Below are 72,089 nucleotides of genomic sequence, written 5' to 3'. Positions count from 1 at the left end.
TCCTCCTCAATGAATCGGATTTATATTGAAATATTCTCCTATTGAATTCCTTCCACACTTCCCACATAACAGTTGAAGGATATACTTACTAAATACTAAAGAAAGTATAAACCAAACTGGATCGAAACCAACTCTGATATAGTTCCTTTAATATTGAGGGTAGGGGAGTTTCCCATCCCAGCTTGTTCAATACATACTTCCAACATTCTGAAGTAAAATCATAACGCAACAACAAATGATCCAAAGTCTCCTCTTCCCCATTACAAAGAAAGCACTTAAAAGGACCAACATAACCTAACTTGTTTAATCTTTCTTTTATTAAAATGTGACCTCTCAAAGCTATCCAAGAGAAAGAGTCGGCTTTGGGAAGACATGATTTATTCAAGCACAAGTCTTGTGGCCAATCCTCCTTATCTACTACAACCTCCACTTATTTGTACCCAACCCTTACTAAGTACTTCCTAGATTTAGAGCTGTAGTCACATAAATCTGTCCATTTTAATTAAATGAATATTTCGTATTTATTCGATTAAAAATCCACTAGCCACCAGTTAATTAAATTAATATTTAATTAATTCATCCCCAAACATTCTTCTATTAATTAAATAAATTATTCAATTTATTTTAATTAATTCATTAAATCCAATTCAAATCAATTAAATAAATAAAATCTATTTATTTAATTAAATCCCCCTTTTCCTCTTTTAAATAAATTAAATAAAACATTTATTTAAATCATTATCCCCACCCCACTTGCATTTTCCTACAAATGCAACTTGCACACATTATTGAAATAAATGAATTTTTATTTTAATTAAATCCTATTTTCCCTCACCCACCAAATCCACTTGCAAAATCTAATCCCCTTCTAGATTCTTCTAACCCCTTCCTAATTAGCCTAATCCATCCCCTAATTATTGTCACATTCCTAAGCAAAATGGAGTCACTTCTCAAATGGCCCAAAGTCTTGGATAACCATTGAAGGTTTTCAACCTTCAACCACCAAAAACCCCAAAGTCTTTGAAAACCATTAAAGGCTTCCAACTTTCAACCACTTAATCCCCAAAGTCTCCAATAACCATTAATGGTTAATTCAACTCTCCCACATGGTTAAAACATTTGTTTTGACTCAACCTCTACCCAACCCAAGGGTCTCATCAGGTCATTAATGCTTTGACCATGATTATCTCTTAATCATTTGCACAAAGGTTTATCCTTGGATTAACTCCTAATCCAGTGGGTAATCCTAATTTAGGCTTGACCCTTAGCCTTTAGATAACCATGAAGTCTTCTCAGGCATTCAATGCCTCCAACCCCTTTCTTTCAACCCAATCCTGTGTTGACACTTGTCACCATTTCATTGGTGCCAATTGTGCACATGGATCCCCAACTTTCAAGCTTGACCCTTGATTAAACCTTTCAATCCTGGCCATCCATTGCTCCATTTTTCCTATAAATAGAGCCCATTCCTTCATAATCCAGATCCTGAAAACTTGTAAGCATTTAGACTATAGCCATTTTAGAGAGCATTTTAGCATAAACAATCTAAATCTTGTCTTTTTGGTAAAAATACTTCATTTTAGCATTAAAATAGCTTTTCATTTCATGTTTGGAGCTATTCTACAATCTCAATCCTCCATAAGCATCCATAGTGCAAAAAGCTGCTGAGAGCTACACTATTTTGGAACTTGGAGAGGAGAGGAACAAGGGAGAAGGAGCTAATCTCATGCTAAGAGATAGTTGGAGATGTCTCTTTGTCTTTACTTCTTTAGTTAGATTCATTAGCATGTGTTTTTAGTATCTCTCTTGGAATGCCTTCATTTGTTTTGGTTTTTGATTGATTAACTCTAACATCTTGTGTGTTTTGTGTTGTTTGATCTTGAACTAACAATTGTGCCATTTAGGAGGGCATCAAGAGCTACACCACACAATCTCATCTCAAGCTCCTAAGAACCAAATATTTTTAGAATTAAAAATATTTTAGAGGGCTCTGGCATGCTCTAGATCCAAACTTAATTCCTCCACCAGATTCCAATTTTATTCCATCCTTCCCTACACATAGGTTCTCTTCAAATAATTCACCACCTTTGATCCCCACCTCTCTTTAGTGACCTATGAATTTCAACTACATAATTACTAAGTACTTCCTAGATTTAGAGCTACACCACACAATCTCATCTCAAGCTCCTAAGAACCAAATATTTCTAGAATTAAAAATATTTCAGAGGGCTCTGGCATGCTCTAGATCTAAATTTAATTCCTCCACCACATTCCAATTTCATTCCATCCTTCCTTGCACATAGGTTCTCTTTGTCACAACCCTCCTTTATCACTTTTTCTTGATTTAAAATACAAAACTTTATTTATACTCTTTGGATGAATTATTGAATGAATATTGTAAGGGAATAAAATTAATGAACCACACACACATGGAAAATGCATATATATTTTAATTAGTTATTTTCCTCACCCAAATTAAGGCACATGTTGTAGGAGGAATAAGAAGCTTCTAGAGGCTTCTCCACCTCCTTGCATGTAACTCCTCCCACTAAGCCCAATTAATTTGCATGGAGGCCAAATTGGGAGAGAATCTCTTTTTTTTTCAATTAATAATTAGGTAGTGGGAATTTGAAATTTGCTTTATAAAAGAGGTACAAGTTTCAAAAGAAAAGTTAGCTATTCCATAAGAAATTCTGCAATTTCTCCTTTGTAGTCCATTTTTCATTGCAGCCAAAGTTTTGTTGGGAGGTTTTCTCTTCAATTTGGAGGATCAAGGAAGACTCTACACCATTTTTACAAGCATCCAGGTTCCTTCAAGCTTAGTTTTGTGCATCTTATTCTTGTTGTAGATTAAATTATTTTATGAAAAATGAAATTCATTTGTGAAATTAGTTTTCAGACTTTTACAAGAATTAGATTAAAATGTTTGATAAAAAAAAATAGATTCATGGTTTAGATTCTTGATTTTTGGAGTAGATTAAAATGTTTGATAAAATAAATTGTTGATTCATTGTTTCAAATTTTTGATAAAATTTAGTTTTAGATTTTGGAATAGAATAAAATGTTTGAAAAGAAAAAGTGGAACATATTGTTGATTATTAATTTCAGATTCTTGATAAAGAGGAAGTAGATTAAATTTGCTTGATAAGAATTAGATTCACTGTTTTTAAAAATTTAGATCCAGATTTAAATTGTTCCTCTTATTAAATTTTAGATTGATTCTTGCCAATTGTTATCTCATTTTCATTGTGATGATCTCCTCTGTATCTGATTATATAAATCTTCTGAAGAACAGAAAAGAAATTATTTGAGAAACAAGGATAAACTTCACTACAATTTTTCTCTCTGTAATCATTTAATGTGTATTCTTATTTTTATTTTCTTTTTGAAAACTCTCTGTGGATTGAACAAAGAGCTCATTGAAAATGCCTGTTGAATAAATCCTCCTGAACTCTGAGAATAAATCCTGGAAACAAACAAATTTCCTGAGAAGACTGAGAATAACTCCCTTCCTGTAATGGCTGGATAAATCTCTCTCTCTCTGTGAATAAGATAAATATATAATAAAAGTCTGGATTCTGTAAAGAGACAAAATCAAGAATAACTCAATTATTAACCTGATCTTACCTTCTTAAATAAATTATCCTTTGTAAAGAAATTTGAAACCATTTATATATATATATATATATATATATGTATACATATATATATATATATATATATATATATATATATATATATATATGTATACATATATATATATATGTATACATATATATATATATATGTATACATATATATATATATGTATACATATATATATATATATATATATATGTATACATATATATGTATACATATATATATAAATTCCAATGTTAATTCACAAACATTAATGTCATAACGTCAATTATCACATTCACTACCGCGTTCAGCACAGACCCCGAGAATAACCATACGAACGCAGAATGGCGTTACCGTAAACCGGCAGGGTTAGTGGTACCCCCCACTACCCTGCGGTCACTGCAAGTGGCCGCAGGGGAGTGGAGGGGACCACGTGGCCCCGTCAACCCCTACGGGCCTGCACATGCAGGACCGCAGGGAGTGACGGGACCCGTGGTCCCCACCCTCGGTTCTTTATATAAACAGTTAAAACAAGGTTCGGCCATGGGGAAATTTCGATGGAAGGTTTAAATGTTGGTTTAAAATTTAAGTTATTTTGTGTATCGTTTTAAATTAAAGTTAAATTAACTTTTTGTTATGTTCATTTGTTTAGTTAAATTTAATTTCCTTAAAATTAACAAGAGTTGAATTCAATGTATTATTTCAATTTCCTTAGAGAAATGAATGGATTAATTGACCCATGATTTTGGAGATAAGTAAAAACATTCTTACATTTTGTATGTAAATGACGTTATTTTTGCATGGCATTATGATTATTTCGTATCCCTTATTTTCATGCAATTACTCACAATTATCATTACCATGCCAATATATGTAGAATAATGATATTCTTTTTTTTCAAATAGTATTTAAGGTTTAAATTATGTACATCCATTTCTTAATTATATTCAAGCATGATGTTAGTTTAGAAAACTAAACAAATGGAGTTGGAAAACCAAAACTAGCAACGTTCGGTATATACGGTGCCTCTGGGTCACGCTTACGGGTAATGCCATCGTGTTGAACTACTGCACTTAACGCCTAATAAAGCTGCATTAACGACGTCTGTGGCATCGTCCCTATAAATCGTCGGGGAGTAATAAGGGACATTTGGAAGTTAAAAAAATCCAAGGGGCGGGTAATCCCTCTTGGATCGATAATTTAATAAGATAACTTGTAATTGAATTCCACATCCGTTGAGATAAACCATAGTAAACCCCTCTTAGGGATGGTCAAGTTAAGAGCTCTCGTGAAATTTACTTTATTTATTTATTTATTTATTTATTTATTTATTCACCTCAAAGGGATATTGGTGATTGAAATTGGGTGACGCTCATGATAAGAATTAGGTTCTAGTTATTTTGTTTAGGCCACAAGCAATAGGCCATCTTGAGCCTTCGCTTAAGTGCTACCTTCATGGGTAGCAACCGCAGAGAAACTGTCTGGGACACTGACCCTAGAAAGGGTTGCGTACCCACAAAATCAGTTTACATCAAACCATAGATTAGAAAATAGAACTACATACTTTACGCCTTGATCCCGTGCCGAAGTGGGTATGTAGGCAGTCTTGGGACAGAGTTGTCCCTCGCACTCAGGCGTTCGTGGGTGGGGTCTAGGCTTGGTTGAGTAAGAATCCTAATTGAAAGATAAGATAATCAAACTTAATTCAATGCATACTCGGAAGGAATCCCGTATGGATTCGCTTGACTTCCTGAGGCTTTAAGCCAAATTCCGAGGCGGAATTCAAGCTTGTATTATTTTCTTATTACTCCTAAGGACGGCGACCTCGGTGCATTCTTGTTAGAAGAATGTAGTACTTAGTGAGTGGCTTAGGACCCGAATGGTCCCAATGAGTCTAAGTCTCTGGCCAGAGCATCTCCTATCCCGTTTGGATGGATGCCTACCCCGTAAGGGCAGATGCCTATCCCGTAATGGATAGATGGAATTTACGTCCCGTATGGACAATTGCCTAACCCGTATGGTTAGAAGCTCATCCCGAATGGATGAATGCCCAATCCTATTTGGATGGATGCCCAGAGTATGCAATTGAATAAAACATAGTAAAATATAATGAAAAAAAAAAAAAATACTCAATTTTTGATGGATCAATTTTGGTGAGTTATTATTTTGGTGAGTTATTACACTCTTCAAATAATTCACCACCTTTCATCCCCACTTCTCTTTAGTGACCTATTGAATTTCAACTACATCATTATTCTCCCCCAATTCCCCATAACCTTCTCAAGGATCATCCCAAAATTAGCATCTTTCCTATCTCCCAAGCTCCAAGAGATATGGTCCATGATAATTAGTCTGCACAAGATCATGACATTCCCAATCGTTGATCCTCTCAGAGGATTTTGAATGGTCAAAATTCTATCCCTCACCTAATTATCAAGATATTTGGTACTCATAATTCAAACCCATAGATAATCTAGATTACTATACATAGCCCATATCAATCTCGCACCCATGAATTCATTCATCAATTACTAATTTCTCAATCTTTCCCACTACTGATTTCATTTTACAAATGTTGTCCCATGCCAAAAAGGAATCTTATCCTACTTCTAGTTGTTATTCCCAAAAAACTTTCACATTCTTTATTCAATAAATTTGATGATATTTGATGAAATTCTACTGCATATCATAGAAAAAATAAGGATGGTTGAGACCACTATCTTCACCATAAGAATTCTCCTAGTCGAAGTAAGCAATTTGCTTTTCCACGCATCTAATTTGTTGAGATAACTATCTACCAAGTGTTTCCACTAAAAGGATTTAGCGGCTCCACCAAATAATGGCATACCTAGATATTTCCCAAGTAAGGACCCAGGTTTGATGCCCAATAATTTGGCAATATCCCTCCTTTTCTGCCCTCCAATATTGAAAAAGAAATTTTTGATTTTTGCCAATTAATTCTCTTCCCTCAAGTAGAATTATAAGCATCCAATGTTGCCTTAATACACCTAGCCTCCCTTAGATAATATTCTCCCATTAGAAGAGTGTCATCCACAAACAGAGTTGGGAAATTTCCACCACATTTCTAGAAACTTTGATCCCGTGCCACAACTCACTCTCCCTTTCTTAGAAATAAGGTTCCCAAGAGCTTATGTCATGATCATAAACAAAAAAGGGGAGAGTGGATCACCTTGTTTGAGACCCCTTGAGGAATGAAAGAAACCCTACAAGATTCCATTGACCAAGATTAAGAATTGAGGATTATCAATATGTAAATATGCACCCAATCTACCCATGCTCGAGAAAAGTTAAATCTCTCTAACACCTCTATCAAGAAGCCCTTGTTAACCTAATCATACGCCTTTTTTATATCTAGTTTGACAAAAATTAGCTTTGTCTTCACTGCCCTAATAGAATTAATTACTTCATGTGTTATAATAATACCCTCAATAATTAACCTAATAGGGGAAAATCCACTTTGCTCCTCATAAATGATGTAAGGGAGGACCTTTGTTAACCTATTAGCCATCACTTTTGTGATAACCTTATAAATGGTTTTACATGAAGAAATCAGTCTAAAATCCTCAAAAGATTCAACTTTCTCTTTCTTTGGGATTAAGGAAATCAAAGTATTATTTATATCCCTCATGACTGCCTAATTCGTTCTAGACTCTTCAACCACCTCCCAAATATCTTCTTAAAGAATATTCCAGAATTTTTTTAAAAAGATTGTAAGAAAGCCATTTGGACTCGGGCCCTTCTCTCCTCCCATAGAAAATAGAGCATCTTTCACTTCCTCCATAGTCACTTTAGTGCGCAACATATTATTTTGATCCAAAGAAACCTGACTTGGGATGATTTTCAAAATGTTAGTCTATTGCAAGGCCCAATTCCCATCCTCAATAGCCAATAGTCTTGAAAATAAGATATCACTTCTTTGTTTATATCCTCCTCATCCTCTTTCCAGTTTCCATCTAAACCTTTAATTGAATGTATCCTATTCAAATAACTCTTCACCTTAACAACATTATGAAAAAACTTTGTGTTCTATTCTCCATCCTTTAACCAACATTCTCTCAACTTTTGATGCTAAAACATTTCTTCTCTCTTCAGCAACTCTGAATACTTAGCATTAAGAGGGCCTTTTCTTCCCCAAAATTAGATTCCACCATGCCATTCTAGAAAATTCTACTTTGGAGCATTCTTATATTTTCTTCAATTTGGAGCTTTTCCATAAAATGAACCTGATTCCACTCCCTTAATTTAATATTTACATACTGAAGCTTCTTAAAAAAAAAAAAAATTTCTTACCTTTCCACTTAGGAGAGTTCCTCCACCACTCCAAAATGAGATCAACAAACCCATCAACTCTAAACCACATATTCTCAAACTTAAACAAACACCTAATTGCCACCGAATCTTTCTGAAGAAGAAGTGAGATGGGGAACTGATGAGAACTCGAGAAAATGAGGATAAACACCTCAAAAACCAATGGATTCATAGCCTAATTCCCTAATAGAAGAAATTGATTAAATTTTTTTGCAATATTGCAACTCCCCAAACTTTGATTATTCAAAGTGAAAGTACCATTCTTAAACTTTCCTTCAAATAAGCCATCTTCATTCATTAAATCTTGAAAAACACTTTTGTACAATTCCCAAACCAATCCTACCCCCTTTCTTGTCACTAGCTTCAAGGCATTAAAATCCCCACCAATTAAACAAATATGTCACTACATCTTTTAGGACCGCATAAAGATTTGTCCACAGTTCTCTTTTATGATTTAGATAAGAAGGGTTGTAAACATTTAGGGAAAAGAAAACACAATTGAAGAAATATGGATTCAGCTTAACAAGTTGTCAATGTTGTTCTTGTAAAATAAACTCACATTGAATCAAACTCAGGTTCAATAAGATCACAATTCCTCTAAAGCTCCATTAGCCTCCATAAAATATCCCTTCCAAACAATGCATCCCTTCAATAGATATTCTATCTCGTTGTTACTCAATTTGGTTTCTTGAAGGAAAATAACATCCAGTCTTTTCTTATCAAAACACCGCTTGATAAAATGTCTATTGTCAAAGGCATTATAGCCCCTGCCATTCCAAGATAATAATTTTAAGGTTCCTTGGGAAAGGCCCCGCCCTTCCAAGACTTGAGCTTACACTGCCCCTTCACACTCCTAACCATTTCCAACTTGGTATATTTTGACAATTTTTGTTTTCTCGAATAAGGTTTGATAAATTGTTCTCTTCTCAAGAATCCCTTCCTCATCTTGTAAACCAAGAATATCCTCTCCTTTTGAAAAACAACTATCCACCTCCCCTTGCGGTGAATTTATAGTCCTTTCCTATACTTCTAGGTCTTTGTTTATTGAAAAGTCCACCACTTTTCTTGGGAACACATGAATACATTTAATGGTTGAATATTGTTGAGACTCCTTTAGACTTGTTGCACTCACTCCATTGGGAGCAAGGGGCAAAACTACTTCCTAAGAACCTTTCTCTAGAATATGGGAATAAATGTTTGTAGACACCTAAAACTGGCACAACTAATTAAACATTTAGTTGTCTATTAATTAGACTAAGGTTTAATTAACATCCCTATTCTTCCAATCAGCCTATTAATCAAATTTAAGATTTGACTAAAATCCATCTCTTCTAAGCTAACCCATTAATTAAACTAAGGTTTGATTAAGTACTCTTTACCCACTTAATTGAATAAATCTTATTTATTTAATTAATAGCATTTTCCCTTTTAATTGAATTTACATTTGATTAAAAATCCCTTTGCATTTAAATAAATCGTTATTATTTGTAAATCCCCCCCCCCCCCAACTTGCAAAATCCTACAAATGCAAGTTGCACCCCTTTTGGCTAAAATAAATCTTTTATTTTATCTAAAAATGCCTATTTTCCTCCACTTGCATTCTCCTACATTTCTCATTAGCATGCTAATATTCTTCTAGAACCCCTCTAACCGCTCATTAAATAGTCTAATTTTTCTATTCATGTCACATCCCTAAATTTGGGGGAGTCACTTCTCCAAATTTGGGTAAAAGTCTTCAAAATGTGTTGAAGACTTTACCTTCTTCAACAAGTTAACTTTTTGAGTCTTGAAAAATTGTAAGGCTCTTACAAAAGCCTTGAAGGTTATCTACCTTCCAACAAGTTAACCTCCAAAGTCTTCAAAGAGCATTTAATGCCTCTTACAAGACATCATCCTAGCCCATGATGGTTGTCCCTTTTGCACAAGAGTTTACCTCTTGGAAAATAGCATGCTCCCTTGGATAATGACATTATCCAATGATGTCATCTCTTGAGGTTATCCCTAATGCTTACTTAGCATATAATACTTGCTTATCATCCTCTCAAGCCTCCACAAGGTGACATTTGTAAACTTGGGATTGGATTGAATTCCCTTGATGGATTGATAACTTTCAATCCTAGCCCTTGTTAAGATTTCTCAATCTTGGTCATACATTTCTCTATCTTCTCTATAAATAGAGCCCATTTCTTCAATTCAAGGATCCATTTTTATGCATCCATATTATAGTTGTTTTTGCAGGTTATCAAGGAGCTCTCATTGTGCCTCTCTCAAGCATTTAGGCCATCCTAATTGCATCATAGTTAGATTATATCATGTTTTAGATCAATCATTTAGCTTAATTTTATATCAATTCCATAGCATTCTCATCTTCATCTTAGCTTAATTACATCACTTAATCTTTCAATTTGGAAATACAAATCCATCTTGCATATCATCTATCATATCAATAGTTTTTCATCTAATCACTACAATCTTAGTTTTAAATCTCATTATTTAGGTTGTCATCTTAAAGATCATGTTCTCTTCCGAGGGCCACCTTGAATCTTGAAGATCCTTGGAGATAGAGGACAATGAGATAATTTTGAGAGTTTTTGATTAACTAACGTGTTTGATTGATTTTAATCTCTAATACAATGTCCCATTGGTGAGTTTGTGTCTCTTTTACAGGTACCACAATCTGAGCATACATTTTTGGCACCCACCGTGGGGCTAGACCCCTAAATTGATTGAAAGTTTAACGTTTTTGCACAGGTCCGGCCAAGAAAAGTTTCAAGACTCTTTTAGTGCATATGGTGTACGCTTTAGTGCGTTTATCTGTCATTTTAGCATGTATCCACTATTTTAGTACGTTTATCCACTTCTTTAGCACATTTGTAGTACAGATTAGCGCATACGCTGTCTGTTTTAGTGTGTTTACATGTCTGTCTTTTTTTGGCCTCTGACAGTTTAGCACATTTACATAGTTTTTTAGCGCATTTACAGTATGATTTAGCGCATTTGCACTCTGTTTTAGCGCATTTGTCATAGAGGCAAAAACTTTGTAATCCGCTTGGCAAATTAGGCTTGTCTAGCCCACCTAGTGATTAAGATTTTCACTAACTTCTTTGTTTGCAGGTTTCTAACAAATTCTTGCAAGTTGGAGGAGTTAAAATAGGATTTTGATTCCTTTCCAAGTTTTTCAAATTTGGATAAAAATAATTCACATTTCCTTTTTGGTAAAAGAGAGCTTCACATTTCATGTTGGTGTATTAAAATAAGTCAAACTTGTTTTGGGGTTTAAAAAGAACACCACTTGCAAAGGTTAAAAAGAATCACAAAACAAACCTTCATTTTCTTGCAAGTTAGGAACAAAAACACTTCGATTTGGGCTTAAAAAAAAATCTTTCATTTTATTGCAAAGGTAAAGTCCACAATCAACCTTTTATTTGCGGGTTAAAAAGAACAATCAACTTGTCCTTTTTTTTGCAAAGCGATTTACTTTTTAGCAACGTGGTTTCATTTTCTTGACCGGTATTTCACTTCCTATTTAGAAAACAATTGCTATGTGGTACTAAAATAAACACCATGTTTGATTGGAGCAACATCTCCAATTAGGACTTAGATAATCATTGCTTTGAAGGCTAAAACGAACATTGTATGCTTTGTCTTGAGTGGTAGGTATATGCTCTCCCCTTAATTGGGTGACCAAAAAGCCAAACCCATTATTTTCATGCTTTATTTACTTCCAAGCATTTACAACCTTTAGAGGGTCTGCCTTCTCGAAGCCTTGAGAAGGCTAGTGAGAAGGGTACGACCCAAGTGGGCAACAACTTTATCACCAAGTTTACCAACCCACTATAATCAAATATGGAGGTTGATGAAAATCCCCTCCAACGACATTGTGTATTTGATAACCTTCCCCTAGTATCCTTGTGATGTGAAAAGCCTTTGTTCTAAAGGTTGGGAATTCTCTTAATTGAGTTTATCATTTGTTACGCCGAACGAAACCTTTATTACGAACCATAGAAGTATAAAATTTGAGCCAAGTCAGTTGCCATACATTGGCAATATCATAGTGCAAGGGTGGGGAAGAATCTACCCCCAAGATTACTCACCATAAATCTCCCAATATAACTACTCAATTTGAGGAGAAATCCTCTTTGGATTAATTTCTAGAAAAAAGGCAAAAAAATGAGCACTCTCTAGGGGGTGACACGACTGTTTGAGCTGAAGGAGTATCGAGTGTGGGCTATAATATTGTCGATGACCCTTGAATAAAGAGTCTACTTGATGTGTCTTATTTGTATCCAAACCATTGAAAACATCGGGGATTTAAACACATCCTCAAAGAACATACACTAAATGTTTAGCATTAAGATGACCGTTGTCTTCATGTGTGCTATGTCTTCTTGTCATAAATGCTAAAAATCTTGAAAAAATATCCAATAATCAAACTGAAAAATCAATTCAAAACAAAGAGACATCATAAGTGAAGGAGATTTTCAAATCCAACAAAGCACCTTTCGAAGTGGTTATCAACACTTCAACTATCTTTAGGCAATATTTTCATCCAATCAAATTAGACGAGTATAAAACCAAGTGATCAAGAGTTTATCATCCAATTATCTCAACAACAATACCTAGCTAGGTATTCAAGTTAGTCAAATCAAGTTTCCATATTGGGAGACTTTATCCATATCATTTGACGTGCCTTGTCATAGGGGCCTATCGAACAAATGCTCTATTCGACTTAGTAAGCTAGAGTATCCTAAAAAAAGTTTCCATATCAACCAACAATGTCAATTCTTTGATCATTTGTATGACCACTCCCCGTATTTTCAAAAGAAGGAGTCGACATCAAAAGACTATGTTGAAGAAGAGACAACCTAGTCCTGGGGAGCTTATCAAGAGGAGAAATTTTCTCTACATCAACCGTCAACTCTTTGCATCACATCGTATTTTATTGCGTCATATGCGATTATATCTCCAAGGAAAAACCAATGAGTTTGATGAAGAACCTTTGAGAAGTAGAGCTTATACTCATGAAGCAACGTTCAACCCACGTCTCAACAAAGGTGAAAAAATCAATCTCGCCTTATCTCCAAGAATTTGCATCACCTACAATGAAGCTCGGCCCAACCCACCAACTCCACCAAGAACCCCAATAGGAGAGGAGGAACTAACTACTTTAGAAGTATATTGATGCCCATTGTCACTCGATCTAAGAAAACAAAGAGTGGGATCCACAACCAGAGTCAAGCATGAGTCGTAGGGAGTCCAACCCTTTTGATGAATACACACATATGGGGGAAGAGGAGATCATCGAGGGGATCATCCAACAATGCCAACAAAGTGTCGCCTTCCAAAAACTCATGTAAAGGCTTATTGAATCAGATAAACAAAAATACCTCCTCATGCTAAATAGTAAAGGAGTCAGGATTCATGAGCATTTTGACATGGATAATTCAAGGAATACCAATGAAAGGATCCCAAGAACAAGGGAAAGGACTTACACATACAATACTCATAATCAAGAGTACTTGGGAGGAGATGACACCCATGATCAAGACAACACCCACAATCAAGACAATACCCATAATTATGACAACATTAGTGAATATGAGATGCCCATCATCGAAGGTTCAATGAAGAAAATATTCCCTTGGCCAACATCACACAACAACTCCAAGCACTCCAACGACAGATGCAGGATATGCAACAAGGGTCTACGACGAGGTATTCTTTGGAGGAAATTTGTTCTTATCCTTTTGATAGAAAGCTAAACATGATACCCTTCCCACCAAATTTAGATATACCAAAGTATGACAAATACAATGGTAAGAGTGATCCCCGTGATCACGTCGGGGAATTTTGTACTATTATCTTGGAGTTTGATCATAACGATACATACATGATGAGGCTATTCCCAAGAAGTTTGTGAGGGACAACAATAGAGTGGTTGTCAAAACTCACACCTCCTATCAGATCATTCGATGAGTTGGTGAATAAATTCATTACACAATACTCCTATAATATCCAACATGAGGTCACCATGCTTGACATATGAAATACGCAACAAAAGAACAATGAAACATTCATGGTGTTCTTACAACGATGGAGGCACATGGTCTCAAGGTACCCACACAATGTACCTGAAAAGGAAAAAATGGAAATCTTCATAGACAATTTAAATGATGAAAGGAGTTATCAACTCAAAATACAATGTCTACCTACTTTGCAAAAATTAATCGAGAATGGCATCCAAGTAGAGGAATCCTTAATCAAGAAGGGAACCTTGAATTTATCCAAGGAAGGTGTTAGTTCATCAAACAACAACACCTATGGCAATCAATAGAACAACAACTCAGACAAGTCCAAGTTTTGGACTAGAAACAAGAGTGTTGTTAATGATGGTGTAGTCTATGCCAAAAATGTAAAGTCTAAGCAACTGATGTTGACTTTATCAGGTAACGCACCATCCAACAATAATCAAAGAAGTGTCAATAAAGGCACTAACAATTATCAACGTACTACCAACCAAGGGAACAACAACAACAACAACCAAGGAAACAACAATAACAACCAAGGAAACAACAACTACCGAGGGAACAACCACAACAATCAAGGGAACAACAATAATCAAGAGAGTGACACTAACACTCCACCTCCCCCATATCGAAGAACATATACACCATTGGGACAAACCCTAGAATCCGTACTTTGAGAATTATTGGCAAACAAGATCATCACATTGCCAATTATAAGCAATTTTGAACCCCAAGTCAAACCACCATGGTGGAATGACTTGCACTATTGTGATTATCATCGAAATAATGGGCATAGAACAAATGATTGCATGAGGTTGAAAAAACTAGTTCAAGACATGCTAGATAAGGGAGACATAATGGTCGATGGTCATAAAACCAATGGTGATCACGAGGCATTTAAAAATCCTCTTCCTAATTATGACAAGGGAGGAGCATCAATATCAAACAACAACAAAGGAGCCCGCATCAACCACATATACCACAAACGTCATAAATCACATATCAACATATGACAATCAGGTGAATGTCATAAAAATCAAGGACAAACAAGAACATGTGTCAGTGAGTGTGACAACAAGGGCCCAAAAATATGTCTTGAAGGGGATCACATCTAAAGCAACAACTCTCCCCAAGACTCAATATAGCTTGGTAGATCAAATGCAAAGGACACCTGCACAAATATCAATATTAGAGTTGCTCAAACTCTCACCAAAACATAAGGATATCTTGGAACAATATCTTGTAGAAACAATAGTTCCAAGCAATCTAGATATCAATTGGTTCCAAACCATGGTGGCACATTTTATGGTGCCTCATAACATATCATTTTCAAAGCACGATGATGTCTCTTTTAGTCATCCGCACAACACTCCGCTCCATATCAAAGTCCTAGTCTACAAACACCGGGTGAAAAAGAGTACTAATAGATGGAGGAGTTGGCCTAAATATATGTACCTTAAATATTATCCGTACATTGGGCTTCTCTGAGAAAGCTATTCATGCTAAAAAAAAGATCACTATCAAGGCCTATGATGATGAAGAAAGGTCATCCAAAGGAACAGTGGTGTTACCCATTCAGGTAGGACCTGTACAAAAAGACATAACGTGCCAAGTCCTAGACAAAGACTTGACATGTAACATACTCTTGGGTCGTTCTTGGATCCATGAAATGCAAGCTATACCTTCCACGTATCATTAATGTCTCAAGTTTCCTTACAACGGACAAGAGATCTCAATATCAATAGACACAAACCCCTTTCAACATTTCAACACTATGGGGGCAACTCAAAATGTTCTGTTACCACACAACAAGGAGGTCCAAGCTTCCTCATCATCTAATGATCAAGAAAAACTCAAGTCTTTGTCCATAGAATTTGAGAAAAAGATGAAGATAAAAGACCAAGGCATGGGGGAATACTCTTTTGAACCCCTATGTCTATCAAAATTACCAACTTCATCAAGGTCTCATGAAAAACCTTCCACATCAAGGCACCAAGCAGCACAACCCATCAAAAAATTTGATGGCAAATTTATGCAAATCGACACACTTGTAGAAGAATCAGAAGACAAGGATATCCTTGACTGGCTATATAAGGATGAGGAAGAAATAAAGGTCATTGCTCTAGAAGTTGCCATCCCCACAGAACAATATGGTAATGGATTCAGAATCATGTAACCAATGGGATACAAAGGAAAAGGACCTATTGGCAAACATCAAGAGGGCATCATAGAACCCATCCAACCTCATTCACAACTTGCAAAAGATAAATTAGGACTTGGGTATGGCTAGCATATTCAACTTGTACAAAAACATGATCATCAAAATTCTTGAAGGAAAAGAAATGGGACATATAATGAATAATCATGGCAAGAAGTGAAACACCAAGTAACTAAAAAGCTAAAAAAATAGCAAAAGGATGAAGAATATGAAAAACAACAAGAGGAACTCGTTATTCAAAGAGAGGAGGCCTCCTATAAATAGATACATCATGTAATAGGACCTGATCAAACCGAATCTGAGCCACAACATGAAGAGGAACTTGCCATTCAAAGAGAGGAGACTGTTTATGAACAAATCCAAAGAGTACAAGCAAGCACAAAGCCTAAATCAACACAAGCCACAAAACTTGTATTGATTATCAATGATCTTTTCTCGCTGTACAACATTCTTGTTAGATTCAGTGGGGTAACCTTAGACAACGATTGTGAAACAAACTCTAATGAGTATGAATGAGACACTAGTTCTAATGTCATTGAGGATATTGAGGTGGGTACAATACATACATATACACCCATATATTATGAGGTATAAGGTTCAAGATCTAGATCATTTAAATTTGGACCACAACATATCTATGGGGCTAGTGAGAACAAGCAATGTCAATACAAAAGAGGCAATAACAAAGAGAGTACAATCGAAGACCTTGAGACTGTTATAGACCTCACTCATGTTACTGACAACTATGATAATGTCTCCATCATGACTCTTACAACAAAATAACTTGACCCACCAAATGATTCCCTACCTCTTATATATGCTGACCTTATAGACTGGGAAGAGCCTGAACACATTAATATACCAACCCTTCAAAATGATGAAGCCATTTTCCAACACCTTTGCTTGATCAACCTGAAAACATGCTCCACCAATGAATCCCATAACGATGTATGCAATCGGGAGAGTGCCAAGTCTCTTAGTCGCAAAATGAACAAAATAAAAATCAATCTAATGGCGAAAACAATTTAATGGTAGTATTAGATCATAAAAAGGTAAAAACAAAGGACATATCTGATGGTGAAAACCTCTTTGAGGCACCTAAAGATGAGAGACATGACACTCTTCCTAAACATTATCAGGAAAGATCACCAATTTTGATTGAGCCAATTCAATCAATCAATATTGACATTAAAGCAGCAACAAGAACCATACATCTGGCGGAATCGCTAACAAAACAAGAAAGACCGGACTACATCAAATTCTTCAAGGAAAAGAAAATCAAATTTGCTTGGTCTTATGTAGATATGCTAAGAGTTGATCTGGATCTCATTATGCATCACTTATCAATCGCTCTAGGAGCTAAACTTATTAAACAAAAAATCAGAAAGATGAATCCACATGTGGCTTTGCTAGTCAAAGATGAATTAAAGAAACTATTAGATGTCGGTTTTATCTGACCTATAGACTATGCAGAATGGATTTCCAACATTGTACTAGTTTCCAAGTCAGACAAAAGCATCTGAATCTGCATAGAATTTAGGGATGTCAACAAGGCTTGTCGAAAAGATGGCTTTCCTCTACCAATAATCGATACAATTGTGAATCTCACGACAGGGCACGCGATGCTATCACTCATGGATGGTTTCTTAGGTTACAACCAAATAAAGATAGCTCCAGAGGATCAGGATAAAATTGTATTCACATGTCCATGGGGTACCTATTGTTGGAATGTCATGCCTTTTGGTTTGAAAAATGCTGGTGCGACCTATCAAAGAGAAATGACAACAATCTTCCATGATATGATGCATACTTTAATGGAGGATTATGTAGATGACTTGATAGCCAAATCATTCACAAGAGAGGGACACCTGGACATTCTTGATAAAATATTTTAGAGATTAGAGCAATTCAATGTTAGATTAAACCCTAAAAAGTGTGTTTTTTGGGGTCATATTTGAGAAACTCTTGGGATACATTGTATCAAAAAAAGGCATTGAGGTGGATCTCGCAAAGGTTTGGGCAATCATGGAAATGCCACCTCCAAGGAACATTAGTCAACTACGATCTCTTCAAGGCAGGCTATAATCTATCTGAAGGTTCATTTCTCAACTGGCGGACACATGCATCCCATTCAACCATCTAATTCATAAAAATGTACCTTTCAGATGGGAGGACAAGTGTGCAGAATCATTCTATCAACTAAAGTAATATCTCATGAATCCACCTATTTCAGTACCACCAATAGCGGGCAAACCACTCATTCTCTACATATCAACAATGGAAGTGTCACTAGGGGCATTACTAGCACAAGAAGGCTCAACAGGAAAGGAAAGATCCATCTATTACATTAGCAAGACGTTGAATGGCTACGAATTCAATTACACTTTCATCGAAAAAGCTTGTTTAGATATGGTGTTTGCTTCCCAAAAGTTGCGACACTATATGTTGGCTCATACTATCAAGCTAGTAGAAAATAGTGACCCACTAAAATATCTACTCAGCAAAGCTGCTCTCACAGGGAGATTAGCAAAATGGGTCATGATCCTGAGAAAGTTCGACATTCAGTACACTGAACGGAGGGCTATCAAAGGACAAGCAATAACAGACCAATTGGATGAAGCACCACCACCAGACAAACACCAACTACGTGTGGAATTTCCAAATACAAATGTGCTCATTGTTACACCAAAGCAATGGATCCTATACACAACATGGATCAAGTGCTGACATCTTGTTCGTTACTCCAAAAGGGCACACAATTCCGAGATCCTACAAGTTGATGTTCCCATGCACCAATAACATTGATAAGTATAAAGCTTTAGTGACAAGTATCAAAGTAGTTGTGGAGTGGAAAATTACAGAATTGAAAGTCTATGGGGACTCTCAATTAGTTATCATTCAGATCAATGATGACTATTAGATGAAAGATGATAAGTCGATGTTGATGCAGAGCATCATGAAAACATCAATCAAATAACCATTATCAAATATTCTCCATATATATCAATCCATAATGATTTTAGATCCATATATCATGCATTAAACTTGAATCATTTAAACCCTTCATCTATTCATTTCTTGCAAATGAAAACCAAGAATTTGTCCAAACTATGAAATTTACTCTATTTTGGTCATGAAATTATAGTCATGAACAATCATTAATAACTCTTAAAATATTAATCACCCATACAATCTCTCCAGTCAGACTCTATAAATTCTAGTTATAAAACTTTCCTCAAAATTATAGAAAGATCCAACGGTTAAATCCAAAGTTATGATGTTTTTTCCAAAACTAGTCGCCGTGAATCAGGGTTTTGGGTAGTTCCAAACGGTTTTCACCAAAACTCTCATAACTTTCTCAAAAATGCATGAAATCAACTCAAAACAAAAGAAATGGAAATATTATTCAATATAATACACTATTGTTGGTGTAAATAATTATTTATCATGGATATTATTACACCTTACTTAAGTTTACTTAGGAAATGCATTTCATAGTAGTTTGGGTATGAGACACTTGGGTGTTTGTGCCACATTGGGATAGTGTGTGTAGGATAATTTCCACCTTTTATGGTGTGATCTTGTTGTTACACTCCGCATTTAGTGGGTGATCCACCTCATGTGGAATATTATATTGTTTCTCCTACCTACCCACACCTATTTCCTACCTACCCTTGTTTCTTATTGAGCCACATGTCATGTTTGTGTGCTCACATATCCATATAGCCTTGCCTATATAAGGAGGCTCATATTCATTGTATGCTACAATCGCTTAATGATCTAGTTGATCATATTTTTCATCTTGATAGAATACAGTTTATTTCTATCATCTATTTTGTTCTCTCTTATTTGTGCTTTCCATTGCCTCTTGATCTTGGAAAAATCTCACATGGTATTAGAGCTAGTCCATGTCTCACATGGTATCAGAGCCATTAGTGTCATTGGTTTGCCAATTGAGAGAAATTTGATGCTATTTGGGGTTTGCATTTTGGATCTTTCTATTGCAGGTTATTATTGAAGCTTGATGGATCAAATATGAGGTTATTGGATTGAGGAGGTCCAAGAAAGTCAGTTTTGCCTTTTGTTTCATTTGAATTGAACTTCGGAGGCCAAATCTAGAGGCATTTGAAGTTTGACGCTGCGGCAAAAAAATTCCAGAAATTATAATTTTGCAGGCAATTTTCAAATAGCGATATCTCACTCATCCGGACTTGTTTTTTTGAGCAATTTTTTTTGTTTTGGGGTAGAATTTCGTGATTTGTATAGTGGTGCAGAATTTTTCTGATTTTCAGATATAGGGTTTTCATAAATTGCGAAATCTCAATTTTTACAACTTTGGAGGCTTCGTTTGGGCTCATATGGACTCCTTTTCAGGTGCCGTTTTTTTTGAAAGTGCATATTTTTTCATCTAATTTCATAATCTGCCATCTGTTTGTAGTGATTTTAAGTAGAAATTGTACTTTCAATATTTGGCTATTTTTTGGCATATTTGGTACTTGCATTTTGCTTGGATCTCAGTTTAGATCACTAGTAGTATTTGTTGAAGTCTTTTACATCTCATTTTAAGAAGTTGTAAATTGAAATCAGAAGTCCACTTTGCCTTGTTTTGCAAGTGGCCCATTGTATATGCACTAAGTATAAAGTGCCAAAATCACCATTTGGGGGGATTTCATGATTGAGTATTTTGGGGGGGTGTCTTGTGTGATTGTGCCTCTCTCTATCTTGTGTTTTTCCATTTTGGCGCTATGGGTTCTCCTAAATTTCCACTTTTAACTCCTCATAATTATGCATCATGGAAAATTAAGGCATGGAGTAAACTAATGGAAAAAGGACTCATTCATTATATAAATGAAACTATTATAGCACCACCTGATCCTAAGGCTGATCCTAATGCTCAAATTGAATGGCTTACTAAGAATGCTATGGCACTTGGAACTCTTAGAAAGTATGTATCAGATGACCTCATTTTTCACATTGATAAGTGTACAACAATTAAAGAGGCTTGGGATATTTTTAAGAAATTGTATGGTCAAGTTGATGAGATTAAGGGCTACAAGCTTGATAGTGAACTCACAACTTTGGATCCTAAGGATTTTGATACAATCCAAGATTATGTCACAAAAGCAACTGAGCTAAGAGCAAAGCTAAAGGATTGTGGAATTGACAAAAAGGATGCTCAATTGGTTTATAACTTGTTGGACAAGCTTCCTTCAGAGTATGCAGCCTTTGTATCTAGCTTTCACACCCATAGGTTAGCTCAAGGTTCCTCATACACTTCTCCCTCATTTGATTCATTCATAGAGATGTTGATACTTGAGCAATCTAAGTTGACCACGATGGGGATTCTCAAATCTTCAAAGTCACAAGCTTTGGTGGCTAACAAAGAGAATCAAAGTAATCAAGGAAAAGGCAAGAATCAGAAGCAACCTAAGTCAAAACCACAACAAGATGGAGCACAATCTTCCTCTCCACAACAAGGTGATTCACCATTCTCACCTAAGAGGAAATCATATAAGGACAATTTGTTTTGTGGATATTGCAAGAAGTTTGGACATGATGAACATCATTGTTATAAGAAGGATATTGATGAGTTGAAGAATCTTCTTAAGAAGATCATAATCAACCTACCTTCTAGAATGTCTACATCGACTTCTTCTTCCAAGGATAAAGGAAAGACTCACTCTTTTGGGATAAGAAAAGGAAAATCTCTTTGTGCTACTACCAGTCATGATTCAGAGAGATGGCTTCTAGATTCAGGGGCTTCTCATCATATGGCATCTTCGCAGTCTATGTTCTCTACATTTGAGCCTTGCACCATGCCGCAGATTTTGATGGGCAATCATACATACATGGATGTGATTGGGAAAGGATCTATTGACATTGGGGATAACTCCTTCAATGATGTGTTGTGTGTACCCCACTTGACAAACAATCTCCTTTCTATCTATCAAATCACACATGGCGCAACTAAGAGAGTTGTGGAGTTCACACCTGAGTCAGTTTTCATTAGAGATTTGGAGACTAGAGCTATCATTGCGACTAGGGTGGTTGATCATGCATCTCGGTTATACTCCTTTTCAGATTTTGTTGATGATGATGATTTCACATTTGATGATTCTACACATGTTGATCACACTTCTTGTGATGGTTCAATTTTTTAGGAGAACTTTGGACACTTGAACATGGGGATTCTCACATGTGACCCCATTCTTGAGTCTTGTATTTCATCTCCTCATATTGATATCACATCACCTATTGCACCTGATGATGTGGATAGTGCAACAGTTTTGCCTACGTGTGATTCAGTGCAGCAGGATATTCATTGTCTTCCAGCTTCAGATTCATGGGATGATTACTTGATAGACATTGCAGGTTTATTTATGGAATCCTACATTGCAAATTTGGGAGACATCATTGATGACATTCATCTTCTCTTTGATGAAGGTGATCCTTCTTCGATTGTTGCGAGGGAACACTCTAACCCTCTTGTTCATTCTCTACATGATCATTCTTTCGAGATTGACATGATTGTGGATACTTATGTACAACAGTTGGAGGAGGTCTCTTTATTTTTTGAGGAGACATGTGAGTCTTTGGGACATGTTCTACATCCATCTCTACTAGATCTTAGAGTGCCTTTTTCAGGAGTGTGGCACAGTTTACCACCTTTGGAGGGGGTACCTTTCAGCATCGACATGGGGACACTTGAGCAGTTTTCAGAGATTCCTTTCATCATGAGTATTTTTTCTCCATCTTCCTTTCATGGTTGGGGAAACATTTTGGATCCACTTTTGGTTTTGTTTCTTCCTAAGGGGAGGAATGTTGTTCAACATTCATGGAGCAGTTTCTTCATTCATCTTCGATCTTCTATCATTGGTGCAGATTCCATATTGAGGGGGGGCTTCCTATTCTCTCTTCTTCTTCTCTCATATGGGGGGGACTTTTTCCTCACATGGGGTTTTGTCCTTCACATACTTCTATGAGAGTTCTTTGTATCTAGTTTTCATCTCTCTTTTGGGGGAGGGTTTTTTCCCATTGGGTTTTTCTCTCTTTCCCCACTTTGTGAGAGATTTCCTTGCATCAAGGTTTTCATGCATTTGCATTTGTACATGGGTACCTAACATGGCCTCGTAGCCGGGACCCATCTTGCATTGCTTAGTCGCATTGTAGACTTAAGTGCATTCCCCTAAGTTGCACTTAAGGGGGGGTGTTGGTGTAAATAATTATTCATCATGGATATTATTACACCTTACTTAAGTTTAGTTAGGAAATGCATTTCATAGTAGCTTGGGTATGAGACACTTGGGTGTTTGTGCCACATTGGGATAGTGTGTGTAGGAGAATTTCCACCTTTTATGGTGTGATCTTGTTGTTACACTCCACATTCAGTGGGTGATCCACCTCATGTGGAATATTATATTGTTTCTCCTACATACCCACACCTATTTCCTACCTACCCTTGTTTCTTATTGAGACACATGTCATGTTTGTGTGCTCACATATCCATATAGCCTTGCCTATATAAGGAGGCTCATATTGATTGTATGCTACAATCGCTTAATGATCCAGTTGATCATATTTTTCATCTTGATAGAATACAGTTTATTTCTATCATCTATTTTGTTCTCTCTTATTTGTGCTTTCCATTGCCTCTTGATCTTGGAAAAATCTCACATGGTATCAGAGTTGGTCCATGTCTCACAACTATCATGATATAAATACACTTGTTTCTAGGCTGTACATGGTCGTACCAGGCCTGGAAACAAGAGGAAAAACTTCCAAGATCACAAAACACGAGATTGAAAACAATGAAAATATGATACCAAAATGTTTCCAATGCTTTCCAATTCCTTCTCCAATTTTTACATACACTTATGAACGACCATTATAGAGGTTTTATAGCCTTTTCATCTTCACATAGAAGTTACAACTACCCAACTTCCTCTTATGACCATACAACTTCCCATTTTGGTCTTTTTACAACTTTTGAAAAGTTGCATTTTACAACTTTTACAACTTTTGACTCAAATGACTTTAAACCTTCAAAACATATTAGGATGGAATAATAATGTATTTTTGTCACCATTTTATCCCTCCAAGGATATTTTATACAAATTTTACCAAATGACTAATTCAAGACCTTATTAGAACAACTTGGACAACTCATTACAATGGGCTCTTTTAGCCTTACATATTGATTCATATTGACTCAAAATGACATTACAAATGAAAATGTAATTCAATATACTTATGAATTTATCTTTATCCTCTTATAGACTCCTTTTGTGCTTCTGTGTTAGGTGCTCCTACACTAGATGCCCTACAAGTATGCATGGTGGATGATTTTAAGAAATACTTTGTACACATCACATTTGAGCAGATTCCAAGGCTAGGCAATAGATCTTTTGATGCAATGGCCACCATTGCCTCGCTTCTACAAATTCCTAACATACATAATCATTATGAATTCCTGGTGGAGCAACTGTTTTCCCTCGCCTATGACAATTCGAAATGCCAAGTCATCTGTGCCCTAGATGGTTCTGATTCACCCCTATACAGAAAAATCTACACCTAGTTGAAAGACAATACCCTTCCACCAGACCTATCTTGTAACCAAAAATGAAGCTTTATACGACAAGCAACCCGCTATACCTTAATCGTTGATACGCTTTATCGCAAGGTCTTGATGGTACTCTTCTTCAATGCCTCGATTGTAATGAATCTGATTCTGCCTTACATGAGCTCCACGAAGGTATTTGTGGCATGCATTCAAGTGGTTCTACTCTTGCCAAGAAACTTCTAAGGATGGGATATTACTAGCTGACAATGAAGAAAAAGTCCTATCAGTTTGCTAGGAAATGCCCTAAGTGCCAAATTCATGGCAATCTCATACATGCACCGATGTAGGAGTTGCAACCATTCACCACATCATGGTCTTTCTGTCAATGGGGACTCGACCTAGAGGGAAAGATTTATCCTTCCTCATCAAATGGACACAAGTTTATCATTACAACCACTGAGTACTTTACAAAGTGGATTGAGGCAGTTCCTTTGACCACAGTTACCGACAAACAGATATCTTCCTTCATCTTGAACTACCTCATCTGTCTGTATGGCATTCCTAGCTCTATTATCAGGAATAATGGACGACCTTTGAAAAATCAGGATGTACTAGAACTTTGTGAGCGATTTCATATCCAACATCGCTTTTCAACACCATATTATCTACAAGGGAATGGTCAAGCAGAGGCCTCAAACAAAACAATTATGAAGATCCTCAAGAAGACAGTGAACGATGCTGGTAAAAATCGGCATGTCCATCTCAATCCTGCACTTTGGGCATACAGAACAAGTATCTGCGTACCCACAAGAGCTACACCATACTCATTAGTGTATGGATCAAAAGCTATCCTACCTATCGAGGTAGAGATTCCATCACTCTGGGTATCATTGAAAGGCCTTATTCCAGATGAAGAATATCGAGTCAACAGATTGCAAGAGCTCGAGCTACTAGATGAATACCGACAACATGACTTTGATCATCTCAAGACATATCAACAATGAATGTGTCGAAGCTACAATCACAAGGTCATACCAAGGGCCTTCAAAATTGGCGATATAGTACTAAAGGAAAACTCCCAGGATCAACAAGATCGAGAAAAGAAAGGGAAATTTGAACCTAATTGGTTTGGACCCTTTGTCATCATAACGACTTATGGATTGGGAGCATATCAGTTATCAACTTTAGAAGGGGACATGCCTGATGAGCCAACCAACAACATCCATCTGAAGAAATTCTACACTCGAGTCGTCCAATGCACGGAGCAAGCAAAAAAGCAAAAAAGCCAAAAAATAAATAAATAAAAAGTATAAAAAAAATCGTCAGTAGGGTGAAAACCTGGCAAATAGGCACCTTGTGGCACCAAAAAAATCCAAAAAATCAGGAAAAATACAAAAAAATGAGAAACAAATCAAAAAGTGCAATAAAAACAAGTGGTGAAGACCTGACAACAGACGTCATTTATGATAGAGTGGCTTCTCTATCTATTAGTACTCGTATCATATCTTTGGCTCCATCTGACCTAAACCAATAGCCATCGCAAAACACTTATGCATGCAACATTATCTCAGACATACTTACCATAGTCACTGCCCTTGATTATCTGAATCATATCCCACCATGGCTTGATGATCAGTGTGCATATCCATATTGAAGTAGTAATCGACAACAAAGGGGCAAAATATTGACTTCACTCGGGGCATTTCACCTTGAGGGTTTTAGACATCAAACCAAACACGTAGAAAGACAATAAGGATCAAAGCAACCAACAATGAACATAGAAACATGAGAACACAACCATCAAGGGTAGATATCAAGGACTTGAACTGATTTCCACTGAACAAGAGATCTATTTTGCAAGATGTTTTATTTGACAAGAATATATTTCAGATAGCATGCATGCTTACTTATGGTTGTTGGTTTTTTCTTGTCATATTTCCTAAGCGACTCAAGGATGTCTCAAAGACTCGAGAAGCAAGGAAGCAATGTGATGTTTTCTTTGTCTACTATTTGGGAGTGAAGCCTTCTACCATACAAATTTGTCTTATAACGTGATGGCGTAACATATCACTGAAGACATTTTAGATTTGTATTGGACAAAGGTTATCTCATGTCTATTTTACGTAAGCACACTCAGGCCATCTTGGTTCAATTATACCTAGACGCTTGTGTTGTCTTGCAATATCAAAATCCATGTAAGTTATACTCAAGTCATTATGGTTCAATTATACCATGACGCTTGTATCAACTTTCAACAAATCAAGGCTCGATGATAAAAAAAATAGGGAAGCACTGGCAATTCGATAAAAAAATAAATGACGACATTGAGAATGAGAATGCATATTAAGATAGCATTAGATGCATTAGCATTATCATTGTCATATCATATTCAGGTTGCATTGTCATTTTAATCTGCATTAAGGTGCATTATCATTATCATGTCATGTTAAGATTGCATTATTATTTTCATTATCATTTTAATTTGCATTAAGGTGCATTATCATTATCATATCATGTTACAATTGCATTAGATCACGTTATCATTACATTCCCATAGCGCATCTCATATCATGATTCCATCACATTTAGTTACATATACATCTTCATATCATTTTAGGAGTGCATTAGTGGCATTACATGTACATCTTATTTTCAAGAAACATCTCACATAGTCTCATATCATTTTCGTTTCACATCACATCATATCATATCCAAATCAAATTACATTAGATGCATCACCATTATCATCTCATATCAGAGTGCACTCACATACATGGACATTTCTATATCATTTCAAACGAACATTTTGCATATAGAAAGTACAAAAACATGTTAAACGCATATACATCCATGTACATACATACATTATAGTTAGCAGGATAATGAAAGGCATACATTCATCACACTGAAGCATATCACCTGCAAAACATATAGTTAGGCATGATAATCAAAACATCTTAAGCATATCACTTTCAAAACATATATATCATAACATCACATCATCGAACACATCACGTCCATAACATGCAGAGGCATATCTAATATCATATCATCCTGCACGTGTGTGACTCATGTTGATCCAAAGGAAAATCAAATATATAAGTCAGAACGAATCATCAATGAAACAATAACTGTCCAAAGTCCCTGGATATCATATCAATAACAAAGTGTATGAATCAAGCAACATCAACATCAAAGAGATCAATCAAAATAAAATAATGTACAAAGATACAATGATCTGTGTATAATCAACAAAAGGGTATATCATCATCATGGAGGAGGCTAAGAGTGTTTGCCTCTTGAATCCTATTGCATATCCCCAGATCCACTTGCACCTGCACCTGCACCACCACTAGGAGGATCCCTCCTAGGACCCATCACACCCTCACTGCGACCTCGTCTCTGGGAACCCCTGCACTAAGAACTGACAACATAACTAGGGGCACATCGATCTGGTGGCACAAAATGAAAGTATAGAGTCCTGTAATATGAAGCCTACTTTGTCTGATCAATAAGACTTCTGATGGTGTCCCCTGCAACACCTTGTGTGACTGCATGTTGCAAGGTTTGCACTATCTCCTCTACACGGCCTTGCTACTCTAACTTTGTGTCCCTCTCGGTGGTCAACTGTGTTACCTGTGCCTACAGTTGCGTAATTTGTCCCTGTGCCTGTACTAACTGAGTCTGGAGTCTTTGCACTAAGGACTATAATCTTGCTATTTGTGCCTGCTGCTGATGCGAGGGCACTGTGATTTGAACTGAGGGAGGTCATGGCACCTGAGGGACCTATGCTGCTGGTACTTGTGAAGTGATCGCCTGTCCTATGGCTGGAGGGGGCATATATAATCTCCTCCATCATATCAATGTCTAAACATCCTCCTCCTCCTCCTCCCCCTCCTCCTCATCAAAACCCATACTACCCAATACTATCCTCCCACCACCCAACTCCTCTGATTCTGTCTCCTCATCAGATCACTCATCAGAACTCTCCTCCTCACCTTCGCCTCCCACTGCTGTTATATCCTCTGCCTGTACAGGGCCTCTGCAACCGAGCATCCTCTGCCAACCACCACCCCTACCCCTCACCCTATCGGATCTTGCTCCGCCTCCTCTCCTATCTCCACCACCATCCCCACCACCATCCCTACCTCGACCCAACTATCCTTGGCCCCGACCCACTCCCCAATCTCCTCCTCGGCCTCTCATCACTCTCTCCACACCTCGGCCCCCTCGTCATCCTCCATCACCATCACCATCATCATCATCGTCATCAACCACCTCTAGTGGTGATATCAACTCTCCTGACCCTGTCAATCGTGGGAAACGATGGCTCGCAAAATATAGGGCATAATCTTGGTGCATGCTTGTATTAGTCACTTTATGCCTCATATCCCACACAATAAAAGGAAGAGAGTAGACCTTTGCATGAGTTGTAGCATAATCTAAGGGTGGCCCCCCACTCTGCTCTCTCCTTGTACACTCTCGTGTACAAGGTTGTCCCCTGTAGCATCGGTTGTGGCCAACCAAACTATCGATATACTCGTGATAAAAGGAACCTCTCTACCACATAGGGCATCCACCCAATCAAGTATCAGCTCTGTAACAAAATTGGGACCTTTATTGCATCCTCAGGCCAAGGCTCGCAATCCAAATATGGGTGCCAGACCACTGCATCCATGTCATCTAATATGCGCCTCCAATACTCCAGCTTCCCTATTATAGGTTGAGAAGCTACTTGTCTATACATATACAAATAAGGGTACCCAACTGGTTGAGATCTCTGCACAATGGGGCATGTAATGGCTGCATGCTCCCAAGCCCGAATCTGAAGCAATGTACACCCTACTACCAGACTGGATCCCCGATCCTTGTTATATAATATCTAATGTAGCTCATGATATAAGTGGTTCAAAACACATATACCCCATGCATAGTGGGTCCTCTCTCATACCATCCATCGAAGCACGCGGCCCCATCCAACTGACAATCCACGTGATCTCCTATCAAGCAGAAGGAAACCACCAACCAAACTAGCTAGAACTAATGGAAGAGGGGCGTATCTGTCTAATGTCTCCCCCATGGAGTATCCAACAATATGAGGATCACCAAAAATATCCCGTAGCGCATCAATCCCTCCAGTCTCCTCCACATCATAGACAACCATCTCACATGTGATTGGAATCCTCAAAATCCGATAGACATCCTTAGGAGTAACAATGATCTCTCATGTTGGCAAGTGAAAGGTATTATGCTCACTATGCCATCGCTTCGCTAAGGCCATCAACAATCCTCTGTTTTTTCGATAGGAAGGCATGAGAAATAGGTGAATTAGTCTACACGCCTCAAGCACTGCTCAATCATCATCTGTCAATCGACTGCGCATGGAGAGTGTCTTCGGGTATTGCTCCCAAAGCTGTATAATATCTAAGTTTGCCTATATCAACACACGAGTACCCTATCAGTTTCACTTATTTTAAGCAATCAAACATCTACTCTCAATCAACAAGGGGCACCTATCCAAGTGACGACAATCACAATATCACAAAAAGAATTCCAAATCAAACACTCTTGACAACTAGGTGAGTTTAACTTAACCTATCTATCAAAATCAAAGTCTCATATCGCAATCCAAGCATCATATTGAAAATCAATCAATCCAAGTCTCATATCACACTCAAAGAATCGTATCAAAAATCAATCAATCCAAGTCTCATATTGCAATCAAAGCATTATATCAAAAATAAATTAATCCAAGTCTCATATTGAAATCAAGCAACATATCGAAATCCAAGTTTCATATCGCAATCAAGCAACATATCGAAATCTAGTATCATATCACAATTAGTCACTCAAGGACACATATCAAGCATCATATCGACGACAAGTTTGACCCATATCGCATCAGGACCCATATCGACAATCGAACCATATCGACAATTGACCCATATCGATAATTGAACCATATTGACAATCGACCCATATCGATAATTGAACCATATCAAAATTTGACCCATATCGACAATCGAACCATATCGATAATTGACCCATATCAAAATTTGATCCATATTGATGATTGACCCATATCAAACTTTGACCCATATCGACCTATTGACCCATATCGACAATCAAGTTTGACTCATATCGATAATTAGTTTGACTCATATCGATCTTTGAAACATATCGACGCTTTACTCATATCGACAATCTAGACCTATACCACTGTGACCCATATCGAATTTAAACCATATCGACCTAACTCATATCAAACGACGACTCATATCGACTCTAGATTGACTTTTCAACACATTGACTCAATATCGATGCAATCGACGCCTATCCACACATCAAACAAGTGCAAAGCATCCTAACAATCCTAAAAATCAAATTTGCATGTGTCAAAATTTTCAAAAAACTTCAAATTGTTACGTATGCGCTAAAACAATCAACGTATGTGCTAAATCATATGCACTATACGATTCAACATATGCGCTAAGCTGTACAACAAATGCGCTATAGAAAACAACAGATGCGCTACGCTGTACGATGTATGCACCTCGAAACAAGGTGAATACGCTAAAAAAATTTAAAAATTAAAAAATGGAAAAACCTACCCATACGAGCAAAAAATTAAAAAAATTAGCCTAAAAATAAGAAAATCTAGCTAAAAAATTCAACAGGAAGGTTAGAAAATCGAACTTACTAGTGGGCCATACTCTGCTGGTCGCTGAAATCGCCGAACTCACTCAAATCAATGTTTGTGGTAGGGGGTCTCCATTTCTTCTCTCCTCTCCAAGCTCCAATCTCCAAATGCCAAGTGCACAAGTGAGGTAAAAATGAGCCCCTTGAGGGTTTATATAGCTCATGCTGACGCAGGCGATTGTGCTGCCTTGGTGGACGTGTGGGGCATGTACACACTATGCCCACATTAGCTCTTCACCATTTTTCAGTATTCTTCTTTAATAAAATTTATTGGCAAATAAAAATCGAAAAATTTTAAAAATGAAAAAATTCAAAAAATAATTTTTTTTTTCTTTCAAAAATTCAAAAATCGTCGTGCATCATGACACTACCTCAAAAAACGTATTTTTTCTCAATTCATCTCCTAAGGGGGCATATAGACATCAACTTCATAGCAATTCCATATCGACATTAGTTCTATCATCGAATCTCAAATTGAATCAATTTTTCATATCCAGGGCTTCATATCGACAATTTTGATGACAACGCCATATCAAGAATTTTGGCAACATATCGAGCGTTTTTCTTTGAATCAAATGTGGTAACATGTCGCTTCAAAGAGGGGCAAAATGTACGCACCTAAAACTTGCACAACTAATTAAATGAATTTTATTCGTTTAATCATCATTTAGTCATCTATTAATTAGGCTAAGATTTAATTAATATCCTTATTCTTCCAATCAACCTATTAAACAAATTAAAGATTTGATTAAAATTCATCTCTTCTAATCTAACTCATTAATTAGACTAAGGTTCGATTAAGTACTCTTTACCCACTTAATTGAATAAATCTTATTTATTTAATTAATAACCTTTTCCCTTTTAATTGAATCTGCATTAATGAGTTTGATTAAGTACTCTTCACCCACTTAATTGAATAAATCTCATTTATCTAATTAATAGCCTTTTCCCTTTTAATTAAATTTGCATTTGATTAAAAATCCCTTTGTATTTAAATAAATCATTATTTATTTGTAAATCCCCCTCCACTTGTATAATCCTACAAATGCAAGTTGCACCCCTTTTGGCTAAAATGAATCTTTTATTTTATCTAAAAATGCCTATTTTCCTCCACTTGCATTCTCCTACATTTCTCCTTAGCATGCTAATATTCTTCTAGAACCCCTCTAACCCCTCATTAACTAGCCTAATTCTTCTAATCATGTCACATCCCTAAATTTTGGGGAGTCACTTCTCCAAATTTGGGAAAAAGTCTTCAAAATGTGTTGAAGACTTTACCTTCTTCAACAAGTTAACTTGTTGAGTCTTCCAAACTTGTAAGGCTCTTACAAAAGCGTTGAAGGTTATCTACCTTCCAATAAGTTAACCTCCAAAGTCTTCAAAGAGCATTTAATGCCTCTTACAAGACATCATCCTAGCCCATGATGGTTGTCCCTTTGGCCATCCCTCAACTTTGCACAAGAGTTTACCTCCTGGACAATAGCATGCTCCCTTGGATAATGGTATTATCCAATGATGTCATCTCTTGAGGTTATCCCTAATGCTTACTCAACATCTAATGCTTGCTTAGCATCCTCTCAAGCTTCCACAAGGTGACATTTATCAACTCGGGATTGGATTGAATTCTCCTCATGGATTGATAACTTTCAATCCTAGCCCTTGTTAATATTGCTCAATCTTGGCCATCCATTTCTCTATCTTCTCTATAAATAGAGCCCATTTCTTCAATCAAGGATCCACTTTTATGCATCCATATTATAGTTGTTTTTGCAGGTTGTCAAGGAGCTCTCATTATGCCTCTCTCAAGCATTTGGGCCATCCTAATTGCATCATAGTTAGATTATATCATATTTTAGATCAATAATTTAGTTTAATTTCAAATCAATTCCATAGCATTCTCATCTTCATCTTAGCTTAATTACATTGCTTAATCTTTCAATTTGGAAATACACCTCCATCTTGCATATCATTTATCATATCAATAGTTTTTCATCTAATCACTAGGATCTTAGTTGCATCCATTTGGATTCTAGTTCATCATTTAAATCTCGTTCTTTAGGTTGTCATCTTAAAGATCAAGTGCTCTTCCAAGTGAGGGCCACCTTGAATCTTGAATATCCTTGGAGATAGAGGACAATGAGATGATTTTGAGAGTTTTTGATTAACTAATTTGTTTGATTGATTTTAATCTCTAATGCAATGTCCCATTGGTGTGTTTGTGTCTCTTTTGCAGGTACCACAATCTGAGTATACAATGTCAAATGAAATCACCACAATCTGTTCAAAACAACCCTCCACCCCACCTAATCTTTCATCTTCACACAACCCTAAGATCGCTTGATCCAAATTAGGTGAAGCCTCTATCTCTATAGAAATATTTGTCTATACCAGAGGCCTTTGAAGTTTCTCCCTTACTAAGAATGACTACCTCTGTATATGTTCCCATTGTTATATTCTCATAAAAGAAACTTTTCCATATTAAGATCATTATTACCCATTACAGGTTCACGACCCAACCCCGGCTCACGACTAATATTTATTACCTTCGTTTGAAAAATTTGCTCACAAACATTCCTCTCCTCTGCATTGTCCAACACAATCTCAGTAGCTCAATCCCCCCCTCCCAACAGGGCATTCAATTTATTGAAATTTTGGTCCTATTCTAGCTCCTTGCCTTTGAAAACTTTAATACAATCTTCGATTGCATGCCTTGTACCCTTGCACTTTTTATACTTCTCCACAATTTCTTCAACCTCTATTTGTTGGAATCAAACCTCTTTTGTAGTGCAAAGTTCAATAGCTTTAGGAAAAGGTGGGTGAGGTCTCTAATAAATACAATTTTTTCTAGATGTTAAAATCCTTCTTTTCAACCACCTCATCCACACAAATAAACCTTCCTAGCTTATTACCAATCACATTCAAGGTTTCAGGATCCCTATACTCATTTAGCAACTTATACAATTGGATCTAGACTAGAATTTCTTCTATATTAGCCTTTAACAGATCAAAATTTAGAGACTAGTCTTTGATGTAAAAACCCATACCTCCCATCATGAATGGACCATTATTAAGAATCCCTTATTTCTTAGAGGCATTTTTGCAAACAACTAGGTAAAACCCATTTGGGAGAGTTCAAAATAAAATGTTTCCCCTATTTCTTATCACACCATTTGTGGACTCTGGGAAAGGCCGACCACTCCCCACCCCACTTCACAAAAAAATCTCTCACCTTCAACATTTCAACTGCTCCTTTCCATTCCTTATTTTTAACGTGTAAAGATAAAATGCAGCTAGGAGAAGTGTCAATACTAACCTTTTTAATTTTTTTTCTATTCACCACTCCCTTTGGGCCTCTAAAATTTGTGCTCAATATCCTTGAAGCTACCAGGTGGGCCAATATTCATTCCCATGAAGCCCCTTTTGTCATGTAGATTTTGCCATCCACTTGCCTCTTAAACTATTTTTTTGAGAACTTCTTGGTTTGCCCACAGTTCACATCCTTCCAAGCCCTCCCTGGAGGATGCCAAGCTTTGTTTTGATAACCCAAACACCCCATTTGACCCACAGATACATGCTTAGTTTGGCCTCTATGAAACCCTAGCCATCCTCCTCGCGAAGCCTTGTGCACATACCTCTATTACCTAAAGATGAAGGTTGTAAAACTCAACCTCTACTCCAATGGTAGAGAAATATAAATCAAGGTAAATCTTGAAGGCATATGTTTTGAACGCTCTTTTTGCAGAAGACAAAAAAATAATTGTTACTTGTTTAGTCTTAGATAAAGTGAAGTTCTGAACATCATCATGTGGTTTGATCAAGACTACAACTATTTGACACTTGATAGATGAGATTGATTATGTTGGATGAAAACTAGATTGTACTTTCATATAGATGGCATTGCCTTCTGCAACTACTATAGGCGGAGCATATTATGGCAGTGGCTTGGAACCCAAAAAGCCAAAGTTGGAATTCAAGAAAAACTAATAAGAATTGGACCATGTTGTCGATGAAATCAAAGAGAATTTGGGAAACTATTGCAGTGATTATTTAATAGGGGTCAAATAAAAGATTGAAACGAAAAGGTGACAAGAACACTTTCAATTAAAATTTGTCTACTACGGGCCAAGCTAAGTTCTACCTTTGGGCTTCTAGATTTTCATAACAAACTAAGCATGTGGAGTTGCAAAAGAAGCAAGATGTGGTAAATAGAGGTCCTTTTTAAGCCATCCATAGGCCTAATATTAAGTCCTACTGCCATTACATACATGTGGTGGCCTTATACACGACCTAGATTGTGATAGGTAAATACATTCAAATTGTGTGAAAATGAACAAGTACAAGTTTCAAATAGGTCCATGCCCATCGTTCCTCTTATGGATCCCATGTCAACTTTACTCTCCATGTACAAAATAAAAATAGCACACAAAGAGGAGTCTATCTAACAGTGACTACATTCCTTTGATAATATCAAATATAAGAGATACCATGCACTAAATAACTTGCAAGGAATTCTTATCAGCCTCTACGATCCATGCACCCACCAATGTATACAGACTTCAAACACATGAATACAAGTTAAGGCTAAAGGTTGAGCAAGAGCATTGTCACATATTACAATCACATACACAAAATTAGGTGGCATGATGTACATTTGTTGATGCATGGCATGAAGTCCATGTGGAGAATGGTTGTGGAGGCATGCTAGCAATTAGGATAAATGGACAAGGTTGATCTATGTTTTGTGGCTGACTTTATATTAACCAACAATGTAATGACAAAATGCCAATTGTCGTGGATACCTTAGAGCTCGTCATACAATGTTTTTGAAATTGAATGACTGCTTATGCTAGTCGATTCTAAATTATAATAAAAGTGAAGTAAAATATTTGTAACTTGCACATGTAAGGGTCGCATAGCCTTTTTCTTGCTGTGTCAGTGACGATTGTGATCTAGGCATTGCTATTTTTATTTAATTATTTTTTTATTACAAAATTCAATTATTTTGGATCCTTGTGAAACCATAAATGTGAATGACTAAAATGTTTGAAATAAATTTCAAGACAACATATGTATCATCATTTGTATATAGTTGATATTAGTTACAGTGAAACTATAACTAATGGCATTAATATTTTTTATATAAAAATTTAATAGAATTTTTAAAAATAATTATTAGAAAATAATTGTAAGATTCATTTATAAAAGTTAATAAAGGTTTATTGCAATTCAAGTTCATTTTCAATGTTATTAGAGTAATATGTTAAAAATAACCTTGAAAGAATCTACAACCTATAAAGTTTAAGTGTTTAATATATCATACAATAAAATTAAAAATTATTCTAAAAAAAAAAAGTATACTTCCCGACAAAAGGTGAACTAAAATTGAATCTACACGATCTTTCTCATTTTTTACCTATTGCAAAGAGTGGAAATGAGAAGATAGAAAATACAAGGCAATCGTCAACGCCTTTCTTTGATTCTCACTTATTCCAAAAAAGGATTTAAAATATTTTAAAACTTTTTACTAGAGTGAACTACTTTTCTACAAACTTTTTTACGATATTATCATAGGTATAGATGCCATAAAAAGGGAGGCTATTATAAACTAGAAGGAAATGAATATAAAAAAATATCATGTATGGCATGGTGACCACAAGTTTGAGGCAAAAGTTAGTCATGATGAGGACGAGGGCACTAAAAACAAGATAGATGCAAGAAATTTAGTACAAAAGAAAAATGGGAGTTGTTATTACAAATGAGCCTTAATAGTGGTGGAAATATAAATGTCATTGAAATGCTTCATGGATGATTTTGAAAATATCAAAAAATAGAATGAATATATTGTACGGTCCCCATATTTATACAACATTACACAGTATTTTCTAAGAACAAAGAAGATGTCTCAACAAGAGGGCTGGTCCACATCAAACTTGAATGATCCATTATATATAATATCTCCCAAAAATAACTAACACTTATCATTATTAAAGAATAATATAATGATATGAATATCATATGATCATTTAAGGGATGAAATGTGTAGGAAAATCCTATCTAATTCATTGCATTAGGTATGTTATTAGGAGTTAGTATAACAAAACATCACTTTCTCCTTCTTGTTCCTCCTACAAGAATTGTTTTGCACTCAAGATATAGGCCTCAATCATATATTCAACCCTTAAGATTCTAATAAAAGAAATATATCATTAAAGGGATAGTCATTAACAATATTTTAGAAAGATATGAAACACACAAAATGCATCCTTGTTGATGAGATAAGCTTCATAGAGCCAACACTATTGCTAAAAATAGATAGTAGATTGCATGCAGTTTTTCCCTACTAACAAGACCTACTCTTCAATGACACATTTATTAGTATTGCAGGTGCCTTCACACACTACCACATGTTTTGGAAAAACCTATCCAAGCATCAACCTCAAATGCAAAATTCTTATAGCATCAGTTCATAATAATCATTATATTACAAACTTTTCTATGACACTCGAACTCAATTTATGCCATTACATTTAATTAACAAGTTCAATATGATCATCATATAGAATTAGAAGGGTGGGAGTGAAGATATTGAGTCAATTTACGCCCTTACATTTAATTATATGCAATGTGGCACTTGATAAACACTTGTCATTTTGTTAAGAAAATAAACACCCCTATGAGTGAACCCAAGTGAAACCCAAACCTCAAGTCATTAAAGTAAAAGAACAATTACTTCTTAGTGATTTAATTTTGAATAATAGATGATAGTTATGCTCTACTAAGCACTCCTATCCAATAATTATTCAAATATAGTTTTTTCAATTTGAAACATTATCTCATATTGTCATGCCAATAGACATTTTTTTTAAGATTATATAAAATACTTAGCTTCTTTATTGACCCTATGCCACTTTCAAATTTATAAGACATTTAATATAAATTAAAACCAATATTAGCATTGCACCTTTATTACAATCTTGGTGTAAAATTACCAAATTGTTAAAAAAAACAAAAAAACCACTAAAAACATGAAGCAAAATTCATAGAAAGAAATGATAGCTTGAAAATGAATCATAGAACTAAAGTTAATATTGTATTTTGAAATTACATACACAAAAATAATATTCTATAAATAAAATATTGTAAATTAAATACACATTAAATTGTATTTTATAACATCTTAATTTATATATAAATATCTTTAAAAATAAAAAATAAAAATCTGTCAACTTGCTGTTGAAACTTAAATTGGAAATATTTTTTTGCCATTTTCTATCCCGCACTTAGATTTACCATTTGATCCCGTGTTTTAAATAATTAAAAATTAAAATACAAAGATTTTTTTTTTCCAACTAATTATTAAATAGAGTCGATAGTAAATCTTGGGTGCTGGATAGACATTAAGGTGGAAAAAGGCTTTTGCCAAGAAGTACTTAATAGGGAAACCACGTGACATTAATGCATTGGACATGCAAGAACATCAAGCAATTCACACCAAGATCTTTTCAGTGTTTCAATTTGTTGCGTATCTCCATGTCTTCAGTTTGTCCAGAATATACTTTTCTAGTAACTTGGGAGGACTGTCGTGGCCTTGAGCCATGGAATAAAATGAAACTCTAAAATTTAAATTGGATTGGAATCAGATTTCGTGTGCAGCAGCAACAATCGGTAAGAGTAGACGGTAGCCATGCTTCAAGTTTTGGTGCCCTCTGCTTCTGCTTTGGGGCGCTCAAGGCCATTCAATATCTTCAGTCCCACCCTTCCAATTCTTCCAAGCCTAACAAACAGGGCTTCATTTAGATGCAGTCATAAAAGATTGAGATTAATCTCCCATGCCAGTAAAGAAGGTGGTGATGATATCGATCCTATAGATGAGCCTTCTAAAACCGATATACAGTGGTCTTCTGGTAATTTAATCAAACCTTCTCTTTTTTCCTCATGATAAAAGTCGTCCACTTTGTTTCTGGAATGTATTAATACAGTTTAGGGCTTAAGAGTTTAGCAAATTGATAATATTCTATCTTTACCATTCAGTCTAGCATGATGGGCGAAGAATGTAGCGGATTATTTGTCCATCACAATAAAATAAAATAGAAGACGTGTTGTAAAGATATGTGATCATTGTTAATCCTTGCTAATTTTAGGGTTTTCAGGGATATTTAAAAGCAGCTGTTTATTGTCTTGCTGCAAAATACTCTTTTTTTTGTGCCCTTTTTGAACTCAAACCTTGGAGGGATGTTTATCTTTCATTGCCAGATTATGATGTAAACGGAGTAAATTCAATTTATTTAAATTGAAAATTCGAAATTTTACTAAAACTATGTGTTTTTTTGACATTACTTCTCAATAAAGTAGTCTAAACTAGATTTTGTGAAGCAAAATGATGCAATTTCGAACATTTCAAGAACTGTTTTTTATGAGGTTTATGTAGTGCGAAACTCTACTGACGACGCAAAGTCGAACATTTCAGTAACTTTTTTGGGAGCGTTGCGCAGTGCGAAATTCCGTTATATGATGCAAAGTCGAACATTTCAATAACTTTTTTGGGAGGTTTATGCAGTGCGAAACTCTTATTGTTGATGACCAATTAATTTCGTAGTGCTTACCTGCATGGTAGAAATCATCTATAGATTTATTGCACGATGATTATTTTCTGTATCACACTCTCTTTTTAGAATGATAGAGTTCGCTTTAATGATATCTCCAGCCATGTTAGAACAGTTCGAGGAGGAGCTTAGAGGAAAAAAAAAAATGTAATTTCAATCGGGGAACAAACAATACGGAGCTTTTTTAAGGGCTCTTCCTAGCCTTTGCGCTTTATAGTGTTGAATCTTCTACCTTTTTTTCTGATTGCTTTTTTTTGTAGTTTGATTATATTGTTTCTTTCTAAGGGACACATTCTGGAAAGCTTAGACTTCACCATTTTCAGAGCTAACCATAACGTTACTGTTATGGGTTCTGACGATTATAACCTATCTCTAGTCAATCTTCTTTTATGATGTGTTGAGAAAATTATCTTCAATGCTAGAGTTTTCTTTGCAATTTTGATTCATTATATTTTCAGATTGGTTAAGGGAAAACTCCAAAAAATATCTTAAAGTCATTTATCATGCATGTAAAACGGAAAAGAGACAGGTACGGTTGGCATCCATTTAAAGACCTTTAAGCTTAGATAGATTATAAAGTATGTCATCTGGTGAGTGTATGCTGTAAATAGATGGAGGACTTTAGTTCTTCGACAACTGGAGTGTACGCATTGCCCTTGGAAGTTAGTTGACCTAAATTGAAGATTACGTCCTCTTGGGAAAGCTGTCTTCCTATCATCTGTATTACCTAAAATATCAATTTGATAAGAATTGTTGTCTGTTTTCAGATTTTCCAAAATTTTCAGCGTGATTTTTCCATGTTTCCAGACATTCCATATCCTTTTCAAAAGAATTTAAGAAAAAGGGACAGGTTTCAGGCATTAAAGTTCAAAGTTCAGATTTTTCAGTGGATTTTTTTATATTCTCATACATGGATTTTTTAGTTAGAGTACCGGGCTTCAACTAAAGTTTTTCTAGTAAATAATCTATTATTTTAATATCAGATTTTGGCTGCATTTATCTGTTCTTATTGTCTATTGTATCTGTTACCCCAACAACTCTGTTGCATTTATCAGTCCTCATCCATTGTTTTTTTCAGCCCCCGTCTGTTAGTTTCCAGCTATAAATGCAGCCTTTCTGTAAGTAAGAGAACAGAACTGTGATTTTTGTATCTTAGTAGATTTTAGATTTGATTTGTAATGTTGTTACTAGAGCCACTTTCTGCCTAATACCAACGATGGCTAATTTATGAATCATGTGAGTTGGATAAAAATGAAATGTAAAGTAGCATTCTGGGTGGAGGAAGCTGTAAGCAGTCTAATGGATAGGTTAAGGGATGCCAACAACCAGATGAAATATGGTATCGGGGCCATGAATAGAACCTTAATTGCCTAAGTACCATGTGAAACAAATAATGAAGAGATCAATGTGGCAATCAAGAAAATGACCTCTAGTAATCTTGAAAGAACAAAGGTAGGATGGCACCACCAATGGGAGAAAGAGAAGAATAATAGATAGTTGCAATAAGATCAAAAGGGAATTTACTTAAATCAATGTTTGATGCCTTCGCTCTTGTTATCAAGTTTGATATATCAAATGCCAATTTAAGCCTAAGGCTTGGATTGGAATAAAAACTTATAGCAGATTTTAATAAATTCTAGTTTGTCACTTTACACCTTTGTGGCACCAGATTGTGACTGGATGTAGATATGGTTAATTGAGTGCAAGATGAAGGCAGATGATGGTGGCGGAAGCACTTAGGAAAGGTTTGCAATTTTGTTGTTTCATAATTTTGAGGCCTATGTGGTTATACCTATGGAAATAATTTCTTGGCCATGAAAATATGAAGTACCAGAGCACAATTACATGTTATTCTAAAGAGTTTTGTTAAACAACTTTGTTGGTTGAAACTTGAAAGGATTTTTCTGTGATGGGTGATTACTATATATATTGGTTGAGTTGAGGAGTCCTTTGGCTGGTTTTTGAAGGTTTGGAAGTCCAGTATCTATTAGGAGGATGTCTATAGGAAGAAGCCTGGCCTAAAATTCTTGGGAGTAAAGTTTCAACAAATTTAACTTTTAAACTCTCCTCAACAGCAAAGGTAAATCTAAGGGTATTGGAAACACATATTTCTCTTTAGTTATAAAGCTGAACCATAAAAAATCAGGTCTTGGATTCTATTGTCCTTGCTGATTTGTGTTTAAAGTGGCTCTGTGACACTTGCAAAGAAACTGGGTAAGTGGGATACAATTTATAGAGTTTTCAAAAAGATTTATGTTTAAGGTTATAGGCTAAGGATGAGCTTAAGTGATTGGTTGCGATCAAGTGGAATCAACACTTGTGGATTAGCACTTTGTAATTGAAGAAGACCAAAATCAACAAGAAGTTTCACATTTTTCTTTTAATTCAGTGTTAGGTATAACTGAAATCATACCTTGAGCATAACATGCAACGTCAAAGGAAGAAAGTGGTGGCATTAATTAATTGGTAGTAGTGCTTAATTTTCTTGGTGCCAAGTTAGTGAGCTTTGTAGGTTTGAAACTGGAACCTCTTCCAAATTTTGGTGTTTCAATGGCCAATACCATGAAAAAGGGAACTAAAGTCAATTGGATACCTATCAATTTAACTTTGATTTTTATGTAGTTTCCACAGCAGGGGCTGGTCTAATCATATGAGTGCAATGGCTTATGATCTTGGGTGAGCTTTGTACACATTATAGTGAGTTACCTAGAATTGAGAAAGAATAGAAAATTATAGCTATTAGAGTTTTGCCTCTAGGCATATGTTTGACTATAATGCCATGAAGGTTTTCAATGTCAAAGTCAAAGTGCAACACCAACAAGACAACAAAATGTGCAATAAATGATTTTTGGGTTTATAGTTGTGTTTAGGAGTTGCCACATGGTTTTACACAATAGGAGACACAAATACGTGATTAAATTGGAACCAAGATATAAACTTGTAATTGTTCGTTGCATCTATACCCTAATCAGTTTAAGAATGAAAACTTAAAATCTGATCCGAAGCAATTATAGGAAGTAGAGAAACACATACACATTGATTTTTTGTTCTCTCTAACTCTTCTGATTTCCATCTAAAAAATGTGTTTATTTGCACCAAGATTTTTCATTTCTAACTTTGCTAAGAGTTGAGATTTTAATGTTGTAATTGAACTTTTGCGTTTACCAATAAACAACATATTGTCAACATATAAAGAAATAACAAGGACACAATCACTAAAACATAGTGATCAGTTTTAGAACGCTCAAATCCCAAACTCAACACATTCAACAAACTTTGATCTCAATCCTAGGATTTTAGAACTTATTCAATTTTCAAACCAAATTACTTTGACCTTTAACCCTGTAGTGCTTTGGCTATGTTATATAAATATCTTCCAAATCACCATGAAGGGATGTTGTTTTGACATCCATATGCTTATCATTTAAGTCATAAGCTGTAGCAATAGATGATAAGAATCTAATGGATGTTATTTTTGCACCATGAGAAAAAATCTCAGCTTAATCAACCTCTTCAACCTGCTAGTAACCTTTCATAACCAACAACGTTTGTATTTCTCAATATTGCCATCTGAACCAGTCTTGTTTTTTGAACATCCATTTGCATCCAGTATGTTTATGTCCTTCAGGAAATGGTACTAGGTCCCATGTATCATTATTTTCTAGTGCTGCTATTTTTTCATCCATGTCTATTTTCTTAGACTCTAGATCATTCATACCTAATGCCTCTTGTATAGATCTCAGGTCATCAATATTAGTTGTCCTATGGCATTGGTATTTTCTATTACAAGGTTTTCACTGGTTTGCAAGCACCATTTGGTAGTCATAAAGGGCTTTGTCAAAGTCCTCACGATTTCCCTATAAATGTTCAAAGAATCATCAAGGATCTTTTAGTCATTTACCTTTATTAGAGCATTTAGTGGTGTTATGATCACGTTTTGGAGCTTCAAATATATCGAGTGTACAATTCTCATCTTGCTAAGGATTAATCATTATTCTTATTGCCTTCATGGGGAGATTAAGTTAGAGTTCTCATGCCATAGGAGATTAAGTTAGAGGTTTCAAGGTGCTTTGGGAGTTTTAGTTCTTCAAAAGAATCATCAAGTCTTAGAATTCATTAGAGTTTTTGGAAGTTTCAAAGTGAACAATTGTTTTAGAATCATAGAGGTTGTTCATACACCAAATAATTGTTTTTGGCAATAGCTTATTCGACAATTGTTGTTATTGAAAGTTCTATTTCCAGGTGAAGCACTGAGAGTCTAATTTAGGCTGCTTTATTTTTATTAATTCTTTTGATTAATCTTGTTTTAAAGTTTTTATGCTGTTTTTCTCAGCTTAAGTGTTTGCACTTCAAAACAATGATTTTAGGGGATAAAAAGTTATTATTATTAATCTCTAAAATCCATACTCTTGTGACCTATAAACAAGTGCTTTGGGCACAAGACATGGAGAAGAATAAGGATGGGCGCCATGCTTATACTGGAGAGTTGCTCTTCAGTTGATTTGCTGTGTAATACTGTTAATTGAATTAAATATAGATTTTGACATCAAGTTTTGTATTGAAGTTATTTGTTTACCTAAGTTACTGTTGTCATTTTCAATTTTATATGCATTAAAATATCAGTCTTTGTTTCTAGACAATAGGAATGTTTTGATGTGGTGTTTAGATTAGCCGTTTCATCCTTAATATTTGTAAAATTTCATCTGCAAGACACGACTGTTATCAGTATGGTGTTTGTATCTGAGGCAAAAACATAGGCAAGTAGTCATTTCACTGATGTGAAATTCCCCAAAAGGACATTGTATAGTGTTGATGTTTGTATATGTTGTCTGTATTTGGCGCCTAGGGTTAGTTTAGCTTACTGTTTAGCTGTCTATAATTTGAAGACAGGATTATTCTTATATACTGTTTTGTTTTGCGTTTCCTTGTGGAAAACAAATTAAAATCCTAACAAGATGCTAGCTCAAAAAACTCTCTGCAAATTCCCTTCTTTGCAATTACTTTTAGTTTTTAGGCTTTTTTGCTTCCAGGTGTGTGAATTTGCTCTTCATGAATGAAATTCTTGATTTTATACATTTTACAATGCTTTAAATTTTGCTGATAAGTTGGGCTAGTCAAGAAATTTTTGAGTTCCATATTTTACATATTTTTGTAATTTTAAGTTTAATGCTGTAGATGTAGTAACAAAGATGTAATCATGTGGTCAATGAATCTTCTTATAACTTGTTGGGTACTTTGTCTTGAGATTGCTTGCAAAATATGCTCCATTATATTATTGATATTGTTGATTGTGTCCTTTTGAAGGGTAGGCCTGGTTAGGGGGTATGACATTGTAACCAAATGCTTATAATAGTTTGTTTTTGTTTATAGTAACTTACAAAAAGCACAAGAAGATTAATGCAAAGTTACAAAAGAGAATGACTCAGTGAGGGTAGTCTCCTTGGTATCCCTTGCATTTGAAGAGATGGAACTTGTTTCATAAACCTTATTATTAGGAATGATTAAATGATGATGAGGTTTTGCTCTAACCCATCAAGTAGGTTGAAGAAAATCCTTTGAGATCTTATTGCTTGATTCTGTCCCGAAATTTATGACATCCTTTGTCACATGAGAAGTAAGATGCCCATGAGCATAACATTTCCTGCACTTGAAGTTGAAATCGCTTTTTCTGTCGCTGATCTGCTGAATAATTACTTTAGGAGGGTCTTTAGAAAGTCCTTCTCCACACAAAAGTGGACATAGGTAATACAAAGTTTGCTAGCCTTCTCATTGGCAAAACACACATTTTCCTAAGGAGTTTGCAATTGCCATCAATTCTGAAAACCACCAATACTGAAGTGGCAAACAAGAAAGTTTTGACACAACTAAGGGCAGATGAAAAGGAATCATTGTGGGTATTGAAGGAGGGTGGCTAGGGTTGATGCACAGAACATTTCCCCTCATCTCCTATGGACCACACTTCAAGAAATGCTCCCAATCCCAAATAGATTCAAAATCAAGAATAAAAGAATCCCGAGTGCATGGATAACTATAAATTTCGTCTCGCCTGCACATGTAGTGGGGTTGGTTTGGGCCGTGGGTTTGCTCTCCATTGGTCTTGGGTTTGACTCTGAGGCCTAGGCTTACCTGATGCGCATGGTTCGTGGGCTATTGCGTGCAATCCCCAGGTGTTTTTTCCTGCTCGTCCCTTCCCTGACCCGATACCAACCTGGCAGCGAATAAGTCCTTGGTTTGGTGGTTGGGCTCTGGGCAGTGGTGCTATATATATATATATATATATATATATTTTGCGTCTTCTAGGTAGTGCTTCCAGGTTACTGAAATCCATTAGTGCAAATTGGATAACTTAGGTCAGTACATGAGAGTATATATATATATATTGCATCTTCTAGGTAGTGCTTCCAAGTTACTGAAATCCATTAGTGCAAATTGGATAATTTAGGTCAGTACATGAGAATTTTTTTATAGGCATGCTCAACCAGATAATCTTCAGTCAGCCACCCCTAAGACAGCAGATTTCTCGGCACCAAGAGGGGGAGGGCCTTGCCAAAAGGTGAGTCAGTCATAGAGTATTTCCTCAAATTCTTTAGAGATGTCCATCTGGGGAGATTTGAGCAGTATCAGAGGATGCCCTAGCTGCCTCCACTTGGCAGGAATTGAATTCCAAAATATTTCTAGTCATGCAATCACCATTCATGGCTATAAGAAATTCCCTGTTGTAGTTGTTTGCAAAATGATTCAAGATACCACTGGAATCACCAATTCATTTCCTAGCAGCTTGCTTGTGGCCATAATCGGGGCATGAAACATTGTGAATGGGAGAAGCTGGACGCTCGGGAGGAGTTGAAGAAACCTTCACATTTTCCTCATACAGGCAGGCAGATCGTGCCCTCGAATCTTGAGGAGAGGCTGCACGACAGGCAGAGGAGAGATCAGAAGTTTTTGCTCCAGGCAGAACTCTTTTGGCACAATGATCATCCATATCCCTTTCTACATTCATTCAAGGCCTTGCTCGAAGTTAGGGAGATGATGAAGCAAAAGAAGCTGCTAGTGAAGAAGAAAGCAAGGTCTTGGGAGTGACATTTGAATTTTTCTAATGTTTATAAGATTCTTTTGCCAAGTGCATTTTAATAATTTTTTTAGCAAAGGGAATTACAAATTCTTTTGGGCAAAAAGTTCTCAAAATATTCTTTCACAGCGTATGCATAGATATGGTGACAATATGGTTTCATCATTCATGAACAAGGATCTTTGGGTTCTTGTCTTGTAAAAATTATTTTTCATTCAAGTGAACTTCAATTATTCTAGCTTTTCTTGTAGTTTTTGTGATATTCTAGCAACACTTTATCTCTTGTATTTGCAAACATAGTTTGTCTACCAGATTTTTTTGTTTTAGTGAGTTATCAAGAAGGCAGAGAGCAGTTCAAACTTAAAACCTCATATTTCTGCAATATCAGATCAAAACTTTTTTGGTACCATTTCATATAATATTATATTGCATATATTGGGCATGCATTGCAGCACCTTAAAGTGTCATTGAGTTTGTGCTACCAACATCTTTTTGCACTCAATTCTATGGTGGGGCCCGCATTAAAGGAGAACTATTGCGCACACCTTACACACTACCCCTCAAAGAGCAGGTTTGAAAGGCTCAAGATTTGTTGGAATCTTGAGGCAAATTGTGGATGGTGGATCTACGAAATATCTTCCAAGGTTGGTTTTGCATGGAGATTATGAATGTACGAGGGAAAGTGTTCAGTACAGATCAAGTAGCTGGTTGGCTAGGGATCAGTGCCTCCAAGATTCTACTCTAATGCAAAAAAAAGTGAAAGCTACTAAACAAGCAAGAAAGCCAAAAACCAAAAAATCTATCAAGAAACACTTTTTCTTTTGATTGCTTAATTTGTGAAGTGCGACACAGGAAAAGAAAACAAACAAAATATGTGTGTACTAATCTTTGCCTATATCAACAATCAACACACCATATATATATTAGTGCTGAAACAAAGAAGGGTAAAGTGATGTACCTTGAATCCTTAACCAATTTTAGTTTATTTGTGTAAATATTGACTAATCATCTCCACCAAAACAATGACCTGCAAACACTTTGAAACAACAGATTCCCAGCAAGCAATGTGTTGTGATGATGTAAGATGTGGATAGATGAATTACATGTGATAAACTGTCATTTCAGTTATTGTAGTTATCCACCCCCTCTAAGTAGAAATTATTTGCTTAGCAATTATATCAGCAATAGCTTTCATTTTGCTAATTTTTATTAAGGCAAGTACTAGAGGTTACGTTTTTTTGCACACATATTGCACAAGTTATATTACCCAATTGAAGGATGCTCAAGAACATGCCATCAAGTTGGAGGATCATATAATCACTTGAAAGCAAATCTTCAATGGATGACATAGTGGATTTTCTCTTGAGATTTTAATTGTTTGCAATGGATACCATACATGTCATTAAATAAGTGGATCGTTTTCTTCAAGATATTAAAGAAGAATGATGGCAAAAAGAAACTGAAATGTTGTTAGAGAATCATATTCACACTCTCGCTTGGGTGATAGGAGACAATAGTAGCATGATTGATGATACCGTTTCTGTTAATTTTAAGCAATCAGATGTTAATTTAACCAATTAGATTATAATCAGACTGTGAATAAACAGTAACAGCAATAAAACATAAGACACAAGACACCAATACCCTGGGAAAACCTCCCTCTTGGAGGTGAAAAACCCAGCCTTTAAATGTGATATGTATTATCTCAAATATGGACAGTTTACAAGGCAATGACTTATCTCAGATTGCTGTTCAAGATATCAGTAATGAATGCAGCCCTTCACTAACAGCAGGTGATAAGGAGCAGCAGATGTCCAAATCAGATTCGCACAAGAGACCTTATGGAGAACTTTTACAACTTTTCCACATTCAACCTTGAAGGGTTTTGTATAACTGCCTTATACAAGTTCGCATGAGAAGAGATTGCTGCTAGGAGAGCAGATCGCATTTGATGATGATTTTGTGTTAAATGACTTCATCTTGGAGTGGTTTATCTCAAGGAAGCAATAATCGTTTGGGGAATTAATCGGCAAAACAAAAGTATAAGATTTTTTCAAAAAATCGGAAAAAATCGGATTTACAAAAAAACGTAAAAAATTGCAGAAAAACAATCAAAAACTACTTTTTAAAAATATTTTAGGGCATTTCCATAGCATAGAGATATTGTAGGCAAATAAAATAGACACTTGAACACATGAATTGCAGGAAATAGATTTTCGTTGTTTATATTCATATCATTGATTATGTTGCACAAAATATTCTACACCATAAATAATATCTAGATGATGATAGATGTCAAAATGTCAATTACAATATAGTTTGTGACTTTGAACAAAGTCAACTTGTAAACTAAGTACAAAATTCCAAAATATCAAATGTAGGCAATGACATGCTAGAGGGCAGGAGGCCCCGATGATGAAGATCCCGAGTGATAGCGTGTCCTAATTTGTTCAACCCATTGAGGACCAAAGTTGGCTTGCCTCATGATATCAAAACCTTCAGTCTCAAGCGGACGATCAGCAACAACATAATCATCATCAACAACATCATCATCATTATCAACATCATCAACAACAATCAACTTACACTCTGTATATATCTCATCGAGGTCAATTGGCAAGCCATCCTCAATAGTTCCTGATTTTAGCCCATGTAGAAATTGGTGTATCCCTTACAAGTGAAAAACACAATGAAGAATGAATACAATTTCAAAAATTACAACTATATATTAATATTCTCACCTTGAGCTTTCCTTATCTTCAAGCGGAGCTTGTGATGAACAAATACCAAGTCATTCATCCGTTGTTGTGATAGGCGTTTGCGTTTCTTGGAATGTGTGTGTTAAAAAACACTCCAATTACGCTCACAAGTTGATGAGCTGCATGGTTGGCTCAAAATGCGCACTGCCATCCACCTTAAATTTGGTATTTCGTCTCCAAAAGAAGCCTACCATGCAGCTGAAAAACACATTATATGAAGATGACATTGTAAGACTAAGAATATCTTATAATCTTAACAAATTTAATGAGCATGTTGGCAAAATAAAGAGATTGTCAAAAGTTTATAGAGTCTACTTGGTTGAATGGTCTTTCTGTTTTGTATAGCATCCCTAGAAGAGAGAAAACCCTTTGAATGCTTTTACACTTCCAACTCTATCGTAGGTGCATCAAATTTTTCCCACTTAGGAAACATTTTTTCCAAGTCAGGAAACATTGTTTTCCATGCACTTGAAGAAGCCGTGTTTGATCTCAGCATCAATTTCCATGAAGTCAGTCTTATAGAATAACAAAGGATTGAGCAAGTATCCTGCAACATGGAGAGGAGTGTGCATCTGTCCATCCCATCTCCTATCAATTATGTCCCACAATGGCATATACCTATCCTTGTTATTTTCGAGCTTACTCCTTATCACCTCCTTGGCCCTATCCATGGCCTCATACACATATCCTATGGGGTTTTTTTCCCCATCCACTAGTCTCAAGACTTTTACTAAAGGCTTTGAAAATTCTACAATCTGCTCAATTGATTCCCAAAAGGTGGTAGAATACATATACTTTGCTATTGCTATGCCATTTGCTTGAGTTGTGAAGCCAGACTCCATCCACTTAGCTGAAACAAACATTTGCCTCAAATTACCTTTCTGTTCACATAATGTTTGTAATGCAAGGAAATATGTTGCAAATCTTGTCACCCCTGGTCGAACTAGCTCCTTGCCTCCTGTGAAAAAGTGCATTATAGCCAAAACCCTTGTGTGATTATAAACAAATTTGGTAACCTTGTGAGCCTTTTGAAATGCTGCCTTAACCCATTCAATTTTTCCAATGTCCTCTAGGGTTAGATCGAGGCAATGTGCTGCACATGGTGTAAAAAACATGGAAGGGTATTTATTTGTCAGAAGTCTCCTTGCAACAACACAAGTAGCAACATTGTCTGTGATAAATTGAACCACATTTTGTGGCCCTACATCCGTAACTACCACATCATACATCTCAAACAATGCATTTGTGGATTTCATCATATTAGATGCATCCACAGATTTCAGAAAAATAGTGCCAATCTCACAAGAGACAAGGAAGTTAATGAGAGTTTAGTTCCTTCAATCTATCCAACCATCTGACATGATACTGCAACCAGTTCTAGCCCACTGTAACCAATGTTGTTTAACAACATCTTGAACATCCTCTACTGCATCTTTCAGCATACCAAGCCTCAATGACTCATAAGATGGGGCTTGAAACTCAGGTCCTACAACTGCAATAGCATCTACCATGGGTTGCCAATATGGATTTCTGGAAGCATGGAATGCCATGTGAGAGGAGTACCAAAAATTACCATTGGCCTTCTTTGCTTGTTCAGTGACATTTCTCCTCCATCCTGTACTCTCCAAAATGGTTTGTGATTTTGGTGTAGTACGAGGTTGGAAGAAAGTATTAATGTTTCTTCCACCTGTGTTTGGTCCACGTGCTATAGAATTAGGTGTTGACCCACTTTCCCTGAAACTCCCATCTTCGCTATCCTCCTCACCCAAATGGTTCGTCCTGGGATCTACAAAACTAGAACCTAGTTCAACCCCAATTCTTGCCTTTTTGGCCTTACTCTTAGCAATCTCGTTTGCTTTGCTTGATATGAGACATCTGCAGGGCATGCTTTGCATATCATGGTGTTATTTCCTCATTCTTTGGACAAATGCCATTTGAAACGATAAATTCCATTACTGATCTCTTCTAGACACCAATTGCACTCGACCTTTGTGCTACCAGGAATTGTTGTGCAATGTGTCCACGCAAAGTCTTTTTGACGTGGCATTTTGATCAAGAATTAGTTCTGCAAAAACATTTTAGTTGAGTCTTTTAGCATTTAAATCTTACAGTTGTATGTTCATAAGATTACTATATTTAGAAAACCTAATTAAATTAAAAATTATATTTCACATGTGAGGTTCTCTAAATCAGATTGGAGGTTCTCTAAATCAGAAATTATGATATGATCAGCATTATGTCAGACGTGAGATGTTCTAATCAGAAATTATGTTTAATCAGATCTTCAATGATGCAATCCCAAAGCAGAGATACAATACCCCATAGAGCAGTAGTCTTAGATAAAGGCAGTAAGGTATAGTGACCTCAAGGTATACTGACTTTTACATAAGGAGTGAAGTCACAAAAGCGGTGAAAGCTAAAGAGCAACTAATAGCCTAGTGCAGTCCCATATCATAGAAAAATTGAAAGCAATGATGAAAGGGGCATAAAGTGTTGTATCTCCAATAAATCTCTGCGATAAACACTCTTTGTATCTTTGAAGAGAACCATATCAGGTGCCTAATCTAATTTCCTTTGTCATAAAATAGTCATGCTAACCCCAAACATGACAATTGATTTCAAATGGCAGAAAACTTGTTGAGAAGAAGTGGGCATTTGTCAAGAAGTAGGCAAGCAAACAAGCTATCAAGTTTTCAACGACAGAATGAAATTTTTGGGCTCAAAAGCCCACATTTAGAGCCTATTGACTAATAAAAGATAATACTTAGACTTCTCATTTGTGATAGCAAGAATAATAATAATCATTTCAAGTTAACTGAGTTAATGAAACTTTAAGCTCTATATAGCTATTTGAAATGGTCTGAATTTAGTTTAAATTGTTCATGGAAATTAAGTTCCATAAAGATTATGTCTGAATCTGAACTAATCATCAAAGTTGAATTCATTTTATAACTCTAAATGACAACTCATGTCATTGTATTATTATTGCTAAACTAAAGAGAAACTAACATAATGCATACAAATACCCACAAGTTGTGGAGCAAACTTATGGCAAGGTGGAGATAAGCATGCAAACTATAATGTTTTACATCCACTATGAAGTCCATTCTTGGATAAAAGAATAAGAAATTCAAGTTTAAATCATGTGAAGCTAGACTTATGAGCTCGTCATGTTCAAAAAGATTGTAATAATTATATGAAGGTAACATTGTTAATTTGTCTCACATAACAGAGAGTAGTATTAGACTAATTTCACATTTGATACACATCCATGTAATACTATACTAAATGGTTAGGTAATCTTAGATAAGTAGTTTTTTTAACAACTAGATGGTTTATGCTCAGTTGAGAAGTTCTTTCCTAGATGGAAAGAGATATAAAGTTTAAATCACACTAAAATTTATAAATATTAATGGCATATCTAGTGGCAGAGCTTCAAAGTATAAATCCCAACTTTAAGCTACGTATCCTACAATATTTTAATTTTTCACTATCTATAAATCCCAACTAACCATTGACTATTAAATTTCAAGTTTGCTTTCTTATGTTGCAGAGACAACTAAGACCAATTAAAAAATAAAAACCTTTTGCACTATGGTATACACTCACATTATTGTAAAAACCTTCTGCACTATCGTATACACTCACAACATAGGTTTGAGAGGAAATTTCAATCTTTCAATCTGTATGTGGCGTCTACAACATAGTAAAGAATGTAGCTAATTTATGTGTTGACTGTTGCCAAAAATGAAAAGAAGTCGTTCAATTTGTGATTTGAGTAAATAACTCAGAAATAGAAGTCGTCGGTAATGGCTGGTGAAGCCTTTGTCGCGCGACCAAAAAGCACCACCTATGCAATCGATCTTCACCCTCGACTTCAACTTCTGGTGCTATGCAATCAATCTTCACCCTCGACTTCAACTTCTGGTGCTATGCAATCGATCTTCACCCTTGACTTCAACTTTGACTGCAACGCGATGCCTATTTAATGAATTTTGTGGGCATTTTAGGTTTTCGCGGCGTTAATTTTTTCGCGAAGCAGGCATTTTAGGTTTTTGCGGGGTTTCTTTCGGGTGATTAATCGTGGTTTTTTCCACGTTTCAGACATGAAGAAATTGTTGAAAATCGGAAAAAATCGATCCCCTGTATCGCTTACTCCCGATTAATCGGGTATAATCGTGATTTTTTCCCGTTTTTTCTTCTATGGTTTATATATCTTCCTTTTAGCGCCAATCATCTTCAAGTCGGCTTGCATGATAATTAATTAATGTTGTATTATTAATTATACATTTCCCATGTTAGATATTTGGGTCCAGCCCAATAGACATTGAATTTCCCTTCCACGTTACATTTGGGCCCAACCCAATAACATAATTTACTTCTTCCCACGTTACATTTGGGTCTAGCCCAATAACAACTTAATTGAGATAATACATATAAATTTAACTGTCATTTGACAACATTAAGAGATTGATAATCAGGTATCCAAGCTAGCCAACATTTTCAACACTCCCTCTTAGCTAGGGATGATATCTGCCATATGTCATGATCCATTCATGACTTTCATCTTGCATTGCCCGCAAGGATGAATGTATAAGCTCTATAGAGTATACCTGCAATACAAACACATAAATATCATGAACTCATTTCATGATGTCCACCTTGCATTGCCTGCAGAGGGTGGAAGAGGTCTTACACCTCAGCCTTCTCCCAGAGAAGGACACGCTGTCACCTTGCATTGCTTGCAGAGGGTGGAAGACGTAAATTGAATTGCATCACTAAGATTGAGACTCCCTCTCAATCAATGCTGTGTTCTCCACCATTCCAAGCTTCTCTCTGAAGTACTCAAACTTCACCTAAGCTAGAGGCTTGGTGAGAACATCAAAAACCTGTTCATCAGTGCTGATATATTTCAGCTGAATGGCACCTCTTTGTACCATATCACGAATATAGTGATAATGAGTTTCCACATGTTTTGACCTGTCATGAAACACAAGATTATTAGACATTTTAATACAACTTTGATTATCACAATAAATAATAGTGGATTTCCAAGGTTGTCCAAACAACCCAGCAAGAAGCTTGCGAAGCCAAACTGCTTCTCTAGTTGCCACACTTGAAGCAATGTATTCAGCTTCTGCAGTACTTAATGCAACTGAGGACTGTTTCCTACTGGCCCAAGAGATCATAGCGGAACCCAAGGTGAAACAGATTCCTGAAGTGCTTTTCCTGTCAGTAACACTTCCAACCCAATCAAAATCAGAGAAGCCTTCCAAATTGATTGCTGTTTTGATTGGATACTTCAGCCCATAGCCAATTGTTCCATGCAAGTATCTTAGGATGTGCTTGGCTGCCACCAAGTGAACATGCTTTGGCTGGTTCATGAATTGGCTAAGTGCACTCACTGCATAGCAAATCTCTGGTCTAGTGTTGACTAGATACATCAAGGATCCAATCAATTGTCTGTACTCTGAAGGATCTGCAAAGTCAGAGTTAGCTGCAAAAATACTCAACTTCTTCACGTTAGTTTCTATAGGAGTAGACATAGGTTTACAATCCATCATACCAAATCTTTTCAATATATCAATAGTATATTTTCCTTGACTTGAATAATTTCATTAGGTCTTTGCCACACTTCTAACCCTAGAAAGTAATGCATTAGACCTAGATCCTTCATTTCAAATTCAGTAGCTAATTCTTTCTTACACCTAATGATGAGACTATCTTCACCAGTTAAAAATAAATCATCCACATATAAAACCAGAATTACAATTTCACTATTAAGTACTTTAAAGTAAATGTGAGGATCAACATCATTCTTATAAAACCCTAAACTAACTAAGTACTTATCAATTCTTTCATACCAAGCTCTAGGAGCTTGCTTGAGGCCGTAGAGAGCTTTCTTCAGTCTACACACATGAGTTTCTCTATTATGAATCTCACAACCTTCAGGTTGTTCAATATAGACTTCTTTCTCGATAACACCATTAAGGAAAGCAGCCTTTACATCCATTTGATGTAACTTCCAACCTTTGGCTGCAACAATAGCTATAATAGTTCTAATGGAAGTATATCTAGCAACAAGAATAAATGTTTCTTCATAATCTATGCCTTCCTTTTGAGAAAAACCACAAGCTACAAATCTAACTTTATATTTCTCTATACTACCATCAACAACATGTTTAATTTTAAACAACCATTTGGAAGAAACAACAGACTTACCTTTAGGTATAGGCACAATATCCCAGACATCATTCTTGATGATGGATTGAGACTCTTCGTGCATAGCTAACTTCCATGCTTGCTAGTTCATAGCTTCTTCTATGCTGGATGGTTCAGCCTCAATAATGTTGCACATCATTGCAACATAGTTGGAGAGCTTCTGAGGTCTCTTATTTTCTTTGAAAGTGCCACTAGGAGCTGCAAACTTTTTTGCATCTTGAATTGTGCTTCTAACCCAAAGTAGTCTTTTCTTGCTAACTGCAATATCTCTAGGTCCATCAGTTGGAACCATAGGCTCAGGAGAATCGTCATGCTCAATAGGTTCGGGAGGCTCAATAGACTCGCTCTGAATCTCAGGGTTAGTATCAATATCCATATTTTGATCTTCATTAACGTTTTTGCCATTATCAATAAGAGAACCTTTAGATTTCTTGAAAGTAATATTTTCTTCAAAGGTGACATCCCTACTTACCTCAATATACCTTTGACCGGGAATGTCGATGCGAAATGCCTTGGAAGATTCACTATATCCAACAAGGATACCCTTTTTCCCGGAAGGCTCTAACTTAGTCCTCTTTTCCTTTGGTACATGAACATAGATAGGACTTCCAAAAATTCTTAGGTGGCTGATATCTGGTTTGACTCCAGTGAAAGCTTCCTGGGGAGTTATGTTCTTTAGGACATGGTGAGGGCATCTATTCTTAATGTACACTGCGGTCTTGGATGCTTCAGCCCATAAGAAGGTCTGCAGGTCTTGATAGTGAATCATAGCTTTGGCTGCTTCAACAATGGCTGTATTCTTTCATTCATCTACACTATTTTGTTGTGGATTGTAGGGAACGCAAAACTCCCTCTTAATTCCTGTTTCTACACAAAAACCATTGAAGCCACTTGAGGTGTATTCACCTCCATTGTCAGATCTTAACACTTTAATCCTTTTACCAGACATATTTTCAGCTAGATCTTTAAATTCTTTAAACCTACTTAATACTTCATCAGATTCTTTAGATTTTAGAAAGTAAATCCAAGTCTTTCTAGAAAAATCATCTATAAATGTAACATAGTATAGGAATCCGCTAGGTGAAGAAACAGACATGTGTCCACAGCTTAGAACGAACAAGTGCTAATTTTTTCCTAGCTGTACTTTCACTTTTATGAAATGGACTTTTAGTGTTCTTACCTAATGCACAACCTTTGCAACCTTTTCAAGTATCATCATGAATTTGATTAAGTTTAGGTATACCTTTAACCATCTTTTCAAGTGAAGGAAGTGCTTGATAGTTAAGATGGCCAAGCCTTCTATGCCATAGCTCACTAGATTCAGGAGCTTCATGAATGAGTGCTTGAATGGGGTTAGTTGAAAGCTTATACAAACTATCATATCTATTTCCAATAAAACGAGCAGATTTAATACTGGATTTTTTAGGCCATGCAAGTACTTTACCCTTAGAAAATGCTATTTGATAACCTTTATTTTCCAGAGCAGAAATAGAAATTAAATTCCTCTTAATTCCAGGAACAAATAAAATATCACTAAGATGCAAGGACATGTCAGATTCTAAATTTAAAGAATTGCTATCAAAATCTCTTACTGAATACCTAGCATCATCACCAATTACCACATGAAGGTTGGACAATTTCTCCATCAATTCTGAAAGATGCTCTTGATATCCTGTGATGTGTCTAGATACGCCACTGTCTATTAACCAAGTGTTACTATCGGTTGGCACATTGCTGGACAAGGCAGAAATGAAGAGGTAGTCTTCATTATCCTCTGAGTTTGCAACTTCATTGAGGTTGGCCTCTCCTTGCATGGGCAGATTCTGAAATTCTTTAGCATAATGTCCAAACTTGTCGCATCTGAAGCAACGAACATGTTTAAGATCCCTTGGCTTCTTCCTTGAATCATAAGCAGGAGGTCTGAAGTCTCTATCTCTTTTGAAGTTGTTCTTCTTCCAATGGCCTCCCTTTCTTTTAACATGTTGAGATGCAAGCACATGTTGGTCTCCTCTAGGAGTGCCTTTATGCATTCCTATGGCAGCAAGGCGTGACTCCTCTTGAATGCAATATGACCAGAGGCGATCGAAGGAAGGGAATTCAGCTCTTCCACTTATGCTTTGAATGAATGTATTCCAAGAGTCATGAAGACCATCCAAAGCAATCATGACAATATCTTTGTTCACAACTTCGCTTCCAATGGCACCGAGTTGGTCCTTACATTTTGAAATTTTCATGAAGGAGGACATGACTGAATCTCCTTTGCTCATTTTGACTTGAAGAAGTTGCTGCCTCAATGTAAGTGTCTGGCTGATGTTGTTGATCTCATATATCCCTTCTAGATGTTTAAACATCTCTCGGGTTGTCTTCAGTTTGGAGATAACTGGAACAAGATGATTCTTAATGGAATCAATAAGGAACTTCTTTGCCTTTAGAGCATTATTCTTGAATTGCTTTAGTTCTTCTGAATCTGAAGGTTTAGTCATATCCTTGTCTTCCACAAACTGTAACAGCTCTAATTCTTCAAGAGCAAGGAGGACACGAACCTTCCATGATGTAAAATTGAGGGCACCTTCAAGTTTGTCCTCTACTTTCAGACTTGTAACCATCTTGCAAAACTAAAACAGCAAGTTGAAAGTGAAGGACAACTAATAATCTGATTATTTAGAATGAACCTAAAGCTCTGATACCATATTAGTTTTAAGCAATCAGATGTTAATTTTAAATAATCAGGTTATAATAGAATAGTAACAACAATGAAAACACAAGACAAGACACACCAATACCCTAGGAAAACCTCCTTCTTGGAGGTGAAAAACCCAGCCACAAAGTACAATATGTATTATCTCAAATGTAGGCAATTACAAGACAAGTGAACTTATCTCAGATTGTTGTCCAATCAGCAGGTTAGCAGATCTGAATTTCTCTTTATATAACAATGAAGATTGCAGCCCTGATCAGCAGCAGATGACTAAGGAAGATTAACATCAAATTCGTACAAGGTGAGTCTTCATTAACTTCGCAAGATGATCTTGATAGCATCACCTAATAGCCAGCCTTAATAACTTCACACAATAGATGAGAAACAAGTTCGCACAAGAGAGAGAGAGAGAGAGAGAGAGAGAGAGAGAGAGAGAGAGAGAGATCGCCAATATTGGAGAGCAGATTACATGTGATGAAGAAGATGATAATGACTTCATTTTCTGTTGGTTTTATATCCAACCTTTGGCGCCAATAGCCCAAGTTGGCTTGCTTATTTATTTATTTAAATTGCATTGTTATTTTACAAGTTACATTTACTTGCCTCCACATTACATGTTTGAGTCCAGCCCAAAATTACATTTGCTTGCCTCCATGTTACATGTTTGGGTCTAGCCCAAGAATACATTTATTTGTCTCCCCATTACATGATTGGGTCCAACCCAAAAATAATTTGAATTACATGAGAGATAATACATTTATCTTTGACAACATTAAAGTGCAATAGTCAGGTATCCGAGCTAGCTATTATTTTCAACAATATTTACTAAGGAAATCAGTCACTTTTTCTTTAACACCTTGTTTACATTGCATTAAATCAGTCAAAGTAATTGTCGGACCAATGTTGTTTTGAAATTGTTGAATGAAAGCATTTGCTAATTGTTGAAAAGAAGTAATAGAATAAGAAGGCAAAAAGCAATACCGGTGTAAAGCCTTATCTCTTAGTGTTCTTGTAAACAGTTTTGCAAGCAATCTTTGATCATAAGCAAAATCAGTACACAAGGTTTGAAAAGTTTTGACATGCGTAAGAGGGTCACCTTTTCCATTATAGAGTTCCAATTGAGGGAGCTCAACATGCTTAGGTGGCACGACTTTAACAATATCAAGGGAAAGTGGGCTTGCAACATCAAATGTGGGCACACTAAACCTGGATTGACTTGTGGAAGCAATTTGTTGTTGTAAGGAAGACACGCTTTGAGCAAGATTGTTAATGATCGCTTCAGTAGAAGAATTAATGTTAGACATGGTTGATTGAGAAGGTGGTGTGATGTTATTGAAGGAAGGCATGGATTGAGAATAAGGTGGCGGGACATTATGATAAGTAGGCATAGGTGATGATTGAGTAGGAAATGGGACACTTAAAGGAGGAATAAAATTGTTGAATGAATTGCTCCCTTGTGTCACATTGACTGGTTGAGGGATAATAGGAATACTTATGGAAGACACAGGTAAAGATGGAGGATTAAATGAAGAAGAGGTATTGCCCCCATGACTACTGGTTGTAGAAATGACATTTTGAGTTGATGTAGCCATGATGTTTGAGGTAAAAGTAGGAATACTAGCCATTGGAGTAGTCAAAGGAATAAAATGATTGATTTGATTCGAAGGTTGTGAATAACCTAAGTTCTCAGCACAACTCTTTATAGGCATGACATTGGAATCAACAATATGAGCATTGCTACGCAATATATCAATTTCATCCTTATCACTTTGAATCATGCATTTAAGGCCTTCAATTAATGGAAGAGCTTCACTATTAGGGTACTCTTGCGACATCCATTGTTGAAAGTTATCAAATTGATTGTCCAATTTTGAAAGTTGATCTAAGGAAACTCTAGTCAAAGCTTCTTCGTGTTCATCATGGGATTCATCAATTGGATAGATAGGGACATGATTAGGATGGGAAGAATTAACATTATCCTCATTAAAGAAGTCACCCAAATTAGGCTCCATCTTTTTAGTAATTAAACCTTGGGAAGCCTTAATTCTAATGCTTCGTCTAACGGGGATAGTGTAGGTAGGACTAATAGTGGTGAAACTCATGTACTAGAAAGAAAATTTGAAAATTTGAATTTTGAATTATAGGAACAAAGTGCACAAAAATTGAATAATGCAAAATTTGGGAAAATAATGATTAAACAATTTGAACTTTGTTGAAAGAAGAAAATGTCACAATTTCCAAAAATAATTTTATGATAAATGAAAGAAAAGTGGAATTTAAAATTAGGGTCAATGGGATACCACTTAATTTTAAAATTGACAAAATCAGAATTTTTAAAATTAGGGCAGATTATAATTAACCACTTAATTTTAAATTTTTTCTTGAAATTTGAAATGTTGAATTTTGAAGGTATTTTTGATTTTAGAGGAATAAAAAATCGATAAAATTGGCCAATTTTCTGGATTTAAGCTATTAAATACGGTCATAATAGTCTCCCGAAATTTCTGGAAAAAAGCCAGAGACCGTATTGAAAGTGCACATGGTTTGACCAACTTTTTTTGAAATTTTTCAGGGATGAAAGTTACAATGATTTTAAAGCTAACCCCCAAAAATTGGTGGATTTTACGATTTCTAGATAGGCGAAATGAAGGTTTGAAGGTGAAAATAGGACCTTATTAGGGTTTGGAGAAAAAACAGGAATTGAATTGCAATTTTGAAAGGGTCAAACCTAATGGATAGTGACACCTTGAAAAATGTTTAGAAACCTGAAATTGATTGAAATGGATTGAAATTTTTACAAAATCCAATTAAATTTAAAAATCAGGGTTTTAGGATCTAACCACTTATTGAAATTTTGAATTTTGAAAATGGAGGGAAATTGAAAATTTGAATTTTTAGGACAGAAGATAAGTCTGAAAACAGTCACAAATCTGAAAATTAAATGGAAATTCAATTTTTGCATAATTTCAAGATGATTTTTGAAAATTAGGATTTTGACAATTAACCTCTTAATTTTGTGAATTTGATTTGCAAATTGATTTGGACAGTGAAGAAATTGAATTTGACAAACAAAGCAATTTTCAGATCTAAGACAATAGCAAGCAATTTTTACATAACACAAGTTCAATTTCAATTTTAAAAACTAGGGTTTTGAATGAATTAACCACTAACTTTGTAGAAAAATTAAACTTGTAAATGAAAAATATGCAATGATTTTCAGAATAAAGCATGTAACATGTTGGGTTCACCAAAATGTGATGTGGGAAAAAGTGAATGATGGAGAGATCAAGAGGAAAGCTTTTCTTCCCTCCGAGGAGAGATGAAAGTTTCATTGTGGATTTCCCTTCAAACATTTTATCCACATGACATTAAAAGAGGGGGGAAATTCACTAGATCCAATCCCTTAGGAAAGAGATTGAATACTAAATAATGGTGTGAAATGACAAGCTAACCCCTCTTTTAGAATGGAAAATGGTTGAATTATGTGTTGTGAGACTAAGCGCAAAAGTAGCAAAGAACTGATTATAACTTGAAATTGAAGCGTAAGATGAATCTGTGCACCTAGATCTGGCTATAATATGTCGAGACGAAGCTGCCCTGCGAATTTGAGGAAAAGTTGCCGGGACCGTGCTGAAAGTGCACACGGTCCTTCGAAAAATCCGTGAAACGAAAAGGGTTTTTCCGCCTCTGCAAATGGAGTCCAAATATGCAAACACAGTTGCGCACCTGCAACCTACACACAAAAAAGAGAGGAAAAGGGGTTGGGATTGGGGGTTTGCCTTCAGGTCAAACCCCAGTTTTGGAATTAACCAAATGATGAAAGAAAGTACTTGCAAGTAAATGTAAATGAAAGACTGAAATGTAATTCACCTTAAGGGAGGTTGTAAATAGAATGTAGGTAGATTTGCTTGTATGAAATTGAATGTTGAAAGAGATCTCCTCTTCAATGGTTGAATCCTTGACTTGAATGCAACACCTAGCTTTGAAGGGAGATTTGAGAATGCTCAGTGCTGGAAAGGAATGCTTGAATGCTTGATTGCTTGAACTTATGCCCACTCTTTGCTTATCCAACTTATGCAAATGAGAGTACAAATGCGACTTATATACTCGTCAATTAGGTGTAATTGACTGATTTTTCGTCACAGGCCGACACAGGGAAAGTTTTCCTGCTTTATGCAAAGTCCAATGCAAAAATAGGACAGAGGGGGCCTCGAAACAGGGCAGGGGTAGGGGCGCCACGCCCCTATCCTGCCCTTGTCTCAGGATAGGAAGCAGGTTCAGGCAGTGCGGAGGGCAGAAAAAGTGCAGTTTCTGGGGATGAGCAAGTCTCGGGTCTCCGATCAGGCTTGGGGATTCAAATCGCCAACGTGAAGACCCTAATGTGGTCGCAAGGGTCACAATTTTGTGACACTACAGAAAATAAATAAAAAGCAAATTACTAATTCTACTCTAAGAATAACTAATTGCATGAAATGCATTTTTTATTACAAAATTCTTTTCTTTAATACTAAAACTAAAATCTTCCAACATCCAATTAAGCTTTAGAGAGATCTATAGATATATGATCTAAAAATTACTAGTTCGAGGTTATAAATAGTGAATGCTAAAAATAGCATGGGTCTCTTGTGCTAAAAAAAGAGCCCACTAAAAATAGGAAACCTTAGAATATGATCTTTTCTTTGAAGAGCATGGCGACCATTGCTATTTTTAGCGGTAGTTGAAAGCAAAATTTTGGATAGCTTTGATGATTCTACGACTTTTGCGTTGATCGTGGCTAACCTTTTGAAGGAATCTAGGAAAACCAAAAAATCCACTATCATATTTAAATCCCTTTATGAATATGCACATGAGCTTTACACATGCATCAATACATTATAAAACAAACTTGAACTTACCCTCATTATTTCCTTTTTTATAGGTGTGCGCTTGAACATAGTTTGAAATGAAATATTTTTCTGGTTAGTTGCGTACTTGCACTTAAGACATTAGTTGCGTACTTGCACTTAAGACACACATTTGTACATTGGTTTTGAATCTTTGCATTTAAAATTTGAGTTTTCCTTTATGAGGTGCATCCTTGTGTTAGCATAGGTGACATTAAGCTTGCATTCCTATGTAATTCTTAGGTGTCTCCACATTCCTTGGAAACTATTCTAGGGGGACATGTGAAGAAAAATATTTAATATTTGTTTCAATGACAAATTGTAATTGCATTTCAAAGAGGTGAATACATGTCGGCGATGGTTACAAAGCAAAATGGAATAAGATTCTTTCTTTGTGTCCACTATGGGAATATCAGTAATCATGAGTTGGGCGCCCAAAATTATTGTCCTATTGTGTGACCAGAAGAGTCATTGGGGGGTTACGGAGCATCCGGGAAGTTGAAGAGTTGATTGGCCATGGGCTAGGCACCCATGTTGGAGCCATTTGAATATTATTATTTTATTTCTATGATTGTTGGCTGTCCGTTATCGGGTGGGTTTTTGCAAGTGGTTTTTGCCTCTTGTTTCATGCTACCACTATGGTTTTACTTCCCACAATTTTCTATGAATCAGAGCCATTTGATAGTAATTTTATGATAAGTTCTTGCAGGTAACAGGGTGCTACCGGATTGATCAGAGGATGGTATATTATTCTACATCTCTTCATTGAATAATAATATACTTGCCCTCTTTCTCATGTGGAATTTTTCTTCAAAAGGTTTCTTCATGTAAATCTGATGTTATCATTTGTTTGCTGATTTTTATGTTATTTGAATTGGCAACATACATAATCTGATATGGTAATCTTATTTACAGATTTGCAAACACATTCTTAAGTTGTTATTGCACTATGCTTCACCTTCTTATCAACACCTTGCCCCCTAGGTGCACACCTAACAATGGGTTTGAAGTTGTTTTGAGAAATGATCTTTTTTCCCTTTTTGAGGTGTGTATCTTTGTTCTAGGTGCACACCTCTATACAATTGTCTAATTTTTTAATTTTTTGAAAAACACATCTGCCTTTGCGAAGTGCACACCTACCCCTGCCTTATGCAACCCTAAATGGATATTGATTTTTTCTTGTACAGGTGCATCTCAATCTCTCAACACACATTTGTATAGGATTTTTATTTTTCATCATCTTTTTGTAGATTTTCCTTTTGTTATTTGTGCACCTATACCGCGCACTCAGATTTGTGAATGTTACTCAAGCGCATTTCACAACATTGGATGCGTGGCTCAATAAAATAGATTATTTTGTTTCAAAAATTTCTTTTATAGGTTTATCCTAGACCATCATGCATGTGCCTTTATGCAGCTTGTGAACAACTAATTTTTGAAAGTAAGTTGTTTTCGATAAAGTGCGCCCTTTTGTGCTGATGTGGTCCTTTGAATGGCATTCACTTCAGTCTCCCTTTCCATACCTTGAAATGATTTTAGTCCTTTGTTAGGTGCACACCATGACTTTGATCGTAATCATGACAGTAATATTTAAACTTAGGGCATTATTATTTTCTAGTGCAAATTTCTCTACTCAAGGTGTAAACTTGATCATCACACTTAAGCCATTTTTTTTTGACTTTGATGCTTCCTTCTCAAAAGTTCCTCTTGATGGAATTTTGACCTTGAACTTGATTCTATCAAGTGCAGATGACCTTTGGACTTCATTTCCTTTGCCATGATAGCTTCTAGAGCATCATTTCATGATCCTGTGAACATTTAAGACCACAAACTTGACAAGACCTCATCAATACTCATACTTGTGAAAACAATAGATGTCAGCTTTAAACTTGACATAATATGAAATTTTTTAATGGCTAAAGGTAGTCCATTGCTGCGATAACTTCAAATAGGGATGTTCAGCTCTCAAGAATATAGATTAACTTAAAGAATAGCCTAAATGTGCATTGAAGATCTATATGGATACAAAAATGGTGGAACTGGGTCAATATAAAAACAATTGTTGAAATATCATTTGCTGCAATCAATTGTTTGATTTCCCAAGACCTCTAATGCATATATTTTGTAGATCTTTCAAGAATATCTGACTAGCTGAAGCATTTTTGAATGTATAAGCAAGTGAAAGGACTCTCTAGAGACATTTAAGATCCTTCATTTCCTCTCCATTACCTATCATTTGACTTTTTAAGAAATTGAGTGGAAACCAGCAATTTGCATGATGGAACTGCCTCTATGTAGATGAATCACAATTAAGAATTTTGACATTTCTATCAAATGAGAGCAGTTTAAGGGTCACAAGGCTGATTCAGGGGTGAGGGTAGCAAATGAATGAGTGCTAGGAGGTAGTCCATGCATGAATAAGGTCAAAACATCCCCTATGTGCAAGAGTCGAAGCACACAAACTTGATAACATAGACCACTGTTAGCATGAAATGCGATTCTATAGGCAAAGGTTTATAATCATCAATGGACACAAATGTGGCATTGCCAAGTACATATTCAGTTTTATACAGGGTCAATGAGCCTTTGGGTCTAGGGAAGGAAGAAGCATGCCATGTACCCAGACTGAGCTTATTTTATGAGGTGCTAAGGTGATCTTTTTAGCCTGAATAGTTATAGTTTTTAAGATAACGTCATTCATGGCATAACGTTATATGATGCAAAAAGTGGTTACTAAAATGACATAAGGTTTAGCTAGTTAAAGAAGTGGCAGGGTTTTATAAGTGACTAGTATGGATGTGGGTATATCTATCTCTGATGCGTGAAACTTTATTTAAATCGAAGAAGCTATCTCTGAAAAACTCTTCCCTCCAACTATCTGTCTTATTTGTATTTTCTGTTGGACCCAGGTATACATGTGATACCTGGGTCCAACAGAAAATACCTTGTGTTTTTTGCTTTAGATGTCTGGTTATTGTTCCGTATATGTTCTATTTTTATAATGACTTTTTTGTTTCATGCATGTAACAAATTTATTGTAGGCTCTTGTGATGTACAATGCTTCTTATACATATGCCGTTGGTAAGCTCTTTTGAGATACAATGCTTTGGAGTGTGCTAATATCATGTCTTCAAGGTTCCTGGTCCATGACATTTTACATGCAAGGACAAGGACTTGAAAATATCATCATAAGTGTTTTCACTTTTCTCTACTTGCCAATACATGTTTCCACTGTATGCGATCCTTTAAACTTGCTGATAACTACAATCAGGAAAGGCTGCTCTAATAGATTTGAAAAATCAGACCAGTTGGCCTTTATCATTTATGGCTTTCTCATTGATATTGCTTTCTTAACATCATATATAATTCCTTAAGCAGATGCATGGGAGCAAAAAATGACAGTTTTAAATCCATAAGTTTTCTAAAATATTCAAAATCTGTTTTGAGAACTTTCCTTGGTTGCATTACAATGAACTTTCTTTCATCTGATTAAAGTAAGAAGAATGTTATAATCACCTGTAAATGCATTTGGCTAAAAATGGGCCATATTTCATCCTGCACTTCTCTCATATCTGTGGTCACTCGTCTTTCTTCATGAGCAATTCTTGCCAGTGTAAACTGTTGTGTTGTCGTCATAGTTATCTGTTTAATTTATAATGCACTTTCTTTTATTTTATAATAAAATTTAAAGAGAAAAAAATAGGGTGTATTTGTTTATTTCAATGACAACAATTTCTTGGCTAGACATCTTATTTGAATTTGAAAGTGAAGTTGCTTCACAAAGCAATGAGGTAAGTAAATGATCCCATGGGTGCTAAATTTACTAAACCATCTGCACATTGTTTCAAATATTAGCTGATTTTTTTTCCCAGATTGATGTTACTAAATGGTGTAGTGGCTGCCTGCTTTAGTAGAGATGTATGAAGCTCTCTATCCAAGAAGGTGGTACTTGTTAAAGTGATTTGTGAAGTCTTCTTCTAATGCTTTTCTCCTTTCTCTCCTTTCTGTATTAAATGTTCACTTAAAAATCTGCATTTTCTATTGTTTTTCAAATATGGTAGGAATTAATTAAAGAAATGATTGTGCAAGATACTGTCTAACAGGCAGTATTTGTCTTTGTCATCACAAAGTTAATGTGTTTTCAATGGATTGACAACTCGGAGTTTTCTGCCATTTTTTCCCTTATGGGCAGGTTGGTTAGGTACTTTTTATCAGATTGAAGAAGCAGCACGTGTCTTTTTGGTAGCTTTGTTTTGGATTGTTCTCTTTTTTGGGGCTAGTGCCTGGGATGGAACAAAGAGTGGAAGGCGTAATAAGCGGGACTCTCAACGCAGACGATGAAATGGAGGATGATGTTTCTATCTTATGGGTAATTGAAAAATCAGCTGGTTTTCAAAGCGAAAAGGTGTACTGTTTCCTATGGTTTGTGTTTCCGTTTGAGCACTTAATGTTACCCCGTCTTGTTTTATTTAACTGTCTTTTATACTTTGTGCATAGCTCCTTATTATAACCAAGGGCCTTTTTAGTCTAGTACCTCTTTTTTATTATTGGTTGTACTTTCAGAGTCCATTGACCTACTTTGGTCAATCTGGAGAGTAATGTAATTTTGTTCTTTTTTCAGACCTTGCCCACATTACAATTGTCCTCAAAGTACACATTTTAAGCTTTAACTTTCTTGATGTGAAAATCTCATTCTCTCATTTAATACAAATTTCACCTTTTCATGTTCCTACATTGCTTATGTGAATGATTATAGTGAGCTTTGCAAATTTTCACTGACCTAGCGACTAAGAACGCCAGTGTGAACATAAAATGTTTACATGACCCGCTTGAATTCGGTAAAAAAACTAGAAGTTTGCATTCCCTTAAATCATAAGAGTGGAACATTGTGGATCTCATTATTGTTTAAATATAGCCACATTAAATGCAAAGAGTGTTTGTTAACGTAGTTGGTGCCTCGTAAATCTTTATGTTTCTTTTGAAATCTATGGAGGTACTACACTCCAGATTGATAATTGTCAGATTGATGTCAATTTTGGAACATCAAATCAAATTACTGCTTACTTTTTTGGTTATAGTGAATGTTGGATATTGCAATCTTGACTTGTCTCTCTTTCCTATGGTTCCCGTTTAGCTACCTACATGTGGTATACCGTTGGACTACCTTTACTCATATTTTGGTTCCTTGTAGTTTGTAAAAGGCCTATGGAGATCTGAAATATTTCTCTTTTAAGTGGTCTACATGTGTAAGATTGACCTCTTTTCATGTTTAGGAATGATAGAATACCTATGTGTTATTTGCTTCATCTTGGCGTATTTCATCTTTATAGTTGGAGTTGAACATCGCTTTGTTTTTTTCTACCTCTGGCAATCAAATTCTTCGTGGTATCAAAGCGGGAGTTAAAATCTCAAATATCAATTTGGGAGAATTTCATTCTACTATATTGTTGAAGTTCACAAATCTGTGATAGATCTGGTTTTTTATGCAATCAACATTTAAGGTAAAATTCGTCGATTGAGGGCAATATATATTCAGCTGAGATTTGGTGTCATTTGGTTGTCAGCTTTGTTTGTCAACCTGATTTTTGAAGGTCATAAAATTTTGCATTTGGCCTCCAATTGATCCTCTTCTTGAAGCAATGCGAAGCTGGTACAGAGACTTCACACATTTTTTTGCACTTTGATGCTTAGAGAACATTTCTATTTTGCTGATACATCTGAATATGGAGGAAGTTCTCACAAAACTCAGTTTGTTAATCTTGCATAACATTTAGGAGATGGACTTGGAGGTTGAGCGCTTGATGCGTCCTTATAAGACACTATATATTAATCTTATGTGATTATTTACCCATGAACATTGACTCGTAGATAGCCTTGAGATATGTGAGAATTATCAGTTGCCTTATCTAAAGGAAGATAATACTGGACAGATATTATAGATGTCAAGGTTTGGGGAATTTGGGGAATTCAATTCCTTTCATATGTGAAGTGATTGTCAACCACCAACACACATATGATAGCTATAAAAAAACTTGGCATGCTAATTAATCTTTCAATAAAATAGGACTCAATGATACTCATTTGTCAATTTGAAAATGTGATACTTTTCTGGGGCTTGTCGCCAATTTGCTGATGCACCAAGACACTGCACTCATCTTTCATAATGGATTCCCATTGTCCTTTGTGCTTGGCTTCTATTCATGCTTATGTTAAAGTCTTAAAGATCATGATATGTTCTCACACTTGGTTATGTTTCCTCCATCCTTGATACTCTTATGGCTTTTTATCCACAAATAGAGGCATCATGTTGGCCTATGTTACTTTCATATTGTAGGCCAACGAAGTGTCACATCCAACATCTATGTGGAAACTCTATTTACAAGATAATGCCATCCTTGGCAGCGCTCGATGAGTTTCTTGCAATGAATGGTAACTAAAGTGCACGAGATGTTTACATGTAAGTGTTTAAATTTCAAAACAGAAGAAAATAAGGAAGAAAATAGGCAATAGGAAGTCTGCCCCAACAATTCACTTTTGATGGTTATATGCACGTTGCTGCTGTATATATGCCTGTTCTCCGTGGAGGTGCATTACCAATTATTGGAAGTCAATCAAGTAGAGGATCTTTGTGCATGCGGGAGTCATTCTTCAATCTTTGGTAAGGAGAGTAATTTTTAGTGTTTGTCATATTGTACTTCTCTATAGATCTACTTGAAACAAAGTTTGTTTGGAATTCAGTTAAAAGCAATTAGTAGATCAACTGCTTTTTGATAATTTGTTGAATAACAAAAATATTTGCAATGATCAAATGTTGCAACATCATGTCAACACCAAATGAATTCGTTTTGCTACCCAAAGGCTCAAAGTAAGATATTAAATTGATCATTTGCATACCCAAGATGTACGATTGCCTTGAGGTGAATGAAATAAATAATTATTGAAAAGACATCTTGTAATGTCCATAGAAGGATTGTTAACTCAAATCCGCTATTGTTTTATCAATCAACTCCAATTTTAGCTTTTCTTGATCGTTAAGCTCTTGATGTGGCCAAGACAAGAACATATATAGACTAGAATGAAATCAATGAAATTAACAAAGAAGATATTGGTAGCTAGCTGACCGAATTGCATTAATATCAAATTCATAGAATTCATATGTGGAATTACATTGAAAAGTTATGAGAGTTTTTGTCCTCTAAACCATTCATACCAAAGGGTTTTCATCCTCAGAAAAGAAATAAGAATTTAAATTCATTCTTGAAAATGAAAAAGATAGAACAAATAAGAAGGCTTCTTGCAGACAATCCTCCTTTTTATAACATTTTCAAAGAAAATAATATAATATTGTTTTATTTCACTTTATTGTTTTCAAAGTTACAAAATAATGAATTGTATTTTTATTTATTTTTATCTCACTTTAAGGCCTTGGATTTAGCAACATTTTATAATTTACTTATAAACTTTTTTAAATATTAAATATAAGTTAATCTTTTAAAATTATAACATTACATTACTTTGTAACAACTTAATTTAATTATTTTTTACTATCATCTCATTGGATTGTGAAAAGAAAAAAGAGTAAAGGTCTCCACTGATTAACACTTAAAAGGGGATATGCCATACCTTAAAATTAAATTGTAGTCACATACTTTGTACGACAGTCTAACTACACTCAATATATGGTATAATCCCTTTAGAAAAGACTAAAGGTCTCCATTGATTTACACTTAAAAGGGGATATGACATACCTTAAAATTAAATTGTATTCACATACTTTGTGTTACAATCTAACTACACTCAATACATGGTATAATCCCCTTAGAAAAGACTAAAGGTCTCCACTGATTAACACTTAAAAGGGAATATGGCATACCTAAAAATTAAATTGTAGTCACATAATTTGTACTACAGTCTAACTACACTCAATAGATGGTATAATCCCCTTAGAAAGAAATTTATGAAGATAAAATTACAATTCTTGAGAGTATTTAATATTGCAATCAGAATATATGATACAACACTGTCTTGTAAGACAATCACAAACTTCAATAAAAGTTGTACCTTTTTTTTTGTTTTTGTTTTTGTTAGTTTGACACCTTCGAACAAATTCATATCCTATAAAATAATATGACTACCTCATATACATACAAAACACAAACCTTTCAAAAAGGTATGTTGCTTTCTAATCAAGAAAATGGTACAACCAATGTATTACATTTGGTAATAAAGTTTTTTCACTAATATTTTCAAACCTCCACTAAGCTAATCAAATATAAAATTTGTTAGTTTAATGAATAAGTGCAAATACCAAAAGAGAAATCTAGAAATATTTTCAATCCTTCAAGTGATAATTTGAATTTGAAATAAATTGCAAATTTTTAACACATTAGTGACTCTTT

General features: G+C 35.7%; 1 protein-coding gene across 1 annotated transcript; it reads left to right on the top strand.

Moving 5' to 3' along the window:
• The first annotated feature begins 38,940 nt into the window (after positions 1-38,940).
• Positions 38,941-68,420, top strand: LOC131077761 (uncharacterized). Its single transcript, XM_058015310.2, has 2 exons — positions 38,941-39,360; positions 67,883-68,420. The coding sequence occupies exons 1-2, from the start codon at positions 39,141-39,143 to the stop codon at positions 68,029-68,031; spliced, it is 369 nt and encodes a 122-aa protein (XP_057871293.2). The 5' UTR covers positions 38,941-39,140; the 3' UTR covers positions 68,032-68,420.
• Positions 68,421-72,089: the final 3,669 nt, after the last annotated feature.

This window comes from Cryptomeria japonica, chromosome 3 (genome assembly GCF_030272615.1).
Source record: "Cryptomeria japonica chromosome 3, Sugi_1.0, whole genome shotgun sequence".
Taxonomy (NCBI): domain Eukaryota; kingdom Viridiplantae; phylum Streptophyta; class Pinopsida; order Cupressales; family Cupressaceae; genus Cryptomeria; species Cryptomeria japonica.
This window is presented reverse-complemented; position numbering and strand designations above follow the sequence as displayed.

Excerpts from the sequence above, each read along its gene's own strand:
- LOC131077761 (XM_058015310.2), top strand. The coding sequence starts at position 39,141 with ATGCTTCAAGTTTTGGTGCCCTCTGCTTCTGCTTTGGGGCGCTCAAGG. Across the intron at positions 39,361-67,882 it reads CGATATACAGTGGTCTTCTG|GTTGGTTAGGTACTTTTTAT; the intron begins GTAATTTAATCA and ends CCTTATGGGCAG.